The sequence below is a fragment of the Mchenga conophoros genome, linkage group LG17, assembly GCF_057382185.1.
Source record: "Mchenga conophoros isolate Kocher_MC1m ecotype Shallow Benthic linkage group LG17, M_conophoros_male_GT1.1, whole genome shotgun sequence".
Lineage (NCBI taxonomy): Eukaryota > Metazoa > Chordata > Actinopteri > Cichliformes > Cichlidae > Mchenga > Mchenga conophoros.
Window position 1 is genome coordinate 32,771,144 of NC_140542.1, and position 70,334 is coordinate 32,841,477.

Genomic DNA, 70,334 nt, shown 5'->3' on the forward strand with positions numbered 1-70,334 from the left:
TATTTCCCTGTGTATTTTGGTTCTTAGACCTCTGCCTTATGGTTTATGTCTCTGTATTTCTTAGTTGCTGTCTCCACTGTGTCAAGTTCGCGTCTCTGTGTGATACTTCCTGTTTTACTTTGATGGTCCGTGTCTCATGTGAATGCGTCCTGCTTTGCTTGTCTCGTCAGTCCTGATTTCTCCCAGCTGTGCCCTCCTTCTGTGTCTCATTCCCCTCGTTACTTCCCAGTGTATTTAAACCCTGTGTTTCTCTGAGTCAGTGTCGCGTTGTCCCTCATGCTGTGTGTGGATCTCCCTGTGTCTCCCTGTGTGTTCTTAGTTTATGGTTTCCCAGTTTAGTCTAGTTTTGTATGTTTGTTCTACCAGCAAATAAAGCTGTGTTTTGAGTTCACCTCCCCGAGTCTGTGAGTCCTGCATTTTGGGTCCAACTCCTGCCTGCCGCACAGCGATTCATGACAAAAACACTATTCTGCTTTGTTTTCTTACTCATGTTTGCAACAAACTGCAAGTGTGTCAAGTGAATATGTTTATTATTAAACAAAAATGTCAACTTTTATCAAAGAAATTATTAAAAATGCGCGAGTAGTCTTGTGTTACAGAAGTGCTAAAGCAAAAAAATACACTGTTTGTACATCCACTGCAGTCCTAAGTTGCATGTGAGAATGTAGATGCCCACTGCAGTATTATCAGAGTTTAAATAGTCTTCACCCTCCAAACTCCTTACTGCAGAGTGTGTGTGCCATTTCATTTTTGCTGATGTGAGAACTGTGCTGGAGAAGTGTAAGTGTCTTATTTTGCTGCATATGTGTCACATTCACATGTTTCACATCATCAAACAAATGTTAATGTTAGACAAAGATGATAAGATGATAATGCAAAATGCAGTTTTTAAATGAGAATTTTTTTATTAAGATCTCAGTAAACAATATTGTAGTAAACACACCACAGACCAGTTGACAATTCAATGCTTTTCAGCATGATTGTGGATGCAGCTCAGGTGTGTCCACCTCCCCTGCAGCGCCACAGACCACGTGCTGCCGCATATATATTATATGAGAATCTAATGAAATTCAAGAACAGATGAGAGACAAAATTATTGACATCTATGAGTCTGGGAAGGGTTATAAAGCTATTTGTATGGTTTTAGGTCTTCGGTGAACCATGACGAGAGCTGTTATCCACAAATGGAGAAAATCTGGAACACTGGTAAATCTTCCCACAAGTGGCCGGCCTACAAAAATTACTCCAAGAGCTCATCGATGACTCATGTAGGGGGTCACAAAAGAACCCAGAACAATATCTGAAGAACTGCAGGCCTCAGTTACCTCAGTTGAGGTCAGTGATCATGATTCAACAATTAGTAATAGACTGGGAAAAAATGACATCCATGGCAGATTTCCAAGGAAAACACCACTGCTGACCAAAAATAACAATGCACAAGAGTTTGGAGAAAATATTCTGTTGACCAATGAGGCAAAAGTTCAACTTTTTGGAAGGTTTGAGTGCCATCACTGATGTAAAACTAATATAGCATTTTATAAAAAGATGATCATACCAGTAGCAAAGCATGGTGATGGGAGTGTGATGGTCTGGGCCTGGATTACTTGCTATTGATAGAACCATGAAATCTGCTCTCTACCAGAAATTCATGGTTCAAGTATTTTAACACACTGGATACAATTTTAATGTAAGAATCGTGCTTAAAGTCAAGATGGAGCAGCTTTACTTGTGGTTGGGATTCTTGCAGAATTTGCAAGACAGTGTTAGAAGAGAGCCCATCTTGAGTCGAGGTTATGTGTTTAGAGCTGAACTGCTGCAGGTTCTTGCCATTCACCAACCTGTAGAATATATTGGCTTGCTTGCTTTTTATGGACAAATGCAGAATCATCTGATTATATACTAAATACACAGCTGACAACACAAACCGCTTGTTAAGTCTCTTGAATTCTTAGATTGCAGCTTGTTTTTCTTCTTTGATGCTCTCTGCACCCAATGTTTCATTGCTGATTGGTTAAAAATAGAAGATCCATTCAGTCATCTGTTTGTGAAAGGACCTGCCCTTTGTCAAATAGTTTCCAAAGACAATTTCTGACACGGTTCTTGTAACAAGCAATCAAATATGACAGATTAATCGTTGCATGAACATCAGCCAAATGTAATGGCAATGATTTATGGGGAGTACAAAGCACAAATGTTAAGGTGCTGATACTTAAACCCATACTGTGAGGACATAGTATAAAACTCCAAATGAGCTCTGGTTACTTCTCTTGTGCTGTTGTATCCTAAATTGATGCAATCCAGGTGTTGAGTGGCAAACTGTTTGCAAAACTTTGTGAAACCCCACGCTCTGCTTGCAAGATGTATGTAACATCTTCCAAGGACTAATAACAAAACAGTGCTTCACCACTGAAGCAGATGTTGGAAGTGGACCAAAGTTATTTTGGAACAAGCCTGTAAAGATTTAAGGTAAATCTAGAAGGTTCTTTCTTCCTTGAGTAGCACAACAGAAAAAAGAAAGAGACAGACAGGCTGGCACACTGGTGTTTGCATTGGTGGGCGAGTGCATGACTTCACAAGCTCTCTCTTACTCAGAGTACTCTCTATCAGGCCAGTTAGCAGCACATCTTGGGGGTAAGTCTACTGCTTCAAGACGGAATCAGTGCAGGGTTGGAGCCCTCCCACACATGTCTGTGTGTGTGTGTGCATACTGCTAAACCAGACAAAGCCTTGTAGCTCCTTCGAGAATCAGTTTTACATTGCTTGCAGTCTCTCTCTCTGTGTCTCTCTCTTCACACTTTCAGTACAGTCTAGCTGAGTGGGTGAAAAGCAAGGAATTCATGAGAGAGAAAAGGAGAGAGAGAGAGAGAGAGAGAGCAAGCGCAGCCACTCATTCGTCCCTCACTCCAGGCTCTAAGTTTACAGGCAGCCAGGCAGATTTTCTTGGCTTGGATGCAGCGCTCATGACAGGATTAGGAGCCTGGGATACAGGATCAACCGGAGATCTGCAGGTTCTAGTGGATGAGCCCAGGTCAGATTCTCACCCTGCACAGGTAGGAAAAAAAATAGTGCATCAGACCTTTATATATAAAAGTTTGCAACCTTGGGATTGTTCAAAGTGTATTTCTTTAACAAAATCTGATTCTCCAAGTGTTAACAAAAGGCCACAGTGAACCAGTTAAATCATAAAGTAAAGGGTGCAAAGTTGCAGAGTATGTAGCAATAAAATGTACCAAAGTGTTGACTTTTAATTTTAACAGACATATATTACTTCCCCTTTGTTTTAACCCCTTTGTTCTTTAGAAATTACAGGGAGTTTAAAGGCGTGCACTAACAATGAATGAAAAAACTCTGTCAGTTTTCATTACTTACTAAAGGATTGATAGTAAGAGAGTCAAAGACAAGTTTTGGCAAATGCAGAAGCAAAATTGAAATTCTGGATTGAGTGTCAGACACTAACTCAATAACAACTCATCACAAATGTGAAGCTTTGAAAGGGCAGAAATGAGCAACACACAAGTGTGTAGAACATGCAAAATGCAATTAAAACTCATAAACAGGGAGGAGATTAGAAAATCTTTTAAAAAATAATTTCAGCAAAGCTCTCTCTTGTTTCTTGCTCTGTATTTGTTGATTTGTTGAATTGCTGAAGTAAGCATTCTTTCCACTATGAAATTTTTAGCTGGAAGTGCTGAAGAGGTGCCAAGTTTATTTTAAAATGTGCGTGTGGGCGGATGGGGATCATTGTCGCCAGAGATTAATTTTGAAATCTCTGCAAAAGCAGCAAAAGAGAAAAAAAAAAAAAAAAAAACAGGAATGAAACATCCAAGTTCCTGTTTCAGATGCTTCCTTCTTATGTTATGTAACTGGCTGGTGGTCCCGCTCACACTGCTGCGACAGATTGAGCCGAGCACCACTTCTGCCAGGGAGAGAGGTGAATTTCTTTTCTTGGACCCTCTTTGCACTGTAAGGAAGAAATTATAGATAGCCACGCCCTTAGAACCCTGTTGTGTGCTACTTCATGTTCATTGAATGCAGCCGGTTCTCTATCTCGTTGAAAATGAAGAAGGACTGCAAGAGAGTTCAAGGAAATGGCAAAAAACATTCACATTTTCAAAAAGCTTGATGTTAGAATATTCTAAAGGATCCACACACTGCTGCACAGATTGTGCTGTTTTCTCGCAGGTTGCTTATATTTGATTATATTTGCGCATGTCCTTGCAGCAATATGCACACACAGATTTACGTGCCCTCTTTTAACTGAAATTCCAAACGTATGCTTGGGAAGTGGGAGCAGTGTGTGGTTTCACCCTGAAATTCTTCAGGGAGAAAAGGAGAGAAGAGAAACTTGGTAAAGTTGCAGGTTTACTCTGATTACAAAGTGCATTGGTGCCTTTTAGTAAAACTTCCTTCTTCTCAGTCTTGTTGCAGTTACATTTAAATAGAGCACGCTGGGGTAAGAACACGAGTGGGAGAACTCTGTTTGTCTTTACCGCTCAGATGTGTCTGGCACCAAACCAAAGCTGGGTGGTGGGGGAAGGCATTGTGCATGTGTTTGAACTCTGTTAAACATCTTGTGTCAGCTTTTGAACTCCCTTTTAAAAAAAAGTAGACACTGAAGGTTGAGGACATACTATGTTATCAAACACCGCAAAATATTGTATAATAATAAGATAAAGCACCTCCCCTGCTCTTTGTTTTTAGGATGGGTGGTGGTGGTAGGGTAATGACTCCATAATCTTTACTTAAAGCTGGCCATTTTTCCCGTACAGGAGTTGCACAGATGCAGCTGGACTCTGGCCACTCTCAAAGGTGACCAACTGCTGATTTTGGACATGCTTTTGCACGTGTTTGGATTTCAAAGTGTTCTAGAAAGCTGTTTCTCGTGGGTCTTGCAGGGGGAAGACACAAAGACAGGCAAAATGGCTCGTTTCTGTCAGAAAAGTCCTTCTGCTGTTTGCTTTTGTGAGCGGGGGCACCTCTGACCCTCTCCGAAACACTCAAGCGTTCACTTTCTGTCTCCAAACATTTCTTTCACAGCACTCTCAGTTTTCCTCCACTGCAGAAATGAACTTGTATGGTTTCAATTAGGCTCTCAGGGACGTGTGAGGGTTCTCTCTTGAATGCTTTCTACATGCGCAGCATGTCTGTCTCTGTTACTGTCTCATCCTCTCCTTTAGCATTAAGGGATTATTATTATTAGACTTCCCTCCCACTTCTGTTTTCTATACATTCCCACTGTCTGCACTTTTATTCTTTCCCTGTCTTCATCTCTCTCTGTTTGGAGTAGCTTGTCGGTAGGTCTGTTAAACAGTTGCACTTGGGCATGCAGGAGAGTTAACCCAAAGGAAACAAAGCAAGGTCAAAGCAAGGGAGGCTTTCCAGTGTATTAAAGAAGAAAAGTCACCTATCACATATAAGCTCACTCCTTGTCTATGCTCTCCGATTTTCTGTCTTTTTTTCTTCTCTTATTAACTGCCTGACTTACCAATTGATGGCTTCCGTGTGCATGCGACTTGGATGGAATTTTTACATTTTGTATTAGTAGCTAAGCAGGAAAACCTCATTCTTGTTTTTACAGCCTCCCCTTCTTGTTCTCACTTCTCTCTCTAACACAGTGGCCCTTGTGTTTCTGAACTGTTTCCCCTGGCGGTCTGAACTCTTTCCATACCAAGTGGCCTGTCCACTGTTACCACCAAGATCCTCTGTGGTCGACCAGTGCAGGTAGCCACTGTGCAGTCTCAAGGCTTTGCTGGCGATATACTGTTACACTAATCACTACAATTTTCAGGGTTTGTTTTTTATTTTATTTTTTTGCTTTTTAGGTACGCCCTGCTTCATCATCAGTCTGGAAGTCATTGCCGTGGTTTTGACTTGTCTTTTCATCATTTGTAAACCAGCAACAGCGCTCTATCCTGATTATGTAATATCCCTGCAGTCATCGAGAGGTCACCGGTGGTCTGTGCTTTGACCCACAGATATAATCTGACTAGATCTATTACACGGGCACCCTTTGCTGTTGCAGTTTTCCCCCAGCTAGCCAGGGTTTTAACCAAAAGGCTTTCTTCTTTGTTCTTGGCTTAACAAAAACAGTGACACTTAAAACCAAACAAAAAATATCTCCTCTTTGCCAGCAGGAATTTCCCTTTTGCTGATGTCACTTTTTTTGGTAACTTAAATTTTGCCTTTGGGACTTGCACTTTCTTCCTGCGGTTTCTATTTAGTCTGAAACATCTTTTGCATCTGGTTTTCGAATAAACGAGCAGCCACCATCTGTATTTGTCCAAACTGCAGTCAGTGCCTCTTCCTGATGTAGGTGGTATGCGATGGTTTTAGAGGCCAACCTGTCTGCTCTGGTCTACTGAGCCCAAATGGCCCATTTGAGCCCACACAGACAATTCAAGAAACATACACAGACACTCAAAGACAGAGCATGCTCAGGCATATGTCTGCGGGTGTCTGTTGTATGCATACTTTGCTATCTGCTTTATTATCCAGTACTGACAGCCCTAAATTATGTGTATATTTTGTGCAGTGTGGGTACTACTGTACATATAGTCAATGAATCACTTGTATCTTTTCGTTTTTTGCACAATATCCATTTTTATTGCAATGCTGTAAACTTTTATTACGTTACTATTACACTACTAGAGATTCCTTGAGAGTAATCATACAAATATTCGCATATGAACACAAATCCCTAATACCTTATTTTGTCTGGATACAGAAGATGTTGCATTTAAAGATAAACTCACAAGACACTCAATTTGCTAGTATCCTTTAGTCGTTGGACGCACTTCAACTCTTCATGGCATTAATTCAACAAGGTGCTGAAAACATTCTGCAGAGATTTTGCTCCATGTTGACATGTTAGTAACACACAGTTTTTGCAGATTTGTCAGCTGAATACCTGTTATTCAAATCTTCCACCGCATCCCAATGGTACTCTATTGGATTGAGACCTGATAACTGTATCAGACCATCTGAGTACAGTGAACCCAATGTCATGGTCAACAAACCAGTTCGAGATTAAATGAACACATAGTACATTTTTTGAGTTACTGTTAACTTCCTATAAGAGTGATAGTTCTCCTCTGAAATCAACAAGGCACTTTTTCTGCCACTTATTGCATATTTTCCCTGTTTTTCGGGCCATTTTCTGTAAACTCTAGAGAAGATTGTGTGGGAATATTCATAAATCAGCACTTTCTGACATGCTCAGACCAGCCTGTCTGGCGCTAACAAGCATGCCACGTTCAAAGCCACTTAAATCTCCTTTTTTCCCCATTCTCATCCATGGTTTGAATGTCGGCAGGCCAGCTAGACCATGTCTAAATGCCTAAATGCATTCAATTCCTCCTGTGTGATTGGCTGGTTAGTAATTTGTGTTAAAAAGCCACACAACATGTGTACCTGACAAAGTGATTGGTCAGTGTAGCATAATTGGTAAAAACCATCCTGGAGAGCACTTCACAGAAAAATGTAAGAGAGATTACTGTAGAAATGGATGACATTTTCGGCCTTAATCCCTGTCCAAAAAATCAAGCTACTTTTAATTGGTGCTTAGTTGGGGTCAGTATACACTCAGCTTGGGTCTGGAGATCTTTCACTTATTGCTTTATTATAACACGTTACTTTGGTAGGTGCTTGAAGGCATTTGATGCTGTGTTCTCAACAGACCAGAGCTGTCTCTGGGCAGGGTCCAGTTTGCACTTCACTGTCACTTGTTGTTGTTATGTGAAATATTTTATGATTCATATGTGCAAATGTCCACACCCTCTGACAACATCTCATGCGTGAACTAAAATTGGGCAATTGTTGCAATGCAAATTAAAATCCAATTTGATTTTGATCATATGCTTTTTGTATATAATCAGAGAATGCTTAAAAACTGAGACTACAACAAAAGTAATCTCACTGTTTGATTAGTAACTCTAATTCCAATACTGAAGGTAGGAATGGTTGTGCGTTCACGGCATTACAGATGTATGAATGTAATATGAATGTTATAATCTGTTAATTTTTTATGTGTTACACCGAGCGCTGCTCATAAAATGACATAAGGTAAAAAATAATAGGACTTTGGATAAGGCACATTAAAGCTGGTTCAGCAGGGAGACAATATATTCAGTTAGATCAACACTCCCTGCAAACTGTCCCCAAAACATATTCCTCAGACTTGGGTATTTATTCAGCGGTTTGTTTTCATTTGTGTCGACAACTTAAAGCTCTTTTGCTCATCTAAAGACTGCATGCATCAATTGTCTTATTAAAAAGTTATTGGTTTCTTTGAAAAATAAATTCCTCACAACTGAGCCAGAAATGCAAAAAAGTAATTAGCAACAAGAAAAAAGAAAAAAAAAAACCTCAAAGAACATGCTGTATCTTTATCGTTGTAAAGTAACCCGGAGACAATTAAATGTCACTCTTGCTAGCAGGCAGGACTTTTGCTGAACTTGTGGATACAACTGTGTTCCAGACTGGGCACAGACATGACACTATCCACACAAAAATTATGAACAAAAAAATGAACTATGATTAAGGTCTCTGAGGCAAAAGAGAGGACTCGAATTCTTTGCAGAGGTTTATTTTCACGTAGTCAAAACGCAGGGACACGTTGCTACCACATTTTACGTCTAGACCAAACTCTATTCTTGTTCAGGACAGATGTTATAGTGGCAGGAAAACAGTCTGTGTGATATTTAGAGACGCCCCTGAGGATAAATGGGCCTTCTGTAGATGTTCTAAGATGGAGGGAGATAGTTTTTTTTTTCTTTTTCTTTGACCACTTTGGGTTGGCATACACTGACCAGTGGTAGCTGGAGTGGGAAATAATACCAGAGTGGAAGGACTAAACTAGTCTGCTGTGGCCATGGGGCTAACCAAAGGGACGGGTTTAGCCTGAGTGGGTTTATTATGGTCACAGCTGGAATGTGTGCTGGATAATGTAGAGTGACTATGCCAATAGTTGTCTAGAAGCTTGATAACCAGATAAACTAGATAAAAAGAGAGATAGACCAGCACCACAGTTACATATATAAATGGGTAGGTATACATCACAAGTGGGTTTGACCCCCTTTTCTTCATGGCATAGATTCAAAAGCTTCTGGAAATATTCTTTATAGATTTTGGTCCATATTGACATGATAGCATCTGCAATTCCTGCAGATTTGTCAACTTCACATCTGTTATGCAAATCTTCCATTCCACCACAGCCCAAAGGTGCTCTATTGTGACATGGCTTGTTATCCTGGTCAAAGTATCCATCACAAGATCAGTACACTGTGGACATAAAGGGCTAGACATGTTCAGCAACAATACTTAGGCTGTGGTGTTTGAATCATTCTCAGTATTTTATGGGGCTCAAATATTTTCACCAAGAAAATATCTTCCACACCATTACCCCACCAGCAGCCTGAACTATTGATTCACGGCAAGGTGGATCCATGCTTTCATGTTTTTTATGCCAAATTTTAACTCAGCCAACAATGTCACAGCAGAAATTGATACTCATGAGACAAGCCAACATTTTTCCAATCATTTGTTGTCTAATTTTGAGCGAGTGAGTGTGAACTGTAGCCTCAGTTTTCTGTTCTTAGTGGACATGAACGGCACCCAGTGTGATCTTCTGCTGCTGTAGGATGTTTGCTTCTGGGTTCAGTGATGCCCTTCTGCATAGCTTGATTGTAAGCAGAGGTCATTTATATAATATAATACAATTATTATTATTATTATGCCAGTTTAAATGGCTTAAACTGAAAGCACTTACGTTGGCAAATACTTAAATAGTGATACACAGGGGATGTGTCTGGATCTCCTCAACAAGTCTCTCTGTGCTTTCAACCTGAGTCTAATCTAGTCTGGACTTTATACGTGGCACAAGTCTCTCATTGTGTTAAAACATGCCACTCATCAGCTTCATAAACATTTACCACAGGATCTATAACATGTTCTCTTGCTTGCACACTGGCACATAAATACATAGAAAGAAGAAAGACAGGCACAGTTAGGCAGATAATGTTAGGTAGTGACTTAGAAGACCAATTCATTAAGTTCTTCTTGGGTTTGGAGAGACAGCTCGCTGGAAGGGAATTGCTCCATATAATGGCTTCAGTGAAAGAAACTGAAGGTTTATGTTTGCTTCATTTGATTAGAGATCATTTGTAGATGGACAGAAGATTTCTCAGTGAAGTGCAAAGTATTTCCCCAGATACATTCTCAGCTGTTTTTGCTTGTAGCTAGCTACATGCCCTGTCTGTTCTTCACAATGGAACGACACCATCTGCATTGACAGGCTTGTTCCACTGTATGAGTCTGAAAGACGGTAAGAGAGCTGCGGTTTGGTACAGTTGGCCTTAGTCAGCACACATGTGTGTCTGTATGTGTGCGCGGGGTGCACGTTGGCAGACCTGTCGGCCTCCCCCTCTTTTTTTCTTTTTGGCTCTGATAACACAAGGGATTCATGACTCATATATTTTGGCATGAAATGTGCACACCCATACACATGCGCATATTAACATAGCCAGCAGGCTGTGAGAACAACCAACTGTAGAGTAAAAAAAAGACAATTACCATCATTATTAGGCAATAAATAATAATATTTACAGTCTTGACATATTCATATTTGCACCTGATGACAATGTTGGAGTTTGACAGTGCAAATGGCAAGAACAGCAGACCAAGAAACAGACATACAGGCTCTATGTGGTTTTAAAAGAAATGGTTTATTTGGGAAATTTGGTAGGCTGCTGTAAATATGAAACTACAATCAGCCTTGTTTGCTTAGCAAAATGACTGGAAACCAGTAGAAACAGCTTGCCTGCATGTGCCCTGATATTTAAAAAAACAAAACTGCTTACATTACCTTTTAAGTTCACTAATTAACACGCCACATTTTGGTGGTTTGACCTATATAGTAAATGGTGTGTGAACAAACCGCAAACTTGTGGCTTTACATGGCTTTTTATGTGCAGTACTACATCCAGGCCAGGTTTCTGTGGTTCTGGATGATCTTCACTAGTTGTCTGGGAACCTGACAGATAATGAAACATATATTGTATTGTCAAACTGTCCAACTAACACGTACATGTGGCAGATATTTATACACATAACACACTTGTTACTGTATCGAGCACTCTTGGTGTTTTTAGATAAAGGAAAATAGCTCTAAACACATGAAACTACATGATTTCAAATGCAATACACACACACCCCGACCCTCTACTTTATAACACAAACAATTCCTATATTATAAGGAGAAAAACTGTGTTTAGAAGATCTTGAACATTCAGCTTTGTTTGGCTGGAGGCAGAAAACAAAGAAAACTGAAAGAAAAAATAAAAGAAAACTGTTATGAACACACATCAACCTCGAGAAATGTCTTTTCGTTTTTTCTCAAAAACCCCTTTTCCACCCCCACACCCCATTTCTGCCCACTCCACAATCACTCAGCTTTCCCACTAATTCTTTCAACATGTTCAGCATTACTGCTTTAGTTGTTGCCAGATATTGACAGATTGCCAGATGTTGACAGATATGCTGTAATAAAGCAGATACTCTTTATCTGTGTCAACTTCTCCTTTATGTTGCACATAAATGCACACAATAATGTGATGTCAAACACTGACATTTTCATGTTTTCTATTCTATAAAAGCATTCAATGCAAAGTGCTCATGAAGATTAAAAAAAAAAGTGTGATACTCAGCAAATGGGTTCAGGTAATCCTCAAATTCCTGGTATAAAGAGTACTGAGGAAAACCTGCATATGGACCAGGAGAACATCCAAACTCCACTCAGTAAGGCCCAAGATGCAGGTTCTTATTAAGGACTCTCTTGCAAATCTTTTAGGATTTTGTGAGAAGTTTCCACTGAAGACCTTTGAAAATTCATTTTCTTCTCTCCCTCTCTTCCTCTGTTTGTGCCACCAGCAGTGACTGACCTGTATCCCTTCCTCATCCAACTTCCGAAATTGACCTGATTGCCAGGCTCCATCCTCTCCTCTCCTGTCATGCATCTCCTTGTTTCCCTCCTGCTCTTGCTACTCCTTGGATCAGCGGAACCCCGGAGAGGCCCTCGGTCAAAGGCTGTGGAGAGGGGCGCACGGGGCCATGTACGGGGTAGAGGCAGGCCCGGCGTCATGAGGCGTCAAACTGAGGTGTGCTTGGAATACATGGAGTCAGGAGAAAAATACCTTGACTGCCAGGATAGGCAGCTGACCACTGTGATGCAGGACTGGCCCAAAGATATCCACCACCTACTGCTGGCGAGAAATAGGATTCAGGTATTTACAGGCAGATTTCTGTTCACCTGGTGCAAAAATAACAACTGATGTTAATTACAGCGGACTGGAGATCTTTTTTTTTTTGCAAGAAATTGGGTTCTTTGCAGCAATTAAGCCTGAGTTAAGTATCCATAATCTATTACTCTCTATGCTTCAGATGGCTTGTTGATGCCATGAGCATCTGTGCACCAGTTATTTGGGAGCAAGATCAAAGACAGACTTTTCTTCCTTATGTGTGCAGCTTTTTGCATGTCTGAGCAAGTACAGGATGTTTATGTCGCAGGTGCTGAGAGAACTGAAACAAAATGTTAGCCTGCAGGTTAATAAGTGGAAATGACTGAGCAATAGACACTGATGAAAGCAATGAAAACAGGTATAACTTATGCGGGAAGTCTTCGGCACTTTGTTTTGGATTTAAATAGGATATATTTTATCATTTAAAACATCTTTAACATGTATTTTTTACACTAAAAATATGTAATTTGAAAAGTTAGATACTTGGAATTACAGATAGAGAAAACTGATCCATGCTGTGTCTTTCACCACTTGCAGCACTTTGGGTTTACTGTTGCTGTTCAGAAATGGTAATCTTAACATAGTGCACCACTGTATTTTCCAAATGTCTGACATCTGGCTCCAGCAATATGGGAATTTTAAACTTCAGGCTCTGAAACAGTTGCCTATACATCAGTGGGTAATGCCACAGTAGTTATGGCCATTTTTTATATAGAATCTGTGGTATAACATGGGGTCAAATGGCCGTAGGAGGCTAAATTCCTACAAGCTGCAAACTGCAGACGATTGAAGTTTTTTAGTACAGTAAAGATAAGAATAATGCACAAGTAAGCTGATGGTAAATGCTACCATATTGTCCAGAAATGCAAATAAAACAACTCAAGTACATCTCTCCTTTCAGGTTTTGAGGGACAACATGTTTGCTCAGTTCACCCAGCTGAAGAGCTTGGATCTCCAGCAGAACCGCATCTCCAGGGTGGAGGATGATGCGTTCAGTGGCCTCTCCCAGCTCAAAACCCTGCTCCTCCAGCACAACCAAATGACAACAGCCTCCGAGGAGGTCCTGCTCCCCCTACCCCGCCTTACTTATCTCCGTCTCTATGACAACCCGTGGAGCTGCCTGTGTCCCTTGGAAAGCTTGATCAGAAAACTGCAGCTGCCAGGCAACCGCAACTTGGGCAATTACGCCATATGTGCAGAGCCTCTTTCACTGAAGGGTCAGAAACTAAAAAAGTTGACTGTAGACCTGCTGTGTGAGGAAGACAAGGGGCCAGAACCTGGAGTTGTAGAACGGCCAAAGCCTCCGCCAAAAATAAGGAAGCCAGATGCCACCTCCATGTGCCTCACGTACATGTTTCCCAAACCGCTGCTGGACTGCAGCAACAAAGGTGAGAGATTGTCAAGTTCTGTCTCTCTATATCTTTATCTATACATTGTGACCTATTCTTTAAATCTGTGTCTTCTTGCCTTGAAATCTGAGGCAAGAAGACACAACTTGGATGCCATTATAATATAAGTTGACGTATGCAGGTCTTGGTTGGGGCAGCAGAGGTTACCTATTAGCAGCATTGCTATGAGGATGCTGGTTTGTCCAGATGTTTTAGAAGGACTGGTGTGAAGGTTTGTGCAGAAAAACTTGGACTAAAAGCACCTTATTAAAAAACTCATTTACAGAGTTTGTTATGTTCAAATGTTTTTTTATTAACTGTGAAATGGGGGAGGGGGGGGGGGATATTTTTTTTGGACGGTGAGCATTATGTACTGGATGGGGAAGTTGTGGTTAGTAAGACCACACAAAAATCATCTTACATCCAAGCTTTATTCTTGGAAATGTGGTGAAAATAAGAAAATATTACCATGTACTAAACTGAGCTGGTGAAACATAGTAATCTTTATACTACATGTTTGTTTGCCTGTTAGAAAAGTTGCATTTCAAATTAACTACAAAGTACTTTATAAGACTAATTAGATGCTGAGTAGCCCAACTTTACATTTACGCCATAAACGCAACACAAAGAAGAAGCCATGTGGGGAGTAGGATGTGATTATTTTCTTATCACTGACAAAGTATCTCGAGGACTTCACTGAAAGAAAAGCCAGGGTGCAGTACATAGAAAATTATGGCATTTAACAGTTGTTTTCACTAACCTGTCAATCCGATTTAATTAATTTTCTCTAATTGAAGGAATGTTGTTCTGGAATGTGACTTTGACCTCGTGTATCATCCTAGCTTTAGTATATTGATATAACTTTTAGTCAAAGTTAAAAAGACATTATAGAAAAACACAGATGTTTATTATTAGTGCAATAACAGAAAAATGATCAGCTTTAATTAAACTAAATGTAGGAATGAAATAAACTCTGACAAAGAACAATTTCATTGTTTCTGAATCAGACAGTATTTGTCCAATTTCAGGTGCTTTGCTAAACTTGGCCGCTTCTTTGTTGCAAACAGATAAACTGCTGTGAGAGGAGTACTTCATATGAAAAGGCACATTTATTAGCTTTGCTCAGCGCTCTTCGGGACACAGTCCTGCTTATTTGTTCATTGAAATTAGGCGCAAGAGTTTTTTTTGTTGAATTATGTTTGGATTATAATCAGGCGGCAAGCAGAGACGTGTTTGTTTTATTAGCAATTTCTACACTGGCTGTCTGAGCCTGGCTGGGCGCTCTCTTCTCCTTTTTCAAACTCTTGCTCAGTAGTGGAAAAGTTAGGATTAAAAAGTAAGGTTTCATATATATCATACATGTACAGGTTTTTGTGTGAAGGCAGATGTCTTTATCTGATCAGCCAGTATTTTAGGCTTGTTCTTGTTATTACCCATCATGTAATGTGACATTTGATGAGTTAAACTTTTGCAGTACTATGAAAAAGTATTTGCCCCTTCCTGACTTCTTCTTCGTTTCTTTTCTTTTTTCTTTTTGTGTGAATTTTATAGGATTTTTCACATCATCAAATAAATATTAATATTAGACAGACCACCTGAATAAAAGAAAAAAAAATTGCAATGAAGCCAATGAGTCTTTGACATCGCTGTAGAGGAATTTTGGCCCACTCGTTTTTGCAGAATTGTTTTAATTCAGCCACATTGGAGGGTTTTTGAGGCTTTGCAGCGTTTAACATGTGGGTCATGCTAAAGGTTTCTTTGTTTTTCTGAGCCACCTTTTCTGACCCCAAAACAAAATGAACATTTTGGATTGGCCGAGTCAAAGTGCAAACTTAAAGGCATTTGAGATGCTGTTGCATGACCTTCAACAGAATTCCTCCACAGCGATGTGAAAGACTCACTGCCAGTCATTGCAAACACTTGATTGACAAGGACTTGTGCTTACCAGTTTTTAGGTTTAGGGGCAATTACTTTATCACAGCACTACACGTGCGCTCTAAACTTTGCAAATATAGTCCAAGTTCTCACCCAGGTTTTCACATCTGGTTCTATCTTTGCATTAAGCTGTCACTATGAGACTGTTGTCATAGTGACCCCAGTGTTGCCTTCAAAAAGACAGATGGCAATTTCTGAATTTGTGCAGATCCCTTGTGGTTACTTTCATGTGGCCTCTCCAGTTCCTCTTCTATCTTCTTTTTGTTGTCCTCTCACCATCCATTTAATTTAACACACTGTTTAACACACACTGAAACTCTGACACTTTCTGCGTCCATTATTCTGACCAAGTCCCACATGAGGATTTGAATACATCTATCAATGGCGAGCTTGTATCCTCCTGAGAAAGCAGTCTTTCATAGAGAATCGACAAGCCAAAACCACACAATGCAGCTTCTGTGTTGTAAGGACTTGAAGAAGCTTTTGCATATTTTCCTAATTATTTTTTTCTACAGTAAGACATTTGAATATGTTCTTTATCTGAAGCATCATAAGGTTTCTCTGTTTTGCTCACAGGGTGAACATCCCATCCATCTCTCCACAACTTTCCTTTTTTATGCCCAGTAATGGTTCTCCCCATCCTGCCTCTTTCTAAACCACACCGCACCATAAAAGCTGTATGTGTTGTGTGAATATTCCTTAATATGGTGCAGCTGTTGTGCATGACAGTTAATTCCTGGTTTTGTGCTTTTGATTTGAAAGGATGCCCACGCTGCATATTTACTTCTCATTTTGTTCTTTTCCAGCACTTGTGTTTTCATTTAATAGTTGTATTAGCCGTGTGAAATCTAATCTAAGCATTACACTTACATGATTTCCCCCTAATCGTTTGTCTATTTGACAATCTAAGTGCTTAGAGTTTTCTTTGCTGTAATTCAGCCCAAATGAACTACTGTTGTAGTGTCTTGATGCATGAAACTAGCACTACTGAGGTCAGTTTCTTGACTATTAATATGGAAATTGTCATGACCAACAACAACCACTGATCAGAGACCACTGATCAATGGCCATTCACACAGGGTTGTGGAATTGCTGCAATCATAACATTGTAAGATGCTGTGATTCCTTCAATTCAGAGATGGTCTTTCCCTTTTTCAGTAAACGGCCTCCTTGATTTCTTCAACTAACCTGTAGGTGTGAATAGAGTGCGGAGTCTTGGTCTGATGAGTTAGCTCTTTTGTGTTTTGCCATGCACTTCACCAGAGGTTGTGGGGTTTTCCCCGTTACTCTGTGGGGGACCAGATCCTTGGGGTGGACCAATTTTTGGCACAGAGTATTTTGGTGTTTGAAAGCCACAGGGACACAGTGTCTCTGTGGCTTAAATACTAACAAATCTTAAATACTGATCTGTATGCATTGGTTTATGTTACACATCAACTTTTGAATCTCACAGTCTAAGAAGGCTAACTTGATATTTTGGTTAACTTGATGTGTTGGTCCACTGAGTTAATGTGACCAGTGAACCGTGGTATATCGTCAGATTTGATTTTCACCCAGGTGTCATCCACATACCTGAACCAATGATTTGGTGGTGTTCCAGGGTAGGACAGCAGAGCCCTCTTTTCCACTTCTTCCATGAACAAGTTGGCCACAGTGGGTGAAACTGGGAAACTGTTGTTTGCCCATGTTTTGGGCTGACCAGTTTTTGTAAAAAATGTGGAAAGAAGACAGTTCCAAAAGCAAACACACTTGGTCAGTGCTGAGAGTGCTCCTGTTGTTGAAGTTGAGGTCATTCTGTAATTTCTTACGAGCTGCGTCCACTGCTTCAGTAATGAAAGATGTAATAACATCCCTTTGTCAACAAAATCTAATGTCTTTTGGATGTGGTGTTTAGAGCTGCCTACCAACGTGTTGAGAATTTAAGCCAGAAACTTTGAGATGTTATAGGTGAAGATGATGGGGAAGGCATACTGTAATAAAAGGATAGAGTACAAATAGCACAATGTATCTCCAACTGCCACATCTGTAAGAAAAATAAACATACAACACCTGGAACACAAACTTTTGAAAATGCACAGGTGCATAAATCAACAATATACCTGTGTGTGTGTGAGTGTGTGTGAGTGAGTGTGAGAGAGAGAAAGAGAGAGAGAGTGTGAGTGTGTATGTGTGTAGGTGTGTGTGTGTGTGTGTGTGAGTGTGAGTGTGAGAGAGAAAGAGAAAGAGAGTGTCGAGTGTGAGTGTGTGTGTATGTGTATGGGTCTTTGTCACGAATGTACTTGAAAATGATGGTTAGAAGCCACAAAAACGAAGCCCGGGAGCCAGAAGCAGACAGAGATGGATCGGGGAAAACCGGGCCACCCGCAGCCCCCAAGAGTACTGAAGACCTAAGGCCAAACATCTTCACCCAGCAGGAGAAGGAGGGATAAGTAGACACCCCCCTCAGGTTATACAGAGCACTGTGATTATATTGGTTTTAGGGCCATGATGTGATGTTAATGCCCATTTATCTACAGTGTCTTAGTAAAGTCCTTGGCCACTGTTATAAGAACAGTTTGAGTTCTTTATAGTTTGCTTCCAAGGACCCACACTATCTTTTAGTTGTTAAAGTACTCTTGAGCAATAGCTCTTCTGTGTTTTTCACAGGCTTTTAAGGTTTTCCTTTGGACATTGGCTGCTTTTTCGCTCATTTTTAGTCCAGTCTTGGTACATGACCATTTTCAGAATGTCTGTCAGGCTGAGTAGCCTGACAGACATTCTGAAAACTCATAAAAAAAGCACCCAACTTGATGGATGAACCAGTGTTGTGTCTACGCATAACAGAAACCTTAACTACACTAGAGTATATAAAATATTCTAGGAAGCCCCATCACTTCTGATATTGTAAGATGTTATACATAAGCCAGACGTGTTAAATGAGAGCAAAAATCTTCCATCTTTTAACAGTCCCCCCGCCCAACATTATAAATCTCATGATGATGCTCATAAACCCAGTTTTATGTTCCTAGACATTGTTTTCAAAGCTGCTGTTACAGCCGGTAAATCATAGATTTCAGTGGTAACAAGTGCTGTGTAAAAACTTGGGACATTTGACATCTGAGTAGGCAGCACAAAAATGAGTCATTTGTATATGGTGACTTGGCTGCACATACACCCACACTCATAGCACTGTTATAGCTCTCTATGGATCTCGTGGATCACAGACAGCGGGCAGATCGTTAGCAGAAAAAAAAAAGACCATATTTTAGGTTGAGGAGAAGTTGCTGTGGTTTCAAGGGTCCTGACTGCAATGTTAACTGTTTACCTTTTGGGAAACTTTTTTACTTTTTCACACTGGGGTGAAACGGTCACAGAAGCAATCAATGTAGCATGGGAGGAGCACTGAGTTGGTCACCGTCATAAATATAAAGTAAACAGAGTTACTAATAGGTTTTCCACTTAATAATAATCTCAACTCTGTTGCTAAGGGTTCTGAATAGACTAAGATTCATTGCACTGCATATCTGTGTTTCTTTCTCTGCCATGAAAGCATTTACATTTACAATTTAACAAGTAAGGTGCATTTGACCTCACATGACATGTGGAACCGAGAAAGGCCCATCCTAATATATAAACTACTTTATTGCATCCTAGTGCTACTATGCAACACATAATACTGCCTAACATAAACATGTGAAGTAACCTTTTCCCCCGTCAAAAGTGGGGTGTGCTTCCAAAAAAGCCATAAATGGCTGCTTACTATTCACTATGCACAGTGGACCCCCTGTAATCACATCAGCACTGTAAAAAATTAATGGCTTCACTTTCTGCTGTCTAAACAGTATAAAAAGGTTTTGCAACACGTGCTCTGAGTGAGTTCAGTGTTTTTGCACAAATTGAATATTTGCTTTGCAGGAATGACTGAAGCGCTTCATGATATTTTATGGAATCTGAAGCCAAGAAAGAAAAGACTCTGTCTACAGTCCGGTACTTCACTCCACATATCTATTTAAATCATCCTTAGTGCTAGCACATAAATAGTAGAGTGGGTTACACAGATAAATTTCCAGATTGATGCTCTGCACTCCTACTAAATAATGTAAATAGCTTCGTTCTTTGTATTGAGACTGTGTAAATACTGCATTTACTCCCTGTGTTCCTGTGTTTAACTAGTATTAGTTGTACTAATACAGGAACCTCTATGCACTGCATTGGTGAGTGGCCACGTATATTAGTGCTAAAAAGTTATTTAAAGTTGGCCTGTTGAAGTGAACCAGGTGATTCAACTTAGACTACAAATAATAGATTATGACATCTGTGAGAATTTAAAAAATATATATATATTTATAATGGATTTTTTAAATAGATTGGGTTTCCAAAAAGAAAAGTCCAAGAGGTACAGCTGTTCACCGAACTAATGACTTCAGCAGATTCAGCGAGAGCCCAGTGCAGTGATAAATGACTTTCACACTTCCTGACCCAGGTCCTTCGTCCGTATCTTCCTTCATTCATCTGTCTCATCAGTAGATACATGTTAACAGATGTTAAAGCAGGAAAGTGCTTAACACTTTATCTGCCATATCTGTGCCATGAAAAAAGTGACTCCTGATAAAAGCTTCCTGATAAAACACCGTAGCTCAGCTTTTTGTTGAACTTTTACTACCCAGAGGGAAACATGGACTTCTGGTCACAGACACTACTGTCACAGCTGAATACACAGTGTAGGCGTAGGTCTTTATTTATGGTAAAACACCGAAGACCACAGATGTATCTGTCTTTGCAATGGAGGATTTGCGTTTGGCTCGGAAAACTGAAGTCCGATTTCTCACAAGGGAATCAGGAAGTTTAAGTCTAATGTTGGAATGACCGCATTTCCCTTTCCTAAAAAGCTGCTTTGACAACATTTCAGACACATTTACACCTATTGGCAGGCTGGGATTCCCTTTAGGTTTTCCAGAAGAAAATTTCTCGCCACATTGGACTGATAACGTGCTGGAATGCTCTCTGAAGACAATTTTTGCTTCCCTGCATCACATCACAAAACAATAATCATTACACTTCCTGAGTCTGTTGGCTACATCTGTGTGTGTGCTGCATGTGTGTGTGTTTTCTTGGAGTCTGTGATGATTAATGGCACCATGCCTGCATAATAAAACCAGCTATAACATCTGTGGCAGTAAAGAGTACAACATCTGCGCTATAAATGTGTCCATAAGCATACTTCTGATGCAGCCTGTGTAAATAAATACATTCAGGAAACATCTTTGTATGCTTTGCCACACACATTTCATTCATGATTTTACTTACAAATCTACAAAAAGTTGGCATTCAATACCAAAGCAAAGCATTGTTTAATTATGTCTTAGGCCGCGCTTGCTGCCTATGCACACTTATGTTTCCTCCAGTCTATTTTGCTTCACAAACAATCAGCTATGATCCTTTTGATGATACAGGTTGCATGGACCACCTAGTCTGTTTTAAACAGCGCTACAATGTGATTGGCACGGCAGATGGGACTTCCAATTTAAAAGATATTCATGATGTTGCCCACCATGACAGGTTCAACAAATCTAATGACTCAAAAAACCACAAAGCCACAAAGTCTAATCTGTGAAGGCTTTGATCCAAAACCTCCAAAAGGTAAACTGTGATCAGAGAAACCTGAATCTATTCATTGTTAGTGCCGAACATACAGGTTTCAGCCTTTTATTTTCAGTGGTTTTGTAGTGACAGCGTCAAATCTTTATTTCACCTCCCCCATCACGGCAGGAGGAACATTTATAAAATCTACCTCCGGTGTGGGACTTTAATTCAAAACTCCAGAGAGGCTCTGTTATAGAGATTGCGATACGTAGGACGCTTTGACTGTTTAGTGCATTACTGACTTCAAAGACAAGTATGAGTGTGTGTGAGTGATGCTTCCAGTGTAAGCAGAAAAGAGATCCCTCTGGCAAATAAGTGAAATGTTGTCATACATGATGTCCCCTTTGACTACATCTTGAAAATGTAAAAAGTTGCACACAACCTGCAAACCATCTTGAAGCCATAAAGATGCAGACACATTTCTGTCTGAGTTGAAGAGCCGGAAATGTTCACACCCTCTGTTCACATATCTTTTTTTTGTGTGCACTGATGATAGTAAAAACTTTTGTCTTTCAGGTATCATGAAAGTTGAAGGCCTAATGTTTCTGAACTTTTTCTGTCTGCAGATTTGATTAGCATCCCACCTGACCTGCCATCTGACATAGTGAGGATGGATCTGTCCAACAATAAAATAAAACATCTCAAGCCAAAACATTTTGTGCTGTCCAAAGACCTCAAACTTCTCAACCTCAGCAGTAACAACCTGCACCATATAGACACAGGTAACAGAAGCACCGCTCACATATTCTCTCTCTCCCACACACACATGTGAATCTGAGCACTCGTATCTGGATATCCAAGTATTTTGTGTTGTCACAGCACAGAAAACAGACCCAACTGCACAACTCAGATAGATAAATTACATTTTTAAGGGTGGTTCAATTCAATTGTATCTATATAGCAGCCAATCACAACAATCTCTTTAAGGTGTTTTCTGCCAGGGATTAATAATAAAAAATAATTAAATACAGAGTGGTGTATAAACAAAGAGATTTAAAAGTGGTGAGTGAAGAAGAAATGCTCAGTACATCATGGGAAGCCTCAGCCGTTTAGGCCTATTGCAGCTTTTCACAGGAGCTTTTGCAGGATTCGGGGTCACCTAACTACACTACCTGGCTTGGATTTAACTAAGCAAATAGGTACAAGCCTCATATTGGACAATTACTGCATGGGGGATTATCTTTCAGCTGGCAACAACTTATTTAACCCCAACTGGTGCAATGAGTTCTTTCTCATTTCATAAACAACCGCGTCGAAAGACACATCTCATGATCGTGAAAAAGATGTTAGTGTGTTTGAGAAGGGTTAAATCATTGGCACCAATCAAGCTGAGAAAACATCTAAGGAGATTGCAGAAACTACTAAAACTGGGTTAAGAACTGTCTAGTGCATTATTAAAAAGTGGAAGGATACCCATCATCAGAAAAAAAAAAGTAGAACTCAGAGCTAGGTTTAATAGTAAACATGCACAAAGCGAAGGGAACTCAAGGGAAAACCACTAATCAGTTTGGCAAACCAGGAAAAAAGGCTTCAATTTACTAGGGAGCATAACGATTGGACTCTGGAGCAATGGAAGAAGGTCATGTGGTCTGATGAGTCTAGATTTACCTTGTTTCAGAGTGATGGGCGCATCAGGATTCGAAGCGAGGCAGATGAAGTGATATACCCATCGTGCCTAGTGCCTACTGTACAAGCCTGTGGGGAACGTGCTATGATCTGGGGTTGGTCAGGTCTAGGTTCAGCAACAGTATGTGCTCCAAGAAGGAGGTCTGACTATAGTGAATGACAAGGTTATTCCATCAATAGGTTTTTTCTTCCCTGATGGCATGGACATGTTCCAAGATGACAATGCCAGGAAACATCATTTTCACACATGGATTAGCCACCACAGAGTCCAGACCTTAACCCCATTGAGAGTCTTTGGGATGTGCTGGAGAAGGCTTTGCGCAGCGGTCAGTCTCTACCATCAGTGCAAGTTCTAGGTGAAAAATTAATGCACTGGATTGAAATAAATCTTGTGTCATTGCAGAAGCTTACCGAAACAATGCCACAGCGAATGTGTGCCGTAATCAAAGCTAAAGGCGGTCCAATGATTTTACCATACCTATGATATCATATAGATGCTTCTAGCTCTTGAGAAAGTGTTTTTTAATCAACAATATAAATCAAAGGTTTGAACTTTTACTTCTGCTATTTGCCAGGCAGACGTACTTGTGATAGGCTGCATTCACTATCGATAACTTGATAGCATTCTTAGCAATATTTTGAGTTCTGCATCAAAAGATTTTTTTAAATAACTCAAACAATATTTGTAGGCTTTTCCTAAAATAAGATTCAAAAAGCTTTTCCCTCTAACTTGCATTTACTATGCATCATTAATGACTAAGACCATGCAATTTCATATTTTAGTTACAATAAGCCAAGAAAAACAATAATTATACTTGACTACATTTTTGTAATGATAACAAGCAGAAATTCTGGCTACTCCTTGAGGGCAGGGGCAGGACAACCATCCTCTTTGCCTACAGAATCTCCCACAGTTCTCTATTCAGGAATGTCTTATAATGTCCCACTAGAGGATTAAACTCCTTGAACACATTGCGATATTTCACTTTTTTCCCTCAAGAAATACTGCGCAATTATTATTATTTTTATTTAAAATTTATTGAGATGAACCTGAGAAAGAAGCACATGTTCCACTCACAGGGAAAACAGATATCTGTGATTTATTAGAAAGATGTTGTTTATCACCTCATCTCTAAGCCTCACTGGCTTGTGCTCAGGGTTCATTTTGAGGACATCCAAGTCAATCAAAATGTGACATATTTAAAATTGTGAACAGGTTCATGGTACACACTGGGGAAAATGTGGCTAGAAATTGCAGTGCAAGCAAAATGATTGAATATGCAATGAACTTGCAATCTCATTACCTTTGAAATGGCTGTTTTGAAGACAGGGACCAGGTCTGTGACCACTCGCAGTTAGCTGTTATCTTCAAAGCAAGTCAAGCAAGTCAAGGCAGCAATAAAATGGCAATAAGACGGAAAAAGTCTGCTGCCAGTTTCTGATTAAATTTAATCAAGTTGCCATTTACATATAATAGTTGCTGCAGGACAGCAATTTAACTGCAAAATGACATAGCTGCTTGTCAACCTTGACCTATAATGGCTATCAATACATTGATGGTTGTTGCACGCTCAACCACTGGGCAACCAACCACTACAACTACTCGCAACTGGCCTCAAGAGGCAAAAAATTGCAAGGTAGTTTACTTAACTGCATTGTGACTGATTTATTAGAGAGTTCCCAAATCCTTTCCTTCCTTCAGAGGCACATAAATGCTTCTTTCCTTGTTTATTTCAGCAGTTCCCAAAATAATGTAAAATTACCCTATAGTTCATGAGAAAAAAAACCAATTTTTATGGAAATATGTAACATTGGACATTGACATGGACTAGATGAGAAAGTATTCGGAATACAAATTCGACCTCAGAAATAGAGGAGTACCATTAAAAAGTGAGAATTCATTAATCTCACCGAGCTAATTATGTGCGAGTCCATCCCTTTTCTGGCAAAGAGGGAAATTCAAAAAGCTTCATTATCCTGCAACAGCACATGCAAACAATCTACTGTAGCTCACCCCACTGTGTCTAACATTCTCTGGAAACTCAAACAGAAAGTCAGTATAATTGTGAGAGCTTGTGATTGCCAGTGGCATGTGGTTTAAATCCCCAAACCCTCTTTTTAATCATGTCCACATTCAGAGTATATTCAAAAGAAAAAGTTGTTTATTTATGCTTTTCATGGGAAAGGTGGCCAGAGAGAAAAGAAACATGAATGAAAATGCAACATAAAAAAATCTGGCACATTGTATCAGTGTTCTCTTATTTGTGTTACTTTTTTCATGGAAGTCTTTGGCAGATTGTTTTGGTTTTCTAGGCCAGGCAAAACCCCAGAATAGACAAAGCAGTAATTTGATGGTCACAGGATAATGCAGTGCACTTAAAGCCTAATTTTCCTAATTTTCCTCAGACTAATAACTTTATATCTTAGAAAATGTAAAAGGAAAGGGTCCCACCCAAGGTTAAATAAATAAATAAATAAAAGTTCATAATAGTCTTTAACTAAGTCAGTTTATCCAGCTGGCATTATTTCTGTGTTATTGCAAGTGAAGTTTCAGTGACCGGATCGCGACTCTAAGTTTAGATGCTTAGATTAGGATCTCTTGAAGAGCATGGAAGAAAAGGTAAGTGTCCCTAATAAACAGTTTAGCCTTTAGGAAATGTGCTTCAGACTTTCTGGCAAAGTTGGATGAAAGGATTCATGTATTTCAGTTCCTGGGAAAGTAGCATGAATGTGGTCATTGTGGCTCCAACAAGCACATGAATAGTATCCAATTTGGGAGAGCCTCAAGCCTCATGAGTCCAGAGATAAGACATGGGAGGAGGAGGTGAAACGAGCATCCCTGCCCCCTTTATTACACTTCCTTCCTCTGCTATAGTTTCCTCTGTCTGTGTTGTTCTTGGAGATGAATGTTCATAAAGCTAATGTAGACACTGAAAGAACCTCAACACCCAACCAAACCAAAAAAAAACTTTTTCAGTCTTCCTTTTCAAGTTCCCAATGTCATGAATTCCCTCCTTCTTAGTTCTCTACCTCCATACGTTCCTCCCCCCCTTTCCGCTCTGTAAAGATCAAAGCCTGGCCAAAGGCTGGGGAGCGTGAAATGGTCTTTGCTGTCCCATTACTCCCACTGAGAATGCATCCATGGGCATGCACGTGCACACATTAGAAAATCAGACAGCTAACAGTGACTGGAAACATTTGAGAATATCAGCAGTCACCTTTTAAATCAAAATGTTTGATTTTGCGTGTCATGAAGCCCAGCTGAAACCCAGTGTCTATACAGGGAAACTGGCCTCGGCAGCTTGCACATCTGGAAAAGCACCGTCAATACTGAAAGGTTTTAGAGCAACGTATGCTCCTATTCAGATGGCATCTTTTTCAGGTCTTGCATATTTTAAGTAAGACAAGGCTAAACTTCATACGTCATGAATGGAATCAGCCTTTCACCAATTGAAAAAATTTGGCACAGCATGAAACCAAAAATGTGACCTAGAAGACCCAGGTATGTTGATAAGCTAGAAAAAAAGCTAGAAAAAAAAGTTTGCGTTGTTTTGCAACTTTTATGGAACTGGGTTATAAAAAGACTTGATTACTTGATTATTCTTAAAGATAATCAATCAGTCAACAATGAACTAAAACGGTCCAAAAGCCAAAAAATATGTCAAAGACTGTGAGAAACTATGGTAGAGTTTAAACTGTGGCAATTTCTTTGTGTGTATTTTTCTTCCTTTTTAGTCATTTTATTCTCTGTTGAGTCTTAAATTGCTCTTTAAACCTCATGAATGCCAACAGAATGCTAACTAATTTAGTTTGCACTTTTCCCTGCTCCCAGCTGCATTTGCAGGCCTGCTGTACCTCCGTGAGCTTGACCTCTCCAACAACAGTCTCCAATACTTCCAGTACAGTGTACTAGAGGACCTCTACTTCCTACGGAAGCTCTCACTGGACAACAACCCGTGGTTCTGCGACTACAACATCCACTACCTAAATTACTGGCTCAAGCACCATCCTGGCGTCCATCACACTGGCTTGATCTGCTCAGGGCCGCCTGAGTTCAAGGGCTGGCGTGTCGCGGATTACGTCAAGACCTACAACGGGGAATGTCCTGTAGATAAACAAACAGAAGGGACAGATACAGGACAGGGGGCACAAGAACAGTCAGAAAATGACGCACAGAAGCCAGGGATGGACAATAGTGATGGACAGGGTGCAAATCTTCCACAACACCTGAAAAAGGCGGCACCAAACAAATTTAAAATCATCAGGCTGAGCTAAAATGCAGACGGCTCAGAGGACTGGTAGAAACGTATACAATAAGATTGAAATGGATGTCTGAGAACAAGCTGAACGATGGCTTAATAAAAGGAGGAACTCTGTTTTGTGGTAAAATCCATTACGTAGGCTATTAGGGATAAAGCTTCCCTGTTCTGTATGGGTTGCAGAAATACCTAACTCTATCACTTTTCTCTCTTACAGTAATTTTAATTTTGACTTCAGGATATACTTTTTTTTTCTTCTAAAAAGTAGTTTTTGGTCTTTTGGTATTAACGTATGCTTTTGTCTACTTGTTTTCAGGAAATAAAATTTGTTGTTTTTTGTATTGTTTTTTTCTGAAAATGTGTTTTACTATGTGATCGAAAATTTCCAGATACATTGCAGGTAATGTGTCAAGGATCACAAATGATTATTGCTAAAGTGTTCCATATTCCATATCATTAGCTGCTTATGGTGGGGGGGGGTGCTGGAGCCCATTTCAGGCACAGGCACAGAGAAGGGTATCTAAACACCACATAGAAACTCCCAACACGATAAGAAGGTTCTTGCTGTTTACTGATCGCCACCGGAGACTCCCAAGCAATGAAAAATTATCCATACAATGTAATACTGATCAATTTAAAAGGTACCCAAGAAGCTTAAATTTATAATGTTTTTTTTTCTTAAATACATAACATAATGAGTCCCAAGACAAACCTAATACAATTTAATGTTCGTTTTTTTTTTTTCAAGGACAAGGCACATTAATCACCATTAGTATAAATGTGCTATTTTTTGCCAAATGGCTCATTTTGAGTTGCTGTTCCTGGGCCAGATGTTAAATTATCCATTAAAGGGCTGTAAAACATAAAAGAACACAATTAAAGGCCATTAGAAAATAGAGGAAGGAAAAAATAAAACAGGGTCAAAACTTGAGAGAATGGAGCAGGTAGCATGGAAACAATGCTGTGCAATAGTCTAGGAAAATGGGAAATGTGTGTTTGCTGAAGTCTAGCAAGCTTTAAAGTCAGTATTTGGTGTGACCACTGTTATTCTTCAACACACCCTGAACTCTTATAGGAAAAATTCTTGAATTCATAATTCCATCAATTTAGGCAAGATCTCCTATACCACTGAAATGCAGCCCCAAACCATCACAGAGCCTCCAGAGTGTTTTATAGATGGCTGTAGACACCCCTTTCCTTAATTTCTCTGTGTATAGTGATTATTTCAGGCAGAAATTACAAATTTGGATTTATCCCTCCATAAGATCTGTTTCCAGTGAACTTCAGTTCAGTGCTTGTGTAATTTGGCATACCTCAGCTTTTTCTTCCCGTTTCCCTTTCCTAAGAAAGGATTCTTGACAGTCATCCTTCCACCTAGACTATGTGAACTGAGGCTTCAGTGAAAAGCAGATGGATCAACTGAAGGTCCAGATCCATCTCTCAGGTCCCTTGTTAGGTCTTTACTGGACTGGACTTTATTTCTTAAAGGCATGGCTGTCAGATACTGTTCATCTGTTGTGGATAGTTTTATACACCTACCACTTCTTTTCTCCTCCAGTTGTCTAATTTCATGGTTTTTGGCTTTGGGAATCACCTTATTATTGCAAAATTACAATTTTATGACTGTTGATCTGTGTTATTGTTGGATTTTTTTTTCCTGGATTCACCCAAAGAAATGGGAACAAATGTGTTTGTGATAAAGCCAGCTAGTAACAAAATGAAGTAAAGATATATAATTTAAAAAGTTGTTCTTTGCTAAGTTGTCTGTTGCACATAGACACAACACTGGTTTGCCCTTAAACCTAGATGCCTTTTTAAGCTTGAATGATTCATAGGTCTGTGTTAAATAGTTTGACATAAAAAACAAACAAACACTTTTCTGGTGAGAAACAAGGACTGGATTGAAAATGAGTGAAAAAGTACCACTTTAAAATATGGCTTTTAAAAGTCTGGTTCCTTTGAGACAAAATATAAGGAATTGATGAGTGGCTCAAGACTTTTGCGCAGTACTGTGTATAACATAAAAAGGAGTCTGGAACAAACAGCAGAGTCAGTTAAACCATAATGACATAACAGCCCTTTACATTACAGATGACAAAGATTAAGCTAACTAATCAGACAAAACTGACTAAAAGGAAAGGAAGTGAGCACCGATGATGGCAATCTAACTGCTTTTAAACCAGACTGCGTGCAAAGAAATGATAATCCAAGCAATAATTCATTCTTAAAGAATAACTCACAGACTGGATCAAGGAGAAAAAAAATACAAAACTCACATGTATTTATAATTTGTTGCTTGTCAGATGCAGCACAATGTTACTGATAAGGGACCAGGCTACACCTGGATGGTCTTTTTAAGCACTGGATAACCAAAACAACAAACACTGATGATCAGCATAGCATTTGTTACATTGCTTCAAGGCTGGTGTTTCAGTGAGGTCTGCCAACTTTGCATCCTGGTTTTGACCCTGTCAGCTATGTTTAGAGGAAGTAGTCTTGGCGTGGTTCTGCCTTTAGGCTAATGAGACTTTTTCCTGCCTCCTGGTTTTCATATAATCTTGGTTAATTGTTTTTAGTGCCCTGACAGATGTTCCAAATAACCTTAGTCTTTAAGTCAATAAACAATCAGCCTACCTCATGCACAATGTGTAACAGCACAGTGCCATCTTGTGTTAACTCATAAGGAAGGCACCCATTCAGTACTCATCAGCCCAGCCCTTCTCAGGAAAGTTCCCCTATAATCGGCTGGGAACTTAAAAGCAAGTATGAATTACTGTATGAACTGTGAACTATATTAATTTCTGGTGAATGTGGCCTTCTTAGTCTCAGGATCCCCCTCATTAACACACTAAAAATAAGGACATATGTTGGAAAAAAAAAACCAACCTTCAGAAAATTTCACAAGTGCAGACCATGGTGCATTAAAGGCAGTTTCATTTTGTTCACAAGCATTAAAGCACAACAAAGTGCAACCTCTCACAGACATTTTTAAGCATGTAAGATATCATTATCCGTGTATCTTTTGTATCTTAGAAAAAAACAAGGGCTTAAAAATGACATTATTCACAGTGATTTGGCTCATAGCAGACCCCCCTCTGGACTTTTTCAAACACACTGCAGCAGCAGAGGATCACAGCTCATTACAGAGACAACACAAGAGGTCACTTGGGTGAAATACTCAGTCCTCTGAAAGCATTTAGTAACAACATCTAATTGTCTTTCACTGGCTTTTCAAAAGCTCTATAAAGGCACAAAGAAAAAACTTCAACAACAAAAAAAAAAAAGAAAGTAAGAAAGAAAATTGGGACTTTTTTGTGTTTAACTGATTGCACATTTGTTCCCAGTAGGTGTGATTGTAACTTGTAAAAACAGCCATAATAGCTCTTCAGTTTATAAATGAATTGCTGGATTCATTTTAAGTAGCCTCATGACATCTTGTGGAAATAAAATGGTATTAAATGGGAGACAAAAGCAGTCCAAGTAATGCTTGACATGAATGAGAAACGTTTACTGGAACTTTCCCACAACACTGATTACTCCCATCACCACTCTGTTATTCTCTAAATGAAAAGACTGGTCAACTATTTTTCAGGTCAGGTAAGTCACAAAAAAAGTACACTGGTTGTTTTCTTGCTTGTTTTTTTAAGGCAATTATTTTCTGATAATTGCCTGAATCCCCTCGATGCATATATTGTTGAATGTTCTTGAGCCTGTGCTCGCCCTTATTCCCACAGTGATGTATCTCCTTCAGTTCTTCAGCTCCATCTTTCTCTTGCTGCCAACATCCAACGTCGGTCCCTTTTCTTGTCCTGTCTGCATTTGTATCAGCAACACGATTTTTTTTCTGGTGTGTGTGTGTTGGCACTTATGGTGCCATTGATTGGCCGAGAGTTGGCTCGCAGCAGAACTCGAGGCGTGTCCTTGCTCTCGGAGTCTTCAGGCTGCACGTTAAGGCCGTTACGAGACAGCAGCTCTCTGGCCATCAGCATGAAGGCTTCGTCCACATGCTGACTATCCTAGAAAAATATAAAAAAAGCTCTATATAACAAGTATCATCAGCATTAAATGGTCCCATCTATTTATTATATGCGTGTATTACCTTTGCAGATGTTTCTAGTGCAGCCAAAATGCCTTTTTGTTTTGCCAGATTGCAGGCTTCTTGAAACTGAACCTCCCGTTCCTGCTCCAGGTCACATTTATTACCTAAATGGAGAGAATAAAGAAGCTAAGTGATGTACACACAGTGACACAGGTTCTGTTAATATTACCTTGCACCTAATTTACATAATAAAGTCAAACTCGTGTCCATACAGTACTGTGAGCAGTAACAAATGTTAATTTTAAAATGTAGTAAGCAGCAGCAAGACTCCCAAGACACAAATCAAGCTTAATTGACTAAAGATAGGGCATTAAGTTAGAAAGAACAAAAACAGGTGGCTGGGTTGCAAAGTGGCTTGCAGATCGCAGGAACAGTTGAAAATGATACAATTGTATATTTTGCATAAGCAGGCCATGCTAACTACAATATTTCTTTATTTAGTTGAGCATGGTATCATTTTCACTTAAAAACAAAAGTGCATTTCTTCAGTCAAAGCATCCTACTCACCAAGCAGCATTCACTTATTTACACAATGACTGATGCATCACACCAGTTTGGGGGGGGAATTGGGAAAGACATTCATGATTCAACCACTGAACATCTGTGTGAACAAGCCTTTCGAACTCCTTAGCCACATCACAGGAGAACGTTTTCACAGTAATCTGTGTAAAAACTGCCAGGAGAAGAGGCTTTTTCTCATTTAAAGGCTATTGTAATCAAATTCCCAGTATTCTTTAGGGCTAACAGCATACCAAGAAATCTTCATTTCCTTAATGCTTTCAGTCGTTATCAGTCCTATCAGCACTCACCTATGAGGACGAGAACCACATTGGCTGCTCCATATAGCTCCACCTCTTCTATCCAGTGCTTCACCGCGTCAAAAGTTGAACGCCGTGTGATGTCATAGGCAATCACCGCGCCGTGAGCGCTGCGGTAGTAGCTCTGGGTGATCGTACGAAATCTTTCCTGACCTGCTGTGTCCCATACTTGCATCTGCAACAATAAATCATATTTAAGAAATTACAGGAGGATGGTATCATAGTAAAGTAAAGAGTATTATTACTATATCGAGACAATCATTTCTGGATTAAGGTTTTTGTTCTCAGTGCTCTGTATCAGTGAAGTACTTACTCCAAATAAAGATATCAGGATTTTGGAACATGAAAATTTCCACCTAGTGCAAGGCAGCTCAGTGGATACAGATGTTAATCTTTCAAAATGTGATATGGAGTGCCCCGCAACACGAGTGCTATCTGGACCACCCACCTACACACATAAATGCTCACACAGTTGAGCACTCATTAGTCTTCCCCTGAATAACAGTCCCCGAGGACCAGACAGACCTTGTTAGTGTGGTAACAACTGTCATAGTAACAAACGAGACTCACCAACCCCACCCCATTTGTTTTAATGCTATGTGATGGTTACACCTAATGCAGATTATAGACATATGCTCAGATCTTTTTTGAGCATAGACTTCTACATGCATATGATGCTGATCAATATAAATCTGCAATGCCTTTAAAACAGGCTAATGACTCTTTTATGTCGATGTGAACGGCCTCATTTTGTGACTAAGTAACTCTTTGTAGGGGCTTTCAAATACCTGCTTTTCTGCCTTAATGAACATCATACGAAAAGTCTATCATTTCAATAACAGAAGAACCCAACAAAATAATTTATAAGAAATTAATTTTAAGTTCCTATTGGTCCATACGACTGTGATATAACTTCTGATCACCAAGATATCCAGATATTTTTAATACCAATAGTCTGAATTATGAGGTCTCAGGCTTGCAAAATTAGATGGTGTTGTAAGACTACTTATGAATTACATCACCAGTGTGTGAATGTGTGTGTGAATGGGTGGATGACTGGATATGTAAAGCGCTTTGGGGTCCTTAGGGACTAGTAAAGCGCTATAAAAATACAGGCCATTTACCATTTTACCATGAATTGATTGAATCTTTAAGATGATCCTACACTGTGATTTGCCGATGCTTAAAAACAGACAGGCTAAAGTGAAAAATAGAAAGTTTTCAGAAGATTCAATGCAGCTGAAATGATACCAGTTAACACAGAATCTTTAAACATCCACAGTTAAAACTCGCCATTTGAAGTTGGACTACTTCCCTTTGCGTGCTTTTTTTTTTTTTTAGAAATAGTTCACATCATTGCTATACTAACGCACGGATAGTTGTAATATTTCCCCTAGCTTTAAAAAGATGATCTATTAGTTAAGGAGAGAATGCATGCCATGAATTTATATCATGCAACCATCTGTTTGCCCACCAAACACTGCAGTTACTGTATTTGTGTGTTTGTCTTGAATGACATACTGTTTCTTCCCCTGTGATTGATGAAGTTAGAAATTAGGGGAACAAAAAGGAGGCATTAAAAAGCCACACTACCATGTCTGTGTTTACTGATCAGTGCAGATAGTGAATGAACATGTATTATACACAAGCCACGACTTAACTGTATGAATAAGGAGCTAGATGTATTTATCCAAGTAGGCATTCAGACCAGAAGTATATCACAGCAATCATGATCCACCCAAACAATTAGTTCCTTTTTTTGTGTGTAATGACAGCACAGAGAAGTTTATTTTTACTCATACAAAAGGTCAAGCAGAGAAACCTGAACTACAGGTCCTTCGTGTGAGTGGCTGGCGTGACCCGTTTACAACTCAGCATACAGTAACTCGCACTGTAACCGAACAACTCCCCATTGTTATATCATTTACTGAGAAAATGAGAGAAGTTCATCACATCTGCACATTTAAAAGAACTATTGTTCCATTCATCCAGGTTCCTCACTCCTCATGACATGAGCAGACCTGTCCTAAATGATATATTTAATCTAATCAACAGCATATGGACCGGCTAAAGTGACTTAAAATAGATGTATTAACTAGTACATTAACTAGTAAGCCAGAAACTTAACTTGGATTTTTTTTTTTTAGCCTAACTCAAGCCTCAGAAAAGGAAAAACCCAAACTCTCTCCCACAAACGCTACCAACTGCCTTTCACACACACACGCACAGACACGCACATTACGGGGAACTCACCTTCACCTTCTTCCCCTCAATGTTCAGTGTCCGTACAGTGAAATCTACTCCGATGGTGTTCTGCTGTTTCTCTGAGAAAATCCCAGACTTGAAATTCTGAATCACGCAGGTCTTCCCCACGTTTGAGTCTCCAATAAGGATTAACTTAAACAGGAAGTCAAAAGTATCATCATGTTCAGGTGCTGGCATCTCCATGATGAAGTCACAGTGGAATGTGTGTCTTTTCCTGGGAATAAATGGAAGGAAATGATCCCTCCAGTAATGTAGATCGCTAGGAATGGGTTTTCTTTGAGGGTAAGAGACGCTGGGTTATCTTTGAATTTGAATCAAGACTCAGTCACAAGAAGGAATATGGATATCAAACTTGTGGTGTGTTCAAAGTTTCAACAGGGAACAACTGAAAAAATGCCCTGGCTCCTTCTTCTTCTAACAAAATCTACAGTTGGTAAGCAGGCTAGATTTCCATCAGCAGAGTAGGTTTAGGTAAATATGGCCTGCAAAACCAGTTTAAGGCTGGTGGAAGGTTTGTCAAGATAGAGAGCAGTTCAAAGGTTAAAAAAGCTTCAGACAATCCATCCAGTCATTCAAAAAAATTTCCTAATAAGTCTGCATGTCTTCTGTTTTTAGTTCAGTCTGCCCCTCTTGTGTTCTTTCAAACAAAACCGTCTGAGTTCTGCTTTTCTTTTCAGCAACTTCTCAGTTGTTGACCCACTTTTTAGCCCCCAGCAAAAAACAGCACACGGCCTGTTGCCCCTTTGCACAGGTTCTGGCTGTCGCAGCAAAAGAGAGCTTCCTCAAAATAAGAATTTTTAAAGATGTGTGTCCGTAATCCAGGTTGTCTAATCCACCTGCTGCTCTTTCACACACGTGTCACTTTCCTCCACCTGACTCTCTCCCTCCCTTTTATTTTCTTCCCTCACCAGTTCTTCCTGTTTTCTTTTTCGCTGTTTAGAGCACCTGTCGTAACAATAGAAACCTGCTCTACCTGCTTTTCGCAAGTAACCCAGCCCAGCATCATTGTTGGATCCTGGGAAATGGAGTCTGTTGACCACCTACACACACAATATGTCTGCTGAAAATCAGAGAATATTACATTATTGAAACTAAGCATATTTCTTTAAGTATTATACTTGAACTCAAAGCTATTTACATTTTAGGTGCATAGGTTTTTCATATTTATATCCTGTTCATAGCCTGTACATAGCTTGTACTCACTACAGCCTGTACATACTTATAGTTATAGAATATTCACAACATACCTCATACTGTGTACATTATAACATAATAGACCCATTTCTGTAATATACTTACATATCTATATTATTGCTAATATATATTGTAATATATCTATATCACTAAAGCACTTCTGGATGGATGCAAACTGCATTTCGTTGCCCTGTACCTGTGCATGTGCAATGACAATAAAGTTGAATTCTATTCTATTCTATTCTATTCTGATGGGAAAGAGAAAGTGCACTCTTTTAAGTCACTTTTAAAATTTTGCATATTAGAACATAGTAAAAATTTCGGCCTTACTAGTTTCTAAAACATTTTTAGGAAAAACTACACAAAAATCAAAGAAATGTGTGAAAAACGGAGAAAATTCAATTATTCAGTAGCTTGAAGCACCAACTTTAGTAGCTATTACTGTGACATCGTCAGCCTTTGTCCCAATTCTTTTTACTGTATAAGTTTCAGTTCGCTAATTTATGCACAGCTCTCTTAAGGTCTTGCCTTAAGAGAGGTTGAGGTAGAAGTTTTGACTTCGACTGGGACATTGCAGCACCCTTTTCAGCCATTCTGTTGTAGATTTGATGCTGTGCTTGGAATCATCAAATCAAATCAAATCAATTTATTTATATAGCACTTTTCACAGGATAAAAACCACAAAGTGCTTCGCAGTAATATAAAACAGGAATACATAAAATACATTAATAAACAAACATACAGCACAAATCTAATTAAAATCTAAATAAATGAGTCTTAAGCTGCTTTTTAAAAGAATAAATACAACCAAGGCAACGTAATGATGGAGGGAGAGCGTTCCACAACCTGGGGGCCACCGCTCTAAAAGATCTATCACCTCATGGTCATGACGCATGACCCCTTTTCAGCCAAGCTTTAGCCATCAGATGGATGTCCTCACATCTGACTGTAGAACACTGAGATGCACAGAGGAGTTCTGTGGCTGCAAAATAAGCCCACAGGCGTACTCAAAATGTGTACTTTCAAAAACTGCATCTGCAATTTACTTTCATTTTTGTTCAATAAATAATGACATGGTGTAATGCCATGTGTCACAGTTCATCTCAGACTGTATTTTCATAATTAAAGACCACAAAAAATGACCATTTAAGGACCACATAACTTTGAATTGTATCCTAACACATAAAACCTTAGAAGTGATAGAGGGTGTACTTTCGTTTTGTCATTTTTTTAGGTGAAATACAGCATTTTTGTTTTACATTATATATAATGTAAAATAGGCATACAAATATATACATTTGTATGCTTGTATGGATTCAGCAAACCTGGCACATTGTAGTTAGACATGCACAGATTAACATTTGGCGGCTCGAATAAATTAGCCTGTCTTACTGAGTTTTGTTCAGAGGATACGAGCGCTTCCTCGATGCTAGCTGTGGCCATGTGGCAAGAGCCACTGCCTTTAACCGCGGTTAAGCTAAGCATTACTCCCGGATTGCAATATTTCCGAATGCACCTGAAAGCGGCACAGACTCCTCATCCAGCACATCACAGTGACGTCCTGTGCGGATACAGCAGACAGATGCCCTGACTGCTACGGTCCCAGGTCTACATCCGTAACGTTTTCTCCATGTAAAAGGGCGTTTTAAAGCCCGGGGGAGCAGCAGCAGAATGCAGCGGAGCGCGGTGGTCGTGGTGGCGGATAAAACGAGCTTGAAAAGGCCGTTTATTTTTGCAAATTCAGTCCATATGGTAGGAATTTTAAATCAATGCATTTAAAGCCCAGGGGCCTGTTTGATATCTTTTTATAAGGTTAAGTAGTTCATTTGTTGTCGTGTTCCCACTCAGATCAATTAATCTAAACCAAACAATGCTGTTTTGTCTGTATACCACGCGTATCGCGTGTAGTGTACTGCAGTGTTTGCTGTATGGTTCTTCCAATGTGTTTTTAAGGTTATACACTAAGAAGTCATCAGAAATGGGGGTGAAATTGCCATTGTGATGAATTTCTGCCTTAATATAAGGACATCCATCCTTTTCCGTCCATCTTCACCCCAGCATCTTCCCTTCAAATCACATATGCAGTATTCTCACATTGGTAATGTTTACAGTGTTCTGTGTTTTCCCAGCTGAGTCACATGTAAAGGCCTTCTGTTTTGCTGTGCTGTTACCTTGCTGTTCAGTACTTCTGCCTTCCATCTGCACTCAAAGGAGCTGCTGCTCCTTTAAGAAGTGACACCCATGATTTAAGCCCTAAACTGAGAATCTTTGCAGTTCCACATTCCCCGAGCTGCAAAACAAGCAGACCTATCATTAACCTCAAATATTTATTTCATTGTGACATCCTCTTAACTCAAAGCTGTTTGCACACTTAACACATGTTTGCGTTCTTCCTCTCCAAAGGCGCTGTGCTTCTTCTTGCTGACAATGACAGTGGCTTATCATCGAGATATCTTACAAACTGGAAAAGTAAGACCGACTTCTCATGGTTTTGGGGTTTGGATAAAATAGTTTCAGATGTGTGCATTTATTGAAGGTGGCAATAATGCTTGTCAGGCTTCAGTGGAGACAACTGGGGATTTATACTAGGGGTCTCATCAGTGTCCTTGAGGAAGACAGTGAATAATCATCATGCTCAGTGCACATCTTCTGAATGCAAGCATGACTGTTAACCTCAAACAAACCTTAAAAGTGAATGTTAAGTGTAAGCGAAATTCAGGTCGGGTGAAATCTTTCACAAATGTTTGATTCAAGGCTTATTCATCAGAACTGACAAGTCCAGTCGGTGTATCATTTTAACACCATTGTGGTTTTTCCTCTTCAGATGGTGTCTACTGTTTCCGTAGTGATGTTGTACGTGATAGAGATTGGCTGCCTGCTGCTCTCGGTGCTCGGCGTGTTCGGAGCCTTCAAAGAAAAGAGATGGTGTTTTATTCTGGTAAAAGTGTGTTTGTGTTGCTGCTGCGCATGTGGGTCAAATCTATGTCAAATAACAAAGCTCGACTCATTCATTATTCTTGTTTTCGATTTCGTTCATTTGATTTCTTTGTCACTAAAACTTTCACTGATTTTGTTTGTGTGCAGTATGCAGCTGGGATGGCAGCAGCCAGTCAAACAATAATTGTTAAAGCAGCACTAAGTTACCAAGATATTTATGAGGTATGACATTACGTGAAGGCCCTGCAGTAAAATGTCACCTAAAGCTGCTAAAAAAAGCTTTTGCTGTGGTCTTAATATGCTAAGAGAAGATTTTAATGTTGATTTCTTTCTCCTCAGAAACGTGTGGTCAATGAAGAGTCCAAGCTGCTGTCCATGATGCCACTCACTACAACAAGCCAAGCCAACAAGACATGGCTGTATCATATTCAGCAAGAAGTAAGCAGAAGTTACTTATACAGTGGGGGAAATGATTATTTGATCCCCTGCTGAATTTGTAAGTTTGTCCATACAAATGGACAGCCTTCTAATTAGTACCTTGAGGCAACTGTTGTTGTTGTTGTTGGCACTATATAAATAAAATCGAATTGAACTGATTTTGATGATAGTTTCATTTTACATAAAAGTGATAACTTGATTTGCATGTCATTGACTTGGTGGTGAAGCCGTTGTTGGCAAGCACAGTAATAAGATGTTTCTTGTAGTTGGTCACCAGGTTTGCACACATCTAAGGAGGGGGTTTGACCCACTTCTCTTTACAGAAACTGTAAAGAGAAGCTTCTGCTCCTTCAGCTCCTTTGACATTTTTTCTATAGGACTGAGATTTGGAAACTGGGTAGGCATTAATGAGCTTCTTCTTTATGCACTCCTTTGATTCGTCTTAGCATGTTTTGGGTCATTGTCATGCTGGAAGATCCATCCATGATGCATCTACTGTGTTCTGTCTGTCTAACGGAAGACGTACATTCAACGGTACACTGCCCCATCTGTTGACCCCTCAGCACGGTGAAGCCATCCTGTACCCTTAGCAGAAAAACACCCACAAAGCATAATGTTCACCAACTCTGTGCCTAACTTTGGGAAGGTGTTCGTTGAGTCTGTGCAGGTCTACAATCTTGTCTCTGACATCCTTTGCAAGCTCTTTGGTGTTTCCCACGGTAGTGGAGAGGTTGGAATGCAAGAAATGGATTCTGTGGACAGCTGGGATTTACACACATAACTTTGAGATCAGGAGTATCTGCAATCGATTGATCGATTGTGAAACAGCAAGTCTGTGCGAACCAGAATTCTGGCTGGGTTAGAGGCGATCAAATACTTATTTCACTCATTTACATGCAAATCACTTAAAAACTTTTATGCAATGTGTTTTTTCTGGCTTTCTGGTCTGTCACCAATAAAACGAAACTGTATATTAAACAGTTTATTTCTTTGTAAGTGAGCAAACCTATCATTTCAGCAGGGAATCAAATAACTATTTCCCCCATGTTAGGGCCAAGTTTTTAATACTATGTGTTTAAGTTCTCCAGTACAAACATCTCAAACACCTTGGCGATACAACCTTGGTTCTCTGTGGTAACACAGACCATTATATACTTGCTTATTCCCTTTAGAAACAAACTGAAGAAACTGAAGTTCAGGCTCCCTGCTAGCTCCCAAACCCAGTATATTCCGCTGTAATCTAAAATAAAATTTGATTGGCCATTTATCCATTTTCTTACACTTATCCTTATATCAGCGAGCGGTGTGCAGCCTATTCCAGCTACCATAGAGCAAGAGGCGTGGTTCACCCTGGTAGACTTTTTGTTGTATTTCATTCCAATTTGGCTGATAAGTGTTGCTAGTTATGGAACTGTAAATAGAAACTATAATGTAACATTATGATAAAGGTCATGACTTATTTTTGCCCTGTTTGTTTCAGCCAGCTTTTAGCAACTTTTAAATCTACAGTATGCTAGGATACTCTGACATAAAAGTATGTTTTATGTTAAAAACACTAACCTCTTTTTGAGTATTAAAAAGATCCAAAGTGTGCCTGCCTCTGCTAACTGCTGACTTTTGCCTTTTTTGTATACAGCTAGCATAGTGCAGCTGTGCTAGCTACACTTTGCTAGTGTGAAAGTGCTTTGTTGTCAATCATGCACGCCAGAAACATCTGCTATTACTTGTTTTCTGGTCACCACTGACCACTCGTGAGTGTTGTTTGGTTTTGTTTTTTTTAATTTGGCTACCTCAGGAAGGAAATGTTGGGTTGCATGCATTATGCTTAAACAAAAGAATAGGCCCATTACAGTAGCGATGTTCAGACCCGTTGCTTTAATGACAATACTCTCCCTCTGACGCCAAGAGCCTTCCTGAAACTCGTATCTTTGGAATAAACACAAGTCTGTAGTGAAGGTTTCCAAATCCAAACCGAACTAAAGGTCAGAAATCAGTGCTACACCTTGTGTTAATGAAACTTTAAAGAACTGTTGCAACTTTTTACTAAATGATACAAAAAATAATTACTGCTGGACCTGTTTTGAACCTTTGTGTTTCACCTCCAGCTGGAATGCTGCGGTCTCGTTGAAGGTTACAAAGACTGGGGCTCTTCCATCCCTTCATCCTGTAACTGCCAATATCCAGGAAAATGCGTGAGTGTCTTTCTTTTATAAGAACAGTGGTCATTATGTTCATCTCTGGTCCTGTAACCACACATTGTCCTCTAGAAACTGAGGAACCAATGACATATTTAAATTAGCAGTTTCACTGGTGAAACTTGAAGACACAATTGGTTTTCCCCATAGCAAGTGCCAGTGTAATTTGAGTCCAAGTAAAGCAGTTTTTTCATTTAAATATCCAACTAGCAATACGATGAATGTAGTTATTTATTCCTCTTTGACTCTGTGTATAGCTTAAGTTGTCTTGGATTGAGGTTAACTAGTTGTTGTTTATCCACAGACCAAAGTAGAACTCATACAGTTTTAATGGAATACTGCATTTGAGATATTTCTGAAAAAGATTCAGGCATACCTAAATAAAAAATCTAAATGGAAACTAAAGTTGAATGTATTCTACACTGTAAACCCAAATGTAAAAGGAATATAGTTAATAGTAAAAAAGTAAGTGCTATTTAGTCCTCTCAGCACATCATGCAAGTACGTACACATTTGGGTTATTTATTTCAACCATTTTTTGTCAAAGTCAGACATTTATGTTTATGATTTCATTAACCTTTCTGTAATTTGTAGCATGAATTTGACTCTGAAACGCTGCAAATCTGTTGGCTCACTTTAAAAAATATCCCAATTGCCCGCATGCGTGTTGTGGCTCCCCTGCGGCACTCTGAAAGGGAATCTAAATACATATTTAATGAGATCAGCTGCAAAAATAACTGTGTCCATGGGCCAGATTCACTAACACAGCACGACAGTGAAGCCTAAAGAACCCTCTTTAGGCTTTAAAAAGCTGTTGTCAGGATTTAACAAAGGGGTGCAGTGTCAGTTTTCTGACTGAAACGCAGAGAAAGATGTTTTGGTGGTTGGCCTTACTGTATATGTATTAGTAGGAATTTCCCTATCACTGCACAAAGTTTTGGAAGGAGAATATGAATCTTGCAAATTTGATTTATTAACTTTTGTAGCATGCAGTGCAATATTAAATTTAATGCTGAAAAAAGCATTTGTTATTTTGGGCGTGTGAGTTGTGATAGTTGGGAATGAGAAGGGGAAATGTTATCAGAAAGAGCGTGTAGCGGTGATGTGTGGACGACTTAAAGCCTTGAGAGCAGTACTATATGTTCTGTCACTTTTCACAGAGAATGTTTATAGCCATTTCTTTTTGCCGCTCATTATTAATGCTAGTATTTTATATTTAAAAAGTCTCTGGATGTCTTTTCTCAGCAGTGCGCACACAGAGTGGCTTTTGGGTATTTTCTCTCTTTTAAAAAAAGTCTCTACATTGGAGCCATATTGAAATGTCTGCCAACATACAGCGATTAACTTAACTGTGCTAGTGTGTCAGACTTACACTATTAGTGCGTGCAGCCTCACACAGACTCCAGAAAAAAACAAGAAGAATGTGCATATTTGTGCATGTGGAACAAATGTTAATTAATGCAGGGACGACTCATGATCTGATGGTTAAATAATGTTTGGTGTTCTGTGCATCACACAGGGCAGCTGTCATAGATTTCAGGTTTATGTGGTGGAAAGGTTTGCAATAACACACTGAATAATAATCCTACACTCTGTCCTTTGGAGGAAAGATAAGTTCACAGTTATAAAAAAAAAACAACCCATTTTTCTTCAGTCTATTCTCATCTAGAGACACGTGTAAAGCTTGAGCTTACACTGTCATTTATGTTAGGATATAAATTGCTCGTCCTCACTTCCTCATCAGCTGCGCATGTTTTGGAGCCACGAATCTGCACTTGTATTTGTATTAGGGCTGCCACGATTAGTCGACTAGTCACGATTATGTCGACTATTAAAATCGTCGACGACTAATTTAATAGTCGACGCATCGTTTGAAGCTTTGTAAGATCACAAAGGACGCAGGAATGAGTAGTAGGATTTAAGAGTGTAATAACGGACTGAAACAGAAGATGGCAGCACTGCATGTACAAGGATGCCAGCTGCCGTTAAACCCCGAAGAAGAAGAAGCTGTGTCCCAGAATTCATAGCGCAGCTGTCAACAATGGCGGCAGCTAGTTAGTTTTAACTTTACTCTTATTATTCTTTCTGGGTCACAAAATAAACGTTTAACATATTTTCAGGCGAGAATGTAGCTGTGTAAACCTCAAATATCTGCTCAGTTTATCAAGACACCACATATTTTCAAAAGCGCTCCGATGTTTTCGGAGACGTCTGTTACCCACTAGCTCGTTAGCTAGGCGGGGGCAAGGCTAACTAGAGCCGTGAGAACACCGGACTCCCGGCAAATCGTTTTCAAACCCACCGCCGTCTTTCGCTAGTCAGGTTAAACATATATATAAGTCACTTAGATAACTTAAAAATGTTATTGTTTGGCTTTCTTTAGTATTTTATTTGTTCCTGAGTAAATCTGTTTGGCTGAGATTAAAGTTATAGTTTTTTGCACAGCTAAAACTGTCAAGCAGACAGCTGATTATCAGAAGTGTGAGACGCTGGAGAATATACTCCGGTGTCCTGTTATATTTTAGAAAGCAAGGAGTTTATTAAACTTCACCGAAAGAATCTGCAAATTTAATTAAAAATTAATAAACTACCATCTTGTCTTTATTTTTAGTTAGCACAAAAACTTCAAGCTGTAAGCTAATGATAGTTATATAAGACCAGATGCTGCTGGTGCAATAAGCTGTACGCTGTACGTCCAATGGATGATGATCTGATTAGTCGACTAATCGCAAAAATAATCGGTGACTAGTCGACTATCAAAATAATCGTTTGTGGCAGCCCTAATTTGTATACGAAGTAACTGCGTCTTTGTGGACAAATGAGTGCATTAATAGTTCACCCATCAGACTTTCCATTCTCATAGGGGCATTGTTTTTGCAAATGCATCATCATGTTAATGTGCCCTGTGGCTTTATGTCACAAAAGTGTTTTTTTGGCAAACCTCACAGTAGCTTTTTGATGCCAAAAAAGGGTTTTTCACTGGCGCAGTTACCTAATCTGGCCCTAAATGACAACACAATTTCTAACAATTAAGCTGTGCATATTTTATTTTTTTACTTGGTAAAAAAAATGGCAAGGACTATAACTCTGATTCTAACTGTGGCATTTCCATCTTTTTTAATAAATATAATTAATCATTTTGTATTAATGTGACATTTTTATCTATACATTCATACGCCACGTCATCCTATACAGTTAAAGCACTTTATCTAACTCGCATATATGCACAGTTTAATGCACAATAAACCTACATGTCGTATGCATGTCTTTGGACCGTGGGATGAAGTACCATTAGTGTTTGGAGGATGAGGCTCAAAGCAGAAGCCTGATTGCTGTGAAGCAATAACGCTACCCACTGCACCACCATGCCACCCGGTGTTTAAATAAGGAGTTACAGTACTTGTTAGTTACTAAAGAAAAATCAGGCTTTGGGTACTTGGTAGGGGTTCGCATACACTTTAACCTCATTCTGGGTTCTTCTAGATAATCTTTTAGCGAACCTAGTTTTGGGGGAATTTCTAAACTTAAATCATTTTATGTTTTTTGTTTTTTTTAGTTCTGGGTTTCAGTGTAGCTTCATCAGCATGAGTGTGTTGTGCTGATCAGCAAGCAATAGCAAGAAAATCTGAAAGGAACAATCAACGCCGGGCACAGCTAAAACAAAAACTGGTGAAATTGTCTTCAATTTGTTGCATTGTGCTGTGAGATTTTGTGCTCTTCGACAGATTCGACTACGAGGCAGCGCCACACTCGGGGCTCCAAAGAACCACTATGTTTATCAAGAGGTAAAAAGAAAATTCTTAAAAACAAAAAAATATTGATTTCTTGTAGACTTTCTTTCTGATTTTTAAATTCAGGCAAAGTTTTTTAACCCCTGCACAGTGAATCATCACCACTTTGCTGGAGGTGTCCTTCCTGCACAGTATACTTAAAGTATAATGATATAATTATGATATAATCTTGTTATCTGGCACAGATGAAGACAAAACTAACTATGCTCCCCTACCCACCTGTACTTTCACTTTTTCGTTCACAGCCTTGCCTTCCAATTTACGTTTCCGAGCTGAAGCTTGCATTCTCGTTGTCGATGGGTATACAGTTTGGAAGCGGAGTGTTTTGGGTATGTGGTTTATATATATATATATATATATATATATATATATATATATTGTTATATGTTGGTGAAAAGCATCTTGAAATATTTTCCTTGTGCTAACTTTTCTTTTCTTTTCTATTCCAGGTTATTTTACTTGTTATGAGCATCAAGTTGATGGACCAGATCAGAAGGAAACAGGACTTTATGGCTCTTCTCGAATCAAACAGATACGTTCCCGGTGCTTTCTAGCCCCCTGCTGTTTTAATACACGCATCCTAATTTCCATAACCTGGCTGTCTTATCATTTTTCTGTGTTGATGTTTAAATGCATGTCTAAAAGTAATCTACTTGCGCACAGTAGATAAGATTTAAATGACTCGTCTGCCTTACTGCTGTAAAAAAAAATTTTTAAAAAAGGAGAGAGAGAGAAAAAAAGTGCAATTTAATGACATTAATCAATTTGAACTAGTTATCACATTTTCTTATGCTTTTTTTTCTGGCTTTTTGTTCTGTACATTAAGACTTTTGGATATATATCAGTGAGGCTTTCAAAAGGCAGATATTAATCTAATAATAATTAATCTGCTTCGATGTTTTATTGAAAGCTTGCCTCACTGAAGCCAACTGTAAGTTCTGAGTTTTGACGTATGTACCTCAAGTCAAGATGGCGTAATGAAACACGAATACTTGTCTTAAGCACACATTGACTTTTAAGCATTAGAGCAACTAATAATCTTTGCAAAATAATATTAATAACCTTTATGTAGCAGCTTTTTTAAACACTGTTTACAAAGTGCTTTGATTCAGTTATTCATTTAGCCATGCATATTACTGCATAATCAGGTGAGACAAGGGAATGATTCACATGTCTCTGGGACGGCAGAATGTTTTGATGCCTTGTTATGCACACTGAATATCTGAAACCTTGTCGCTGATTTCAGTTTTTCTTAAAGCACATCTAAAAATTCGACCTTGTGTGATCATGCCCAGCAGAGAGGAGCAGGTGAGGAGGAGGAGAGGGGATTCTATTTTGTTGCACATACAGTAGACACGCAGTAAAATCCTCTTTGATTTGAAGGTTTTGCACAGATGTTGGCAAGGCTGCTGCAAAGAGGTTGTGAGAGGCTCTTGTAGGAAAATGTGCCACCCAATTTCTTGCAGAGACTGTAACGCCCCAACTGATGCAACTCTCACCAAAGAAGCCTTTATGCCACGCCGCGTCTACTTTAACTTGCTGCATGAGCTGCCTGCTGTTGAAACGTCTACTCGACTCATATATTGTCAAATTAATTTAATCTGAAGCAGCAGATCCAGTGTCTACCTGTGCACTTTAACCATTATTGCCTAATATACACGTTCTGGCAACGTATGGTGTCTTTGTTTCTGTCACACACTGTTTTTGTTTTTTTATTTGCATGACATGATGTAATATTTTGTAAATAGAATGAATAAAACAAGTTTTGTCTTTTTTTTTTTTTACGTCTTCATTTTATTTTGTTTTCTTACGAAACTGAAACTGCCCGTCCTCTTAATGACGCTAACAGCTCGGTTAACCCAGCAGCAGATGCTGAGGAATGTAAATGATAGTTGTATGCATTTTAAATGTAAATTTTGGCAGCTGGCCTAAATGATACAGCACAGTGAAAAAAAAAAGGCACCTCATACTAAACACCAGTATATAACAAACACATCGTATTAAAAAATGAACACAAAGTAGAAATGTAAAACTCGAAATACAAAAAAAAAGTAAAAAAAAACAAACAAAAAAAACAACAAAACATCGACAAACCAAATTTTACACAGTATAAAAAAATTAAAAGCTACCGAATCATCAAGTATTAAAACAATTCACACATGATATTCAGTTTGTTTTCGATATATGTTTAGTTATATTAGCTTTAAACAGTGCATTTTCACTCAGTGTTGATATCCCAGATCAATAATCTCAATCAACTGAGTTGAAATTCAGAAAGTCATAATAAAGCAGTCCATAATGCAGTTGTAGGATATGATATATTCAATATAACCAATTATCATAAATATATTTATTATTTAGCATGCTTAAATAATGGCCATCACTGCTGGAAGCATCAGAACTAGCAAAGACATCGGAAGTGGTCTGGAGGCTCTGTGAGGGTGGTGCAGTTGCCTGCTTTTGCCTCTGCACCTTAGTTCACTACCGAGGTGTCTCTGTTTCGATTCAGCTGGCACAAGATGGCTCTACACAACACGAGGGACTACATCTACAGGAAAGTGAAACAAAGATTGATTATTTTACTTCCTGTTCATCTTCTGTTGTTTCTTGACTTGCTTTGAGTCCTCTTGCAATTTTAGAAAGAGACTGAGGAGGGCAGAAAAGCCAAAGAAAACAGACACTTGCTCGCCTCTGGTTTCTTTAAACTCCATTTTTCTGGTCTTTTATGCTAAATTAGTAGATTGCGACTGTACTTACCCACAATAATAAAAATCCCAGTAACGTGCCCAAAAAAAATCTTAAATCCATGCATGAGGATTTCAACAAGGTACGTAAGGCATCCCTGAAACAGGAAAGGCTTAATAGGATACATATTTTCTAAAGATGAAACAAACAATTTGCATCTCAGTTGCATCAGATGACACCATAACAGCTTATAGAGTTTGCAAAGGTTCCTGGAAAAACTGATGAGAATGTCTTTAATACCTGTTCATAAATCATAACAGTCTGATTTTCCTCCCAGCTGCTTCCAAGAGTTTCCACCTAGAAAACATAATCATTTTAAGAAAAAAAAAAGAAAAAAAAGAATGACAAGCAGGGATAACAGAGACCAGAGTAATGTTTAAAAGTTTATTTGTAATTTTAAAAAAATCTGAATAATTTTGGTGTATGTGGAGAGCAAATTTGCAAATTTATCCCAGTTAACTGCCGTATTATCAAAAACAGATTGCATGTAATTGCCAACTTGATGCCATTCAATCACAAAGTGATGCCAGGCCGACTCTGCCTTGTTTCGACTCATTAAAATTGTTTTGAAGTTGGCAGCTGATACAGGAGGTCACTGAACTCGTCCCCATCTTCGAAGCAACATTTCAACATTCAAGTGTTTTTAAATCAATTGGTCCTCCATAATGAATGAACACTACTAATAATGACAGCCTTATATCAACAGGTTCTAATACAGAAGAACACAGTGTAGGCATGTTAGCTTTCACACTTACACACAGATTAGTGGACTCTTTGGCACAAAGGCAGGATTTTGGGATGTTGGACTTCCAGTCCTGGTAGCCCTGAAGTCTACAACACTCCAACTGAGATGGAAGTCAAAGGAGAACATAAGAATACTTAGAGACAACTGCAAAACAACCACTTCCTAATTACCTCAAATTGGCTACAGGTATTAACAGAGGTATGTTTCAGTGTGATTGCAAAAACATGGACATCCTGACTCGCAACCTCAAACTACGAGGTTTCTTACATCTGTCTGTAAATCGTCGAGCAACTCTTTGCTGCTTTCCATCAGCGGCAAAAGCCTCAGGTATTCCTTCTTCAGCTCTTCAACTAGCAGCACAACAAAAACAAAGTAATATTAAAAATATTATTACAAACAATACTGTGTCTTCTAAAACACATTTTGGATTAAACTAAACAAACACACAAACCCCCCCCCCCAAAAAAACCCCCCACAGAAACTCCACATTTTAAAGTCAACTCGGTGATACCTCAGGGTGGGAAGCCAGTCCTAAGAATAATAGAATGATAACCATCAACAAGACGATACTCTCTAAAAATCACTCCAACTGCATACTGTCACACACTGTCACAATTTTTTCTTGGTTCACCTATTTTGGGATATTTACACGTTTTATTTGTAGGTTAATAATTGCTTAATTCTTTGTTTTGTTATTTATCTTTGTAAGTCAGCCAGGAAGAACTGCAAGGTCATTAACTTTAAGTAAAGGGACTGGTATAGGACCAGCATGCACTGGGGTGGGCTTATGGTTTTTGTTTTTTTTACCAGATTTGCAAGAATCCCTTTTAAGTTTGCAACTGCCAGAAGAACAAGTGAAAATGCAAACTGCATATTTTCAGTCCAAGGTGACAGTATTCTGTTTTTATAGACAATCCCACGTAACAGACAGGTCTGGCCCGGCTCTAGTGTGAAGCCAGACACTGCTGGCTGACTGGCATGGTAAGGGGTATGTCAACCAGATGTGGGCCAGGTCTGGCAATGATGGCACTGTTTATGTGATGGCATGCCACATCTGGCCCGATTGTGGTTTGGCTTATGCGTCCCAGATCTGTCGTCTAACCGGCATGAATGTGTTTTCTAGCAGTATCAAGTTACTAAAGTTACTATTTGTACTGGATGTCACAAATCCTCACATCCTGTGAGGTCAGATACAGATTCAATAAGATTTTTCTATTTTATTCTCAGTTTCCAGGAATTTCAATTTGTTGTTAAAAAAAAAAAAAGTGTTTTGGTTTTGTCTCCATAGGACTCATTTATTTCACATGAAATATGTTAAAATGGTATTAAAACACTGTCATCATGTCAGTTTGCTGATAAATGCAAAGATTAATAAGCCATCAGAAACTCAGGGCATGCATTTGAGTATTGGTATGTCACATATTTAGACTGCTGGGGTTGTAGATGTGATTTTAGCGACATGCCTTGGAGGTGTTTTACTCTATAATCTGCTATTAAAGACGTAACTAATATTAACCGTGTTTTGTAGAATGATTTCTAACATTTAATGTTGTTAAGGCATTTTGCTAGAGTTGTAATTTTTCAGTCATGAGTGAAACGCTTAAGTTATCTTCAAACAATGTATTTAGCCTTTTATCTTGAAAATGTATTTCTACCTCCATAGAACAGCATATTACATTTTAACGTTCCCTAAAGTAACATGCTGGGACTGTAAGGGGGGATTTAGCTTTCATAGCAGGCTTCATGATCATGCAATTGCACCCAAAAAAATTTTTCATTCCAGGATCAATACAGTTAGAAGAGACCTGATCAGAAAATTGTAATTAAGAAAAGGTAATGCCACTTCCATGTTTAAAGAATATATTGTTATGGATTAACTCTAATCAGTACTACCTTCTTATTCTGTGTTTACTTCATGTTCTGTTAGGTCTGGGCTTCCCGGTGATCGTCATTCCCTGGATGGGGCTTCGGGAGATGAACTCCCTTAAAAGAAGGAGAAGCCTGTCAGGTTCTGTGACCCACCTGGCAACTCCAGCCATCTCCTACATCTACAACTGCTTGAGGAGCCAGGAACCTCTCCTGTGGGGCCAGTCCATGCAGCAGGACGCAGAGAGCATCAGTGAATGGAAACTTATGACGGCAGAAACAAATTAAAGACAGTTAATGTCTCCATTATGCTCCTGTTTCTCTGGTTCGCTCTTGTTTTTATCACTTGAGAAATATTGCTAAACTGAGTCCCATTGTATTATGCTCTGAATTGGAAATTGTTACACATGCATTTGTTTCATCTCATTTGCACTATTGTAATTGTTTGTTCACTTGTTTATGTAAGGCCCCCTTGGAACATCTGCTGGGTTGTTCAGAATGCTGCTGCAAGGTCTCTGACCAAGTCTTCTAACTACTCGCATGTCACGCACCTGCTGATGCAGCTGTACTAGCTCCCCATTAAATTCAGAGTCCACTTTAAGATTATGACTTTGACATTCGGGGCTCTGCATGGACAAGCGCCAAAATCAACATCAGAGATAGTTTACATCCGTACATCCCTAGCAGGTCCCTGGGGTCATGTGATCAGTTCTTGCAGGTTGTCCATAAAACTAAGCTGAAAACGAAAGGTGACAGAGCTTTTGTAACTGTGGCCCCAGACCCTGACACTCTCCCTCTTTGAGTTTGAGATCTGTGGACTCAGTGGTCTCTTTTATAAAACAGCTAAAAACTCATTTTTTTTAAAACTTGCTTTTGGTTCAGTTTTGTTTTATCTTTTCTAAAGCACTTTGTGATTTTTATCTCGAAAGGTTCTATACAAATATAATTTCACTTACTTACTTAAATCTCCATTAGCTGATATAAGAGCTGACTGACAGGCTGTTGGGCAAATTGTTGACTTGATAAATAAATGTCACCCTTATAAACAACAGCAACAGGTAAACCTTTCTATCCATTACAACAGAATTGTCTTCTTTTCAGTTTGTCAATTAAAGGAAGCATTTTGTCATTACTTGACTTCATTGCACAGACACTAGGTGGCACTAACACCTAACACTTTCTCAAGAAATTAAAGTCACCATAATATACATTGTAAACTTGTCAAGGGCATTGCTGTGTCAATATTATGTTATAATGTAAGCAGTAGGCGTAGGACCTTTGTCACTTTGTGCTCGTATTCTATTTTCAAATTCACACCAGTTCTTTTTCCTGTTTATATGTATGTTTATGGACAGTTTAAAGTTTATAAGGCACGCCTGACTGTAACAGTAATACAGCAACCCTGCAAAATTAGGCAGAGGTGCACCTCTGTCCTTATGATCACATGCATTGTCTCCTACTGTCACCACATTACACAACCATAAGTCAGTTTTTTTTTGTGTGTGTGTTCGTTCTCAGGTAAAACAGTGAGTGAGACAGACCGTGGAGCTGTCTCAGTGGCCGTTGAAGGAGTCTTAGAGCTTCTGGAGGCTTTTAATATAAGATCAACACAGGTTCCAAAAGCGATCTCTCGCCATTTTGATGAGCCTGCAATGTCAAGTGAGCACATTTGAAGACCTAATTCAATTGATTTATGTTTACGTTATGACTGTTTGCAGCCACATGAATAGTTAATGATGTACTATGGTTGTTGTGTCTCTTTGTGTCATGTATATTGTGCCTGTACTCAGGAAGGTATGTATTTTTATGGTCTTAAGAAGTCTGATAATGAGCTAAACATTACCCAGAGACAAGTATGTATTTTCTAATTAGCAATTTTTTTTTAAATGTATTTTTCAAATTGTTTAACAGCCAAATCTTCCTACAGAGGGAGAATCCACCTGTGATGTCGTCATGAGGGATGACGACAAGAACGAAGACTCTCACCAGGAAGCATGGACTGTGTTTGAGAGGATGTTTTCTCATTTGTATCATCTAAGGTGGTTGTTTTTGTTATTGGAGTGTTGTGATTCCACTGGTGATTATACTACAGATACCAAATTAGGATTACTTACCAGCACATATGCTGTGATTTAGTTAAATAACTATGTCGCCATCAATTCAAAAGTGGTCGCATTCCGCTGTAACACTGTAGTATTGGGGAAAAAAACTTAAAGTGAGTAAAGTCTCTTACATAATTTCCCCGGGGATTAATAAACTACATTGATTCTAATAATGATGATGGCTGTAAAAAAAAGAAAAAGAAAAAACGAACAACAACAAAAAACAAAAATGCAAATAACAGCCAAATCTTTCTAATTGTGGAGGAAGAAATTGACAAATTACAAAATAATCCAGCCCAGTTATTAAAAAGTCCATGCTTGGTGACATGAACTAATTTGCCAGGACAAAAACCACACTTTGGTGAAGTGTAGCTTGTTTTTTGTTCATTCTGCTGACCCCCTGAAATCTTTTGGTTTCTGTTATGTTGTAGCTCGGAAGTGTTCAAAGCTCTGGGCTTTGACCCTCACACCAGTCACTGCGTTCAGCCAGAGGGAGGTCCTCCACCACCACAGGAAGTCTTGGCCTGTTTGCAAAATCTGTCCATCATGCCAGTTAAAAAAAAATACCACAGGACATTTCACTCATCTTTCATTTCAGGTTTGCATAAGACCCCTTCCTGATCATTCTTTGGATTATAGCTGTGCCTCTTATAGAGAAATGTATGCATCACAGTCACCATTTCACAAATCTTATTTGTACATCTGGATCTGTGTCCTTCAGTAAACTCCACAGAGGAGTTTGATCTTGCTTACCTTTGCCTCAACAAGTAGCTTTTTGAAGGAGTCCTTTAAACCACCACCCGTCTCCTTCTTGTGTGCATGCGTTTTATGTTCTCATTGCTCTCAGGCTCCAGAGGTGAACCTCTGCCTGCATTTGTCAGAACTATGTTCCAAAGTACTATGGTGCCTGAGAGCAATGAAAGCATAAAGGACTGGTTTAAAGGACTCCTACAAATTGCCTAATAACAATCACCTGCTGAGGCGTGGGTGTGTCCTGAGGTGGGCTATCAGCTGGTCACGGGACCTATTTAAAGGGAAGCTGCAGAGCAATGGAGGAGGCCCCAGATATGATGAGAAGGAATGTGTAGAAGTGAGGTATCTGATAGGTTGTGTAATGTGGTGACAATAGGAGACAATGCATGTGATCATAAGGACAGAGGTGCACCTCTGCCTAATTTTGGAGTAGTGTATCTCCACTGTTGTTTACTGGGTGCAGTCGTGTTGGGGGAGGGCTATTAGCCAGGACAGCTCCCCGGATGATGGTTTTGGCCCATATCGGTCTGCTTACAGGATGATGGGAGGCTTCTCCTCGTCCACCCGGGACAAGGCTGCTGTGGTCCCGCTCTGAAGAGAAAGTGCTTCCCGGTTGTCAAACATTATCTAGTCTTGTAGATGGTCTGACAGCTGAGAATAATGATGAGTCAATAACAACAGTGTGCTCTCATCTTATGCATGTGAGTTTGTCATTATAGTTTTATTTGTAAGAAAATGATGAACTTCACAATGTGTACCTAATCAAAGAACATTTCATAAGTCAGTTTAATTTCATTGCCCTATGAGAGCTGGGATAAACATATCCTGACAGTTACAGTTGAGCACACTTCAGTTAAATCTTGAAACAGTAGAGACAGATAGAAATAGATTCACCTTTGCATAGACAAAAGCAGATACCGCCTGTGTTCAGTCCATCATATTAAAAAGGAAACTATAACATGCTCCATGTCATCTTGCATCCACGTCTAAATTGTTGACAAGCAGCCCGGTGTTGTTGTTCTGACTGTATTTAAAACAGGGCTGTGCTGTCCAGCTTCAAAAGCTGGTATCTCTTGGTGGCGGTATTGGCTATATTAATTATTGTTAATTATAATTATTATATTCTTAGAGTTTTCTCTTTCTCTTATATTTAAAATAACCACACTACGGATGGATACTGTGAGAAGGAACATTTATGTGGATGACTGTTTAAAATCTGTTGCTTCACAAGAAGAGGCAGTGCGCATGCTGCAGAGGCTGATATCTGCATTAAAGGAGGAGCTTTCAAAATGGATCAGCAACAGTCACACAGTGCACATCTCAATCCCAAAGGAAAGAAAAGCAAAGGAAATCAAGGGTCTGGATTTGGATCAATTTCCAATTGAGAGAGCACTGGGTTAGTTCAAGTTCAGAAACTCTCCGCAGGATCGTCCACCAAGTAGAAGGGGCATTTTGTCTGTGATCGGCTCACTGCATGATCCTTTGGGAATTTTGTCTGCTTTCAGTATGCCAGCTAAACTGTTGCTACAAGAACTTTTGTTGACAAAATTTGAAGTGGGACGAAGTTATTCCCCACTCTCCCTCTAAGCGGGGGCGTGATTGGGTGGAGGAGCTCCAGCTGATTCAGTGGAATGCTTTCTTAAACCAAGTTCCACTGGAAGACCAGATAAAGCACAACTTCATCATTTTTCTGATGCAAGTCCAGATGGTTATGGGATAGTGTCATATTTAAAACTGGAAAAGAATAACATCTCAAATGCTGCCTTTAACCTGGGAAAAGCTAGAGTTGCTTCTTTTAAGCAAACTACAATTTCCAGGCTGGAATTGACAGCTTCAGTTCTTGCAGTTTGAGTGAACTAACTTCTGCAAAAAGAGTTGCAGGAAAAGTTTGAAAAATCTGTTTTTTGAACTGATAGCACAACAGTACTGAAATACATCTCCAAGGAAGCCAGAAGATTTAATACCTTAGCTGCAAATAGAATTTATGTTGTTCAAGAAGCAACAGATGTGAATAAGTGGAGATATGTTTCCTCTAAGGAGAACCATGCAGACGACGCATCCAGAGGCATGAAAGCTGAGGATTTTCTCAAATGTAGGAGATGAATAAATAGGCCAGAAGTCAGAGGAATGGCCTAAAATGGATGTGGATCACAGTGCAATTCCTGCAAATGACCCAGAGGTCACAAAGGACCTGACAGTGAGCATTTTTTGTGAAGGAATCACAAGATGCTACAAACTGTCTGATTCATTACTTCTCATCTTGGACAAAACTTCAAATCTCAGTAGCCTGGTTTTAAAGCTGAAAGAGACCTTGGTGTTGCTGGGACAAAAGAGGAAAGAGTTTGTTGTTGCAGATCTGAATGAAAATGATCTGGAAAGTCAAAAGAAAGAAATGGAAACAAGAATGGGAAAATCTGACTCAAGAAGATTTGGCCAAAGCAGAACAAGCTATTATTCAGCATGCACAACAACAGAAATGTAAAACTGAAATGGCTTTAATAAGCAATGGCCTCAAAGCAGTTTCCAAGGGGAAGTTCTCCCTACAAGCTCGACCCGGCATTGGATGCAGGGGAATAAACGTGTTAACATTGATTTTACGGCATTTCCGTCAAAACTTGGCACATGTAGGAAGAGCGTACATCCTGTCAAAACTAAGACAAAAAGACTGGATAGTAAATGCAAATTCGGCTGCCAAGAAAATAATCTCTTGTTGTATCATGTGTACACGCAACAAAGAAAAGTTTGTTGAACAAAAGATGGCGCAGAGAGAGTCCTGCCAGACACGGCTCCGTTCACAAATGTTGGAGTGGTCTACTTTGGGCCTATAAGGACAAAGTCTCTTTAAAAGGTATGGGGTTCTTATTCTTTGTTTGACCAGTCGTGCAGTACATCTGGAAATTGCATAAACACTCAGTAAAGACTGCTGTACAAATGCTGTCTGGAGGTTCATCTATAGACAAGGCCCAGTTTCGTCCATCAGATCTGATAATGCTAAAAATTTTGTTGGTGCAAATTGAGAGCTGAAAGAGAGCTTGGCTGAGCTGAACTATGCTAAAATTCAAAACGCTTTTATTCAGGATGGCATCAAATGGGACGTTAATGTCCCGGCAGCATCTCACCAAAGTGATGTGTGGGAGCGTCTCATTCGTTCCATAAGGAGTATTTTAGTCTCAGTTCTCAAAAAACAAGCTTTGGAAGATGAAGGCCTCCAAACAGTCCTCTGTGAAGCTGAAGCTATATTGAACGACAGAGCCTTTACCAGAGTTTGCAGTGACTCAATGATCTTGAAGCACTCGCACCCAATTATTTGTTGCTGCTGTAAAACAAACCAATTTTGCCACCAGGAGTGTTTGATCAATGTGATCTTCATGCTAGGAAAAGGTGGAAATGGGTACAGTACATGGCAAAGCTGTTCTGGAAAAGATGGCTTTCTAAAGACATACCTCTGATGCAAGAAAGACAAAAATAGCAGGGGACTAAAAGATGTCTTATACCTGGACATATTGTCTTGATTGCAGATGCTACAGAGACCTGTGTTTTGGAAAGGCCAGTGGCAACACTTCTTTTGCTACTGGAAGCATCCTCTTGAAGAAGTAACATCATCAATGAAGATTAAGGACATGCCGGAGGGAATAGCTCCTTTTTTAAAGAATTTTGAAGTAACTGTGATTGTATGCACAATTAGGGGCCAGAGTGTTGGAGCCATTTATTCTTTATTTTTATTATTTTGAAATTTGTTTATCTTTGTAAGTCAGCCAGGATGAACTGTAGGGCCATTTTCTGTAAGTACTAGGACTAGTATAGGACCAGCATGCACTGGGGTGGGCCTATTTTATTTATTTATTTTTTACGAGAGCAGAAGCAACAGGAAAGAGTAAAAACTGATTTTTGTTTATTGCTTGCCAAACTCAATAAATTAACCATAAAACGCAACGTTCAAGTTTTGGACATTGGACTTTTTTTTTTGCTTGTGTGTAAAATATCACCACAGTGCAGCAGTGGCTTGTGAATTTTAAATTGTTGAATGTTTGTTTGGACAAACAATGGAATCGTCACTACAAAAGGTTTTCTTAAGATATATAAAACAGATGTGTTGCAACAAATACACAAAGACATATGAAACAGAGGGGGCTTTTCAAAAAATAGTGTAGAGACTTTTTTAGTTTAATCAGTGCCATCATATCAATAATTTTTAGATGAATTCTAATTGTAAAATGTCTTTTAAAAAATTCTGTGGAACAGGTCAAAATTGAGTGATCATTTTACTTAATTAGTTATTTAGTAATTAGTATTGTTAGTTTATGAAAGCTGTAGCCATTAAGAAGTGGGCTTGTAACCTAAGGGTTGCATAACTTGATAAATCATTACTGGTGTCATCATTTCACTTGATTTTATGTCAAATTTAAGTTTACAAAACAAAACCAAGCTATATGAAGGGAATATAAAATGTTTTATTACACAATGAAAAACAGTCTTTCGAATTTTTCTAAAATGTTCCCACAAACCTGGGGAACAACAATCAATACATTAACTGTGGTTTACACAGTTATAGGTGTAAACTGTAAGCTGTATATTTTCCTTTTGTCCTTTCATTTATTAGCGCTTTGGGGTCCTTAGGGACTAGTAAAGCGCTATACAAATACAGGCCATTTACCATTTATGCAGTGGATAAAGGATGTGCCACAGCAAGGCTAAGGAAGAAACTGGATTGAAGGATTTTTTTTTCTTTAGCAGCTGATCTAAACGATACGGAGCAATGAAAAAAAGGCACCTTATACTGAATACCAGTCTTATCAAATATGAGAGTATTAAAAAGCTTTGAATGGAAAAAAAAGTCAGAGTTAAAGAAAAATGAAAAGCTACCAAACTACAAAATATCAGTTAAGCTTTAATTCACCCGTACTACTCATAAGTGCTTTTTTACTGAGCACATTAGCTTTAAACTCTGAATTTTTACTTATTTTCTTGCTTGCCGGTGCTAAAAATCACAGATCAGAGGTACTAGATTACGCTCCATGTTGGTGCAGAATTACCACCAGTCTCCAAACACAGAGCTCAAAGGCGCAAAGCAGGTAACACACTCTGTCACTTATCATATCCCTCTTGGTTATACTGGATAGAAATATTTATCAAAAAAGGAACATAGTCTTTCACAGTTCTGTTTTTTGTGGCACAGCCCAAATTTACAGCTCATTAGGGATTACATAGTGAATAGAATGTAGCTTGCCATCGCCAGTGTGTGAATGTGTGTGTGAATGGGTGAATGACTGAATGTAGTGTAAAGCGCTTTGGGGTCCTTAGGGACTAGAAAAGCACTATACAAATGCAGGCCATTTACCATTTACCATAGAAAATACCCTTAACAAAGAAGTTCAAAATACACTTACATGGTATGATATAGTCAATATATCCAATCATCACAACGTCTTCTATTAATCCCATTGCTTCCGAGGTTTGCCTTAGCTTTGCTTAACATGCTGAATCAGAAACAAAGAAATCAGGAGTGGTCTGAAACCTCTGCGAGGGTGGTGTAGTTGCCTGCTTTTGCCTCTGCACTGTAGACCACTGCGGGGGTGTCTTTCTTCCGATCGAGCTGGCACAAGATGGCTATACACAATACTGCTGACAATATCTAAAACAGAATCAAACAGAGGTGGTTTATTTTACTTCCTGTTCATCTTTTTATTATTTCTTGAGTTGCTTTGAGTCCACCTGCAATTTTAGAAAGAGGCTGAGAGAGAGCAGAATAGTCAAAGAAAATAAAAAGGCAAGTTTGCCAGCGCAGCGAAAACAGATACTTGCTCGCTTTCATTCAGTTTTCAAATCTGTAGTTAGCAACTGCATAGGAAGATTTCAGGATGGAAAAGAGTTTTTGAAACCCTATGACTGAAAATATTAGTGAAAGACGAATTTTAAGGGAAAAATTAAGACTTTGTACAAATGGGATCACCTAAGCAAAATTCTCGTAACATTTCTGTCAACAGCCATGCACGCTTTGTAAAGATCACATCAAAGGAGCTATAACCATGAGAGCTAAAGACTGATTGTACTCACCCACAATAACATGACTCCCAGTGTTACGCCCAACACAATCCTAATCAGACTCATTATGATCTCGATGAAGTATGGAAGGCATCCCTAAAACAAGTAAAGGATTAATGAGATAAACCGATATAAATGGAAACAAAGTTCACAACAGCTTATAGAGTTTACACATCTACCTGTACTTGAAAAAAAAAAAGATAATTTCTAATGAGAATGCCTTTAATACCTTTTCATAAATCATAATAGGCTCGTCACCCATCTGGCTGTTAAAGAGGCTGCTGTTTCTAGGAGCCGCCACCTGGAAAACACAGAAATTATAATTGTGCATGAAGTGTATGCACACACAGACAACATGTAGTTTTTAAAATGTGATGATATTTGTGTGTCAAAGCTTTTAAAACATGCTTTTTTAACTGACTGCAGTCATTTTCAAGCAGATTTGCAAATAACTGGTGTCTTATTTTTAATGCAGACAGACTGCCAACATGCTGCAAACAATCGAAATAAGACTGCATGATGGGCATGGCGTCAACGTGTTAACGAGCTAACCACGCTAACACGTTGATTTCGTGCAGCCCCACGCACGGGGCGATCCGTGGTAACTCGTTAATGTAGATTTGCCGCGTTAATGCGGTAATGGCGTTGACATCATTGCAATTTTCACCAGTTAATAATAGTTAATTGACATATTATCACAAATGCCAGCTTGACCCCACTGAGCCAAAATCTTAATGACGTTTTATCGCTGACTTGATGCACTAAAATTGCTTTACCGTCTGAAAATGGTTTGGTTGTACCACAGTCTCCAACCACTGTTTTCCCAAGTGTTACTGTAGCACAAAGGAGCCTGGTGGTGCTACTTTGGGAGGAAGTTGGGCTTTGTAGATGAAAATTTATTGAAAAATGTTTTTAACCGTGTAGGCATGTTAGCTTTCACACTTACACATGGATTAGTGGACTTGTCGGTGCATAGGCAGGAATTTGGGATGTTGAACTTCCAGTCCCGGTAGCTCTCCAGTCCGCAACACTCCAACTGAGATGGAATCAGAGAAGAAAATAAAGAGACAACTGCAAAACAACCATCTCCTAATCCCTTCTACAAACAGTTAAGTCTGACCAAACAGCATCTGATCTGTGCTGCTGAAAACTGTATCAGTCATGCCAGGACAGTCTGGTTGTACTTTTGGAAAAATATGTCCGTCACAAACAAGAAATTTATGAGTGTTATCTTTCTTTTGTTAAAATCAAGAATACTGCATTTCTTCTCTGTTCTCACTAGAGTTCTCTATAAAACACTAAAACAGCTATTTTAAGTTGCTAATATTATAAGAAGAGCATGTGCCTAGCATCCAGTTAAGTTGTGTATCAGCATTGTTTAGTTATGCCATTAGCCTTACATATTATATGTGAGCTCTGTTTTTAGTTAGTTTTGTTTGATCACCTCTGAAACTACTTGGAACTGCAATTCTACAAGATTATACTTACAAAAACTGGCACGGGCTATCCATTATCGCTGCTCACAAACATCTCTATGACCTCATCGGCTATTATTTCCTTGTGCCATGTTTACACTACTGGCTGCAAGTAATTTTCAGTATAAGCTGGCAATATGATGCCTCAAATTGACACTGCAAAATTTTGTTATCTGAAAGACCTTAAATTTGTTTACTTATTAATGGGTTGTGAAGCTAGATGAATAGCACACACACACACTACAAACACATGCACATCTTCACTCACAACTTCACAACACAAGGTTACCTACTTCTGTCTGTATATCATCGAGGAATTCAGTAGCATTAACCAGGGGTAAAAGGTTCAGGTACTGCTTCTTCACATCTTGACGTACCTGCGCAACAAAAGCAAAGTAATATACAAACAGTTAAAAAACATTTCTGTATCTTCTAATGTGGAAAGGCACTTTGGTAATACCTGAGATTGTGAAGCCAGTCCTTGAATATTAAGCCCCAACATGAGTAGACTACTCAGAATCATTCCAACTGCATACTGACAAACAGAAACACATACACACAGAAATACGGGAATAAGGATCTATTTGTTTTTGTTATAAATTGTATTTTTATTACAGCTACCAAGATTCTTGTCTTCTTTTTTTCTTTACCCACCACTATTAGAGCCCACCGTATCTCTTTCCAGACACCGATTGCGCCAAAGATGGTCAAGAGAATAATTATCGCAGCAATAACATACATAACATGTATGACTGCAATCTCGCGTTCTGCCTGTGGAGAAAAAACAAAGACGCAGGTTGAGAGTGAGCAAGGGTGTAACCTGACTTCAGTGCCCCATGCAGATGTTGTTTGTCATTAAGAATACTACAGGAAAAGAAAACACTTACATGCTGGCATTTGTCTGACAACGGCTGCATAATATTTGCTTACTTATTTTGCCACTAATATAGAAATTGCTGCTGAGCCATATATGTGTTGTCGTACATACAATAGGACATTGTTAAATCGCACACACATTCATGTGTCATAATGCAAGGTTCTATAAATATACATTTTATACCTCTTCCTGTTGGTGTAAGTGTCCATGGCTAAAAAGACTGAATCCCAGCAGCAACAAACTGATTATCTGTAAAAACAGTAAGAGACAGTTCAACACTTTCAGGGCTGTAACAGGCAGAGTGAGAAACGCTAAGGTTACCGAAAGTCATCAATGATTTCTCCTCATCCCCAAAAGAATTGTGTACAAATGAAAGTATTAATTCTGCTTATTTAGAATTAAATGATAAGCATTTACATATTTAAACATTTACTATGCTTTACATTAATGATCTTGAATAGGTTATGTGACACCTGATCAAAATAATAATGAAAATATGAACATATAAGCTACAAAAAACATATTTTTTTGTAGTAAAAAGATGTAATGATTACTAAACCCCTTATACAAAACCCTTTTTTCAAACACTCAATATGTTGGTTAGCAAACTATAACATGGTACATAAGCTTTTGTGAACTTAACAACACTGACGTAAGCATTGTTGTATCAGATGAACTGCAAAACATGACATATTACACACAAATGAAGAAAAAATGCAGAAGCACTCTGTGGGAAACTAAGTCCACTCTTACTGCTTACACAGGAATCAATATGTCAAAGTGGAAAGACATCAGCTATGTGATTGCTGGTGCTCATTAGTCTGGTAATGCTTATACGATCACTTCCAAACAATTTTAGTCCATTTGTTCTACAGAGAGAAGGAGTGGACGTCTAAGGAATTCAATCCAGGGTCTGGCCATGCAACAAACAAATACAGGAGCTAAATATCAGATGCTACACGGTTCAGTTTGATGTTCAGGTTCATGACAGCACGTTTAGAAAATGGAAGGGATGTCAGGAGAAAAGCCTCTTCTCTCTAACAAAAACATGCCAGCACAGCTTAGGTTTGTACGTTTGCATCTGACCAAACCATAAGACTTCTGGAACAATGTCTTTTTGGACCGACAAGACCAAAGTGGAGCTATATGGCCATAATACACAATGCCACACTACAGCAAACTCAGCACAAACATACCCACTGTCAAGCACGGTAATGGAGGGGTGATGACTTGGGCTTATTTTGTAGAGACAGGACCTGGGCACTGTACAGTTTGTCAGTCAGTCATGATCTCTGCTTTATCTAAAAATGTTCTGCAGTCAAATTTGAGGACACCTCTGAATGTTAACACTTGGCCAAAACAGGGTCATGAAACAGGACATTCATTCAACAGAACGACTTCAAAAACAAAGAATGAAGGTGTTGTAAATGCCCCATCAAAGTCGATATCTGAACTCATTTGAAATGCTGTGGCAGACTAAGAGAGTAATCTCCTAAAGGAGAGTGAGAACCTGATAAAGTCATACAAGAAACAATTACTTCAAATTAGCTGCTCCTTTTTTTTTTGCACACAACTAATAGAGGGTACACCTGGTTTTTACCATGACTGTGCTTGTGCTTGCATGTCTTCAAGTAAGGTTTTAGCATTTCTTCAAATAAAGTCATAGAACTGTTCCTAACTATTGTGACGTATGCATTTTCCTCCAAAATATGCAAGAAAAAAAAATAGCCTGGGAACTGGAACTGGTTTGAACAAATCCATTTATAAGATCTCTCACTTAACAGGGGTAACGCCTAAATACCAGCAAGATACTTAATCCACCCCTTGAGTATTGATCCATAATTGACTTATGTTGTTACAAGAACTGGAAGCCTAAGAGTTTGGCATCTACATGAGGAGCTCGGGGCATGAAATGAAACTTGATAATTATGCTACTTTGCAGCAAAACCATTGACCCAAAGCGCAGATCTGAGACAATCAAAGTATACTTGGTGGGATGTACTTCTGAACCATCTTGGTTCTTGGATTATGGTTTGGTTTAAAGAAAGTGCAGACATCTGTTAAACCCAACAATATTTGTTAAATAGAATCATTTGAATTTCAAGAATGTGTTGACTAATGACTACAATGAAGAGTAGAACTACTGAAGAAGTTAATCCAGCTTTACACTGTTATGTTAATCTGATAAATAGTTCACCCTGTACATTTGTTTACCCTTTTGACATTTGGCATCAGCTCTTATAGGCTCGTGCTAATCTTAGTGAAGTATTGCACAATGTGTTTCTTTTGTAACAGCTCTGGGCTAAATCATGTGTTGGTAAACCACTGTAAATCAGTAAATCCAAAGCAAGTGATGAGACACATAGTGACAGCTAAACCATGAGGGACAAGCTGTATTAGCGGGAAAAACATGTTGCATAATCCACTTCCCCTCAACTGTGGGAATGATGAGAAGAATAAGGTGGGAGAAGGAGAAGAGGGAGTTAATAGGTTGGGGAAACCAGAGCATCACGTGGTATAACTGCCACTCAATCAGGTTTGGTGGGTCCCAGATGTTGTGCCAAGATGGCGATGCTGGCACATAGTCTGTTTTCTACAGTCATTAATGTCATGTTGCTGACTATGTGCCAAGAGTGGGCCACATTTGCACCGTACGTTTGTCACTCCTAGCTTTTGTTCTGTTTTTTCCTCTTCATTTAACAAACAAACAACCAAACAAGCAATTTATGACATCATATTTTGGATTTTTGGAAACATTATGCGCATTTTAACTGTTTGTTTTCATACTTAAAAAAAGGAAAACCAATGATGACATCACATAAGACTACAAGCATTATAGTACACATTATTGTTTAATACAGCCCCTAATTTAATTGTTATTTAACAATCTTACCGTTTCCTGGACACTGTTGTTTTCCCGTCTCGCTAATTATTCCAATGTGTTTCGAATAAATAAAACAAAAATTTTAAAAAAGGGCCTCCTACAACCTTCATTGGCAACTCGATTGAGTAAAACTGAAAAGGGTTTAACTGCAGCATCTGGATAAAGTAGATTTTTACGCATAGCACGAGGAGGGTCTCAACATCTGCATCTAAACAATCTTTTAGCGCCTCGTAACCATACTCACCGCGATCAGACTTATCACGACAATGAAAGTCCGTTTCAGCCACACATTCGCTCTTCCCATGTTTGGGTCTTCTGATGTCGCTCCACGAGTGAATGTGTCCCTCAAAAGTGATAGTTTGTGTGCCCGTAAAGAAATAAATCTACTTTTAAAGAAGCGAGACCCGTTAAAGTCCCTCCCCGCTAGACTACTGCGCTCCCCACCTGGAAATGGTGAGAATGTGGGTGGGTGGAGTCTTATTCTCCAGCTCATGAAGTTGCTTAACCCTCTTAATTTAAAGCCTGAAACATGAAATAATGAAGAAAAATCTTATTTATTTTTTGCAAAATAGAATGTTTTGTTAACCTTATTACGAAATAAAAAATACCATTAATTTGCAAATCTGTGTTTAAATTTGCAACATAATTTATTTCGGTCCCCTAATAACGTAGAAGCCTCAAAATTTAAATATGATGCAATTGACTTTAATCCCTAAACGCAGGTGACTGCTAAGTAACATATTTATTACCAATGTGATCAATATTTATGAGCACGAAAAACGCACGATCATATATGGATGGGGTGTCATATTAACAGGAGTGTAAAGTTTTGGAAAATGTGAAAGAGGACATAAATTTTGAAATGTATTTTAATTAGTTTTACAGCTTTTCTAACAGATAAAGACTCCCTCTATGGGCATTCAACTACACCAAATTAAGTTATAGTTATATTTTAAAACCATTGAAGTTGTGCTTCTTTTTCTTATATTAAGATCTCTCATCTGTAGTTGAATTTCTCTACACTGACAGAAAAGGGAGATGCACCCGTCTGGCCCACATGAGATCAAAATTAGCTATATGTGATGTACTTGGGAAATATGACCGCAAATGGAGTGGGAGTGTGTGGGTTGTTTTGTTTTTTTTTCACTTTGTCTGACATGTTTCCTGCAACAAGTTCTTGATATAGGAAGTGCATTTTCCAAAGTAGCTCACACATACAGCAAAACACAGAAGACACAATGACAGTGGCTTCAGCTCAATTCTCTAATGACATTTACAAAGCAGAGAGCATTAGGTGCATTAATGATCATATACAGAATTGTCTATCTGTGTTGAAAAGACAGTTAATGTAGTATTTTTAATCTGTTAAATGCCTTCATTCTGCCTCAATATGGTTTGGTTTGGTTTTTTCCCCTATTTCAGCACTTCATTTTCTTTATTTTCCTCTATTTTGCTCTATAGCATTTTGTGACTGATTCTCTGTACACAGCGCTTTTTAAATAAACTTTATTTACTTACCTTTAGAGATGGACCGATCCGATATTACGTATCGGTATCGGTCCGATACTGACCTAAATTACTGGATCGGATATCGGAGAAAAATAAAAAATGTAATCCGATCCATTAAATATCACGAAAGCACCTCACAAAACTTGCAACACGCCATAACTCACCTCAGAACGTATGCATCACGTGATAGAGCAGCTGTGGCATGCAGGACCTGTCGGTGGTCTGGATAGCATGTAGAGCTTCGCTAGCAACCTGGCATTTCATCTCCGACAAAGTTATCCCCGAGAGAAGTAAAGCAAGTGTGTAAGTCCATCTCTGAATGTTTGTAAAGCATTCCTGCGTTAAGCTTAACAAGCGACTGCCTCTCGCTCTCCTGCTGCTACTTCAATCGTGAAACTGCTAATGATCAGCTGATCGGCTTTTCTGTCGCGAGTCTGTCTCTCGTTTGTTTTTGGTCCACTTTGCGCCAGAAAGAGCAAACCAGCGGCTGAACAACAGCAGCACGTTTAAGCTTGATAAGCTGTTGTTAGAATTTATTTAATATTAATTTCTACACCAGGATCTTTTTCTACGTAGCTGACGGCTGGTAACTGTGCAGGGGCGGATCTAGCAAAGTTTAGCCAGGGGGGCCGATAGGGCATTAACTGGGAAAAGGGGGCACAAAAACATACTTTTCTTTCTTATTCTCATTTAAAATGTCTAGCTTTTAATAAATAATTATCTGACACCCAAAGTTTTAATTTGATGTAAAATGAATAGAAGTCAATTACTGTACATAGTGACTATTAAGTCTAATATATATACCCTAGTAAGCTATAGTACTTTTTACTTTGGGAAGGTACCATCTGTGCAGTCTGCAATTTTGTTGAAGAAAGATGTTGAATCTATTTAATATTTTTTGAAAAATAATTGATTTCTGTGCATTTTTTTTCACACTGCATCAAATTAAGGTTGATTACGTTGATTAAGCATCATGAGGTGGAGTGTGAGGGGTGGTTCCCTATTTTTTATTTATTTATTTTTGTTGTTGCTGGGAGTTGAAACCCTATTAGTTAGGTTGCTTAATATTTACGCTAAGTACTCTTTAAAATACCAGAATAGGGAGGATGGTGTAGGTTTAAGTTTATTAGATTGATCAGTATTGCTGAACTATGAAATATTTTTTTTTGCATACAGGTATAACAGAATAGCTTTAGTGTAGTTGTTGTTTTAAACTTGAGTATGAACTTGCAGACTTGCAAAATGCAGCAAGATATTTTAAAAAACAGTTTTGTTGATTAAAAAACACTATATCGGATTCATATCGGTATCGGCAGATATCCAAATTTATGATATCGGTATCGGTATCGGACATAAAAAAGTGGTATCGTGCCATCTCTACTTACCTTAACTTTCAATAACATATCTGCAACATTTCATTGCACAAGTCATCACAGAATATGCAAAATAGTTTATCTAACTGTCAAAATGTGCTGAGGCCACAGCTGTAAGTGACTGATAAGTCAAGATACATTAAGCTGCAGAGTTACAGCATTGGGTAAACACAGAAAATGCGCTGATAAACACTGTACAGCCTGTTCACTGTACAGAAGAGGATATATATATATATATATATATATATATATATATATACATATATATATATATATATATATTGTAACATTCACAAGAACCAGACGGTTGGGTCTCAGTTTGTCCGTTTATTCGGCACATAAGCAAGCGGGTTGCTAACTCCGGGGAGAGCGCCCTCGTACAACTCCTCTCTCCAGCCTGGCACACACACACAAAAACCCCCAGGTCCCCCCTCCCCTTCCTGTACCACAACCAAACATGAATCTTAAAGGAACAACAACAGTGTGCAGAGATCACCAACATGTCACTGTACAATAACACTTAACCATCGTTACACTGCCCCCCCAGCAATAAGTTCCTCGTCCCCGAGGGAACGACACAGTCTCTGAGGCGGGGTGGTAGCCTACGTTCCCTCCTTGACCTCCTGAGCCCCTGAGGTGGACGCGGAGCTTCGGGACTTTGGGGTGGAGAGTCCGAGGGAGGGGAACGCAGCCCCGGTCGGGGGTCCCTCTGAGCAGGGTCACGGACACTCTGTACACGTCCCTCTGGAAAGGAGGGGAGGGACTGCCCTCTGTAGGGGGCCATCCGGTCTCTGTGCAGCGCTACTATCCTCCCCCTAGGAGGCAACTGCACCCTGTAAACAACCTCCCCTACTCGCTCTAGGACGCTGCAAGGCCCCACCCAGCTGCTATCCAGTTTAGGACACCGTCCCTTCTTCCTCTTTGGGCTGTAGACCCACACCAGCTCCCCAGCATGGAAGTGCCTCCCCTTAGTGGTGATGTCGTAATTCCTCTTTTGGCGCAGGCCTGCCTTCGCCAGCTGCTCTCGGGCGTAGGAATGTGCAGAATCCAGCCGGTCCTGCAGCTTCGTTGCGTAGTCCCGGCCCGGTGGTGCCTCTGGCGCGTCCGGGGGCTTCCCAAAAGCCAACTCTGCAGGAGTTCTCAGCTCTCTCCCTAACATGAGCAGGGCAGGCGTACATTGGGTGGAGTCCTGTACTGCCGACCTGTAGGCCATGAGGGTAAGGGGAAGATGGTAATCCCAGTCCCGTTGGTGTTCTGAGGTAAGGATGGCTAGCTGCTGGGCCAGCGTCCTGTTAAACCTTTCCACCAGCCCATCGCTTTGGGGGTGAAGTGGGGTGGTGCGGGTCTTCTTAATCCCAAGGCGTCCACACATGGCAGCAAATACCTTGGACTCAAAGTTACGCCCCTGGTCACTGTGGAGGGTCTCTGCTGTTCCAAAGCGGCTGAACATCCCCTCCACTAATACATCAGCGACAGTCTCAGCCTCCTGATCTGGGATGGCGTATGCTTCCGGCCACTTGGTAAAATAGTCCATTGCCACAAGAACATAGCGGTTTCCTCTGTCTGTGCGAGGAAATGGGCCCATGACGTCCACAGCTACTCGCTCCATTGGGGCTCCTGCTGGTTGCTGCTGAAGCTGAGCCCGGGACTGGTCCTGTGGCCCTTTGTGTGAGGAGCATGCATCACAGCTGCGGCAAAAGTCCTCCACGTCCCTCCGCTGTTGACCCCAGTAATAGCCCTGGCGGAGGCGGCGGAGAGTCTTGGAGACCCCAAAGTGGCCGGAGCCAGTGCTCCCATGGCAGGCTTCCAGCACAGCTGACCTCAGCGACCTTGGCACCACAACCTGCCACCTCTCCTCCCCCGTGGCAGGGTCCTTCCAGGCACGCTCCAACACCCCATCCTTCAGCCTGAGAGCTGCAAACTTGGCCCATAGCCCCCTGGTACAGATGGAAAACCCAGTGACCTCATCCCAAAGGGGTTGCTCCCCCTTCTCCAGCCACTGCAGGACCGGCAGCAGGTCCGTGTCTTGTTCCTGCCGTGCCCTCCACTCCGCTGCATCCACCACCAGAAGAGCCCTGCAGGCGAGCTGTGCTGCTCCGTCTATTGTCGTGAGTTCCCGCTCTATTTCCTCTCGCTTCTCACAGTAACGGCAGCCAGCTGCAGCACATGGGCGGCGAGAGAGGGCATCTGCGTTAGAATGGTGCGTCCCTGCTCTGTGCTCCACAGTGAAATTGAAGGCTTGGAGCTCCTCCAGCCAGCGAGCCACCTGTCCCTCTGGCTCCCTGAAAGACATCAGCCACTGAAGGGCAGCATGATCAGTTCTGATAACAAATGCTGTGCCGCACAGGTAGTACTTAAAGTGTCTCACCCCCGCCACCACAGCCAACAGCTCTCGTCGTGTGACACAGTAGCGCCGCTCACTCCTGTTCAGGACCCGGCTGAAGTACGCCACCACCTTCTCCCCTTCCGGCCCAACCTGCGACAACCAGCCCCACATTACTTGCGTCAGTGTCCAGGACAAAAGGCAGGGCGGGGTCAGGGGGGGCAAGGACTGGGGACTCTGTCAGCGATCTGCGGAGGGTGTCGAACGCCTGCTGACAGTCCCGGGTCCAGATGAAGTCACGGTCCTTCTGCAGCAGGTGGAAGAGTGGTGCGGCTATGGAGGAAAAGCCCTTCACAAACCTCCTGTAATAAGACGCCAGTCCTAGGAAGCTTTTGAGCTGTTTCTGGTCTGCTGGTGTGGGCCACTCGGTAATGGTGTGGATTTTTTCCTCCAACGTGCTGATGCCCTCACGACCCAGCTTGTGGCCCAGAAACTCCACCTCCCTCCTCATGAAGTGGCACTTGTCGGGGTGCAGCTTCAGGCCTGCAGCCGCCACCCTCTCCAACACTTGTCTCAGGGCATCCAGGGCAGCATCAAAGGAGCTCCCGTGCACTAGAAGGTCATCCAGGTAAACCAGACACCGTTGCCGTGGGACGCCAGCCAGCACACTGTCCATAAGCCTCTCGAAGGTCGCAGGAGCGTTGCAAAGACCAAAGCTCAGGACTTTGAACTGCCATAGTCCCCTGTTAGTGCAGAAGGCTGTCTTCGGTCTGGATTCCG

At 39.7% G+C, this 70,334-nt stretch overlaps 5 protein-coding genes and 1 long non-coding RNA gene across 8 annotated transcripts; 3 read left to right on the plus strand and 3 right to left on the minus strand.

Annotated features, from left to right (window-relative positions):
• The first annotated feature begins 2,661 nt into the window (after positions 1-2,661).
• On the plus strand, positions 2,662-28,867 carry lrrc17 (leucine rich repeat containing 17). Of its 3 annotated transcripts, none has more exons than XM_085252754.1 (5): positions 2,662-3,050; positions 11,926-12,278; positions 13,195-13,681; positions 21,805-21,960; positions 26,697-28,867. In XM_085252754.1, the coding sequence occupies exons 2-5, from the start codon at positions 12,006-12,008 to the stop codon at positions 27,137-27,139; spliced, it is 1,359 nt and encodes a 452-aa protein (XP_085108880.1). In that variant the 5' UTR covers positions 2,662-3,050; positions 11,926-12,005; the 3' UTR covers positions 27,140-28,867. The 3 variants fall into 3 exon arrangements, with proteins under 3 accessions (XP_085108880.1, XP_085108879.1, XP_085108881.1); XM_085252753.1 differs by having other exon boundaries at positions 11,929-12,278; XM_085252755.1 differs by lacking the exon at positions 2,662-3,050 and adding an exon at positions 3,069-3,931.
• Positions 28,868-28,937: 70 nt separating this feature from the next.
• Positions 28,938-35,148, minus strand: LOC146555764 (ras-related protein Rab-19-like). The gene is made up of 4 exons (XM_085252759.1): positions 34,294-35,148; positions 32,032-32,215; positions 31,223-31,326; positions 28,938-31,139 (listed from the first exon to the last, which is right to left on the minus strand). Exons 1-4 carry the CDS (start codon positions 34,486-34,488, stop codon positions 30,948-30,950), a joined length of 675 nt encoding a protein of 224 aa, XP_085108885.1. The 5' UTR covers positions 34,489-35,148; the 3' UTR covers positions 28,938-30,947.
• Positions 35,149-37,052: 1,904 nt separating this feature from the next.
• On the plus strand, positions 37,053-46,634 carry LOC146555765 (tetraspanin-8-like). Its single transcript, XM_085252757.1, has 9 exons — positions 37,053-37,251; positions 37,903-37,968; positions 38,324-38,437; positions 38,584-38,658; positions 38,776-38,874; positions 40,980-41,066; positions 44,795-44,854; positions 45,106-45,189; positions 45,310-46,634. Exons 1-9 carry the CDS (start codon positions 37,171-37,173, stop codon positions 45,412-45,414), a joined length of 771 nt encoding a protein of 256 aa, XP_085108883.1. The 5' UTR covers positions 37,053-37,170; the 3' UTR covers positions 45,415-46,634.
• A 228-nt stretch (positions 46,635-46,862) lies between these two features.
• LOC146555767 (uncharacterized) lies at positions 46,863-50,268 on the minus strand. Its single transcript, XR_014889314.1, has 6 exons — positions 50,244-50,268; positions 48,618-48,700; positions 48,361-48,450; positions 47,846-47,902; positions 47,618-47,702; positions 46,863-47,408 (listed from the first exon to the last, which is right to left on the minus strand). It is a non-coding gene; the product is annotated as an uncharacterized LOC146555767 (long non-coding RNA).
• On the plus strand, positions 46,863-53,771 carry LOC146555766 (uncharacterized). The gene is made up of 4 exons (XM_085252758.1): positions 46,863-50,469; positions 51,735-51,875; positions 52,144-52,255; positions 52,750-53,771. Exons 1-4 carry the CDS (start codon positions 50,187-50,189, stop codon positions 52,937-52,939), a joined length of 726 nt encoding a protein of 241 aa, XP_085108884.1. The 5' UTR covers positions 46,863-50,186; the 3' UTR covers positions 52,940-53,771.
• A 3,731-nt stretch (positions 53,772-57,502) lies between these two features.
• On the minus strand, positions 57,503-64,797 carry LOC146555768 (tetraspanin-8-like). The gene is made up of 9 exons (XM_085252756.1): positions 64,594-64,797; positions 61,649-61,714; positions 61,243-61,359; positions 61,049-61,123; positions 60,882-60,965; positions 60,060-60,149; positions 59,343-59,414; positions 59,126-59,209; positions 57,503-58,703 (listed from the first exon to the last, which is right to left on the minus strand). Exons 1-9 carry the CDS (start codon positions 64,651-64,653, stop codon positions 58,569-58,571), a joined length of 783 nt encoding a protein of 260 aa, XP_085108882.1. The 5' UTR covers positions 64,654-64,797; the 3' UTR covers positions 57,503-58,568.
• Between the last annotated feature and the right edge of the window lie 5,537 nt (positions 64,798-70,334).

What these genes read in the sequence shown, in the direction of transcription:
- LOC146555768 (XM_085252756.1), bottom strand. Translation starts at nt 64,653, where the DNA reads ATGGGAAGAGCGAATGTGTGGCTGAAACGGACTTTCATTGTCGTGATA. An exon ending in GACTGGCTTCACAATCTCAG is followed by an intron (nt 60,966 to 61,048) that starts GTATTACCAAAG and finishes TTTGTTGCGCAG; the next exon opens with GTACGTCAAGATGTGAAGAA. An exon ending in ACAAGTCCACTAATCCATGT is followed by an intron (nt 59,415 to 60,059) that starts GTAAGTGTGAAA and finishes TGTGTTTTCCAG; the next exon opens with GTGGCGGCTCCTAGAAACAG.
- lrrc17 (XM_085252754.1), top strand. Translation starts at nt 12,006, where the DNA reads ATGCATCTCCTTGTTTCCCTCCTGCTCTTGCTACTCCTTGGATCAGCG. An exon ending in GCTGGACTGCAGCAACAAAG is followed by an intron (nt 13,682 to 21,804) that starts GTGAGAGATTGT and finishes TTCTGTCTGCAG; the next exon opens with ATTTGATTAGCATCCCACCT. An exon ending in CCTGCACCATATAGACACAG is followed by an intron (nt 21,961 to 26,696) that starts GTAACAGAAGCA and finishes CCCTGCTCCCAG; the next exon opens with CTGCATTTGCAGGCCTGCTG.
- LOC146555766 (XM_085252758.1), top strand. Translation starts at nt 50,187, where the DNA reads ATGCCACTTCCATGTTTAAAGAATATATTGTTATGGATTAACTCTAAT. An exon ending in TGATGAGCCTGCAATGTCAA is followed by an intron (nt 51,876 to 52,143) that starts GTGAGCACATTT and finishes ATCTTCCTACAG; the next exon opens with AGGGAGAATCCACCTGTGAT. An exon ending in TCTCATTTGTATCATCTAAG is followed by an intron (nt 52,256 to 52,749) that starts GTGGTTGTTTTT and finishes GTTATGTTGTAG; the next exon opens with CTCGGAAGTGTTCAAAGCTC.
- LOC146555765 (XM_085252757.1), top strand. Translation starts at nt 37,171, where the DNA reads ATGCAGCGGAGCGCGGTGGTCGTGGTGGCGGATAAAACGAGCTTGAAA. An exon ending in TGTATCATATTCAGCAAGAA is followed by an intron (nt 38,875 to 40,979) that starts GTAAGCAGAAGT and finishes TTTCACCTCCAG; the next exon opens with CTGGAATGCTGCGGTCTCGT. An exon ending in GCCAATATCCAGGAAAATGC is followed by an intron (nt 41,067 to 44,794) that starts GTGAGTGTCTTT and finishes GCTCTTCGACAG; the next exon opens with ATTCGACTACGAGGCAGCGC.
- LOC146555764 (XM_085252759.1), bottom strand. Translation starts at nt 34,488, where the DNA reads ATGGAGATGCCAGCACCTGAACATGATGATACTTTTGACTTCCTGTTT. An exon ending in TTGAGGGGAAGAAGGTGAAG is followed by an intron (nt 32,216 to 34,293) that starts GTGAGTTCCCCG and finishes TTATTGTTGCAG; the next exon opens with ATGCAAGTATGGGACACAGC. An exon ending in CACTAGAAACATCTGCAAAG is followed by an intron (nt 31,140 to 31,222) that starts GTAATACACGCA and finishes ATATTTTTCTAG; the next exon opens with GATAGTCAGCATGTGGACGA.